Consider the following 72089-nt stretch of genomic DNA (forward strand, 5'->3'; position numbering starts at 1 on the left):
GATTAACCACCTAAATACAAGACAGCACACTAAACATCACCCAAGCTTTCACAGGCAAGCAATGAAGATCAACAAAAAGCAGTGACACGTAGTCAAATTTCAATTTACGATAGATTAATCTAGCAGCTATATTTTGAATCAGCTGTATTCGATTTCGCTGCTTAAGACAAAATTAATAACTGTACTAGTACTTTAAATTGGCTGGAAATAAAATAAGAGTGAACCAGACACAATCTCTTAAGCTTGAAAAAGTCTTTCGAATGCGAGATTTAATTTGAAATTCTATTGTTAATGCAGAATCTAATCTAATTCCTAATACTCTGGAGGTTTTCTCAACAGAAAAATGAGAGCCATCATCACAAGGAATAGAATTTAGGATATTATCAGGATAAAAACTAAACCATAAAACTTTGGTCTTGTTAGTGTTAAGTTTAAGACCATGAAAAGCTGCCCAATTGCTATTTTTTTTTGTATATAACTATTAATATTCAAAAAAAAGTGGTATCTAAATTTAAGGTAACTAAAATAAAAAAAAAGAAAATACTGTTTGCATAAGGTAGAATTCTCTCACCAATTTCTAATCTAATGGATCCCAGCAAACTCATATAAACGTTGTACAGCAGTGGTGAAACAGGGGATCCCTGTGGAACCCCACAAAGGAATTTCCACAGAAGTGATGTTGTTCCATCTTTGAGGACAAAATATTGTTTGTTTTTCAAAAAAAGGACTGAACCGTCGAAAAAAATGTGTCTGAATTTGGTTTTATGAACAATCTGGTAAATAATGCGTCATGGTTAACTGTGTAAAAGGCAGCCAGTACGTCAAATTGTAACAAAACAATTTCTTTACCTCTATTCAACGTCTCTCTGCCCTCTGACGTTAGAGCTAATGTTTCAGTGCTGTGATAACTTCTAAAACTATATTGTGCAGAAAGGAGAAGATTAATTTTCCATTCACAAAGACAATGTCATTACCATACGTTAAGGTCATTATTTTAGAAACATTTTCACATGAAAACAGCAGCATGTATGTATGTACATTGCATACATGTGTAAATATCAGTTTTAGAAACATGCTATTTACATGTAGAAATCCACATTACCCCCACCACTTAGAGATTTCAAGGTGGCAATCATGGTTTTGGTAGTGTTTGGGCAAGACTAAAATCTACATATGTATTCATACGTATGTGGGGAAAAATTTCCATGTCAGTTTCAAGAGCAGCTCAAAGGCACAAGTAAGTTTTTTTTTTAAGTGCTCATTTCAGCCAGGGCTCTTACATATTATGAAGTGAATCATTCTCCCTAACCCTAAACAGTTTAATTCCACGTCCAAAATGAAATCAAGTGAAAATTGTGGCTTCACTACTTAATTGATAATACTTATATGTACAGACTTGTAAAACGGGGCAGTTACACATGGAAGTTCCAAAATTACTTCCACTAGTTAGTGCCGACACAATCATGCGGAAGCTGCTGGCTATGTGCTGTTCATTTTTTCCATGTGTGTATTTGTAAAACAGCTGCTTGTGCCACAGGGCCGCCGAGGGGGGGGGGGGCAAGATTTCCCCGGGCCTGGCATCCAAGGGATCCGGCACCGGCAAGGCTTCAGGTGGCAGTCAGGTAGGCACACACAGGGAGAAGGAGGCTGGATTGGTCTCCTGCTCCTGTGTGCCAGCCCGAGACCCGGGTTAACACATTAAATCTGCTTTGTCACCACAGGTCCTTCCTCCTGCCTCATCCGTCTTCCTCCTGTGTGAAGCACTTCCTGTTTCCGCAGAGGTGGGAGGGGATGCAATAGGAATACTGTGGCAATATTTAAGTCACCGCAGGTTAAGTGGTGATGAGATGCAAAACAAGCAAATGAATGTTTCACATCTTAATACTATGCAAATACTCTAATGCAACTTGTGGTGATCCATTGCAAGTTGCATTAGGGCTCAAAAATCACATTGCTGTGATTATTTCACCAGTGAGAGCATCAACTCCTGGGATGCCAGAGCAAGGACTCCCAAGCTTCTGGGGGCCCTCCCAAGCTTCTGGGGGCCCCACAGCTTGAGGGACCCCTGACTCAAGCCCTGTCCATCCCAAGTGCAAGCCCTCCACGCCCCTTCCTCTACCTCAAAGCCCTTGCCCCCTGAAAGAGCTACCTTAACATCATCGGTGGTCCAGGGGGGTCTCCATGGGACTTAGGGAAGGAGCAATGCTCTTGCCCAGTCTGGTACCACATCCACAATGGTAGCCCTTTGAGGGGGTCAAATGCTACCTTTACTGTAGGAGGGAAGGGGAGTGGGGGGAGGAGCTTGAGTCAGGAGGCCTTAGGCCGGGGAAACTTAGAAGCCTTAGGGGAACCCAGATCTGTCATCCCAGAAGCATAATGATGCTCCTGAGCACACAGAATAACAATGCTTGCAAGGTGGTTCACAGGCAGCATTATTCTTTTACCATGGGATTCAGCAAGCTGCAGTACCAGGATCCCATAGCGGAAAATCAAGATTCCTCCCCTTCCAGATTAGAAATTTCTCCCTTGGGTCCTTGGTTCTCCTTTGCTTTGTTTTTGTTTGTCTGTGATTGTGGCTGCACAAAACAAAAAGACCACCAAAGTAAGAAACTCAGAATAATGCAGGAAATATTTATATAATTATATTTAAAAAAAAAAAAAAAAAGAAACACATTAATTAAGGGGATTTTTTTACTAAGGGGCATTAAACGTTTAATGCATGGTTAGCATGTGCAAACAGGCTACTACAGAAACGTGTTAAAGCATTTTGCATGGTAAACCGTGATTTTTAAGAATTTGACTGGGAGGGGGTGTGGCATGGGTATGGAAGTGTTATACAGCTAGTGCATTATACTTAACTAGTGCTAACTGGATAATGCAGAAGCACCAATAGTAGCTGGCAAGTGCTCCCAGGTCAACTCCTAGCAGGTACCACATGCTGACAACAGCAAGTGACCTGAAAAAAAAATGCCCTAAAAAATGCCACATTTGATTCGCAGCTAATGAGCGAAAAAATCCTGTGTAAAGCAGTGTTAACTCCAAATCTTAATGCATTTTAGTAAAAGGGCTCCTAAAATACTACAATACTTAATACAGAAAAACAGACATTAAAAATTAAAAACCCAGCATGGCCGTCAAGGGATTGACTATTTAAATCAAAGTATTAGTCAAGTCCATTAAAAAAATACACACATGCTCATTAGTGTCCAGGCTCTTTTTAATTCCTAAAATGATTAACCAAATACAAAGAAAAAAACTCAAGATGCTATTGTTTATTCTATGAGTCACAACTGTTTAACATCCCAAGGGCCCCGTTTACTAAGCGGCAGTAAGCCCAACATGGGCTTACCACTTGCCAAACAGGAAGTAGCACCAGAGGACTACCACAGCAGCCTGGCGGTACTTCTCATCCCCAGCACGCCATCATATCCGGCGGTACAAAAATATTTATTTTGGGAGCGCAGGGGTGTACCCAGCGGTAATCGGGTAGTGCCACGTGCTGCCCTGTTACCGCTGGGTTAACGCAGGAGTCCTTACTGCCACCTCAATGGGTGGCAGTAAGAGCTCCCCCCCCCCAAAAAAAAAAAATGGCCACGTGGCAAGTGCCTTATTTGCAGCACAGCCATTTCCTGCAGAAAAGAAACACTACCCTTTTACCAGCTGTGGTAAAAGGAGGCCTCAGCGTGTGTCTAAAACGCATGCCAATTTGCCAAAGCTTGGTAAAATAAGCCTTTTTTTTCTTTGCATTTGGGTAAATCAAGTATCCAAATTTTTTTTTAATACATTTTGTTGGGAAGGAACTGTGTTGTACTGGACTGTCTAATGTATTGCTATTGTGTACAGTATGCATCAGTGTGTGATTTTCTGACAAAAATGTTCTGTATAAAAAAAAAACCCTCTGCATCACAACAAGAGCAGTATGTCGTTTCATTCCATTTCGACGTATTTTTATTTTTGTCATAGATTCTGTACTTTCTATTTGATGTTAGACGATAAGAAAGTATGTTCTAAAACTTCAGAATTCCATTATGTTGGATGAAAAATGATTTTCCAGTCTCATGACAAGAATAAGTCACAAGCAGCATTTTTCTGGTGGTACAGCTCCCTTGTGGCAGTGGACACCAAGACCAGATGTCCTAAATTTTCTTTCAACTGGCCCTTGATGTGTTCAGACTAAAGGTTTTCAGACTGTGTATCGGTCTTCCCCTCTCCCCGGTACTCTGTCTTTCCAGAGAATTTTTCTTACTGTGAAGGTCATTCCATATTAATCTTCTTTTTAACTCGGTCCATGATGATCATACAAAAGACGTAAAATCAACAGAGTAAATAGAGGGCAACTATAAATATTTATCAGCTATCTTACATTACTTAAAACATGTTTGGGGGGGGAGGAAGATAAAATCCAAAATAAACCTGCAACCTTACTATTATGCTTGATATCTAGACACCCCAGAGTTCTTTGCAGGCTGGGTATCTTGATGTGAAGTGTCGAACACAACAGAACTGAAAGTACAAGCCTGAAACAGGGGCGTAGCCAGACAACAGATTTTGGGTGGGCCTAGTTAAGAAGTGGGTGGGCACCAAATGTTCTCCCCCCACTACCACCAAAAAAATCTCTCAGCTGGCAGGAAAATGCTTCTTTCCACCTTGGCAGTCTGCAGCAGGCATGCGCTAAAAACTGAGCATGCGCAGGTGCCAGTATTGTGGAGAGTACAATTTTGTTACTATCAGGGGAAAGTCTTCAGCTGACAGAGCTTGGGATCTCCACCAGCTACCACTAAACATGTGCTGCTGTTGGGTGGGCCTGAGCCCTGAGTGGGTGGGCCCTGGCCCACCCAGGCCCACCTGTGGCTACGCCACTGGCCTGAAAGCTGAATAGAAAAATGCAGCACTAGGACCTCATATCAATTGCTAACTACATTTAGTAGCGAGTAAATGTGAATGCAACCGGTTAGTTAGTACCTGCCTAGGCAGGATTACCTCAGACATAAGCTGAAATGTTAATAAAGAAAGATAGCGTCACGTGACTTCTCATCTTGAACATGTTGCTGACGTCACGTTTTTTTTCCCTATATGGATGCAGAGTTGCTCTGATTGCTGTTCAAGAGCCTTTCTGTTTAATAAAGTGGTCAGGCATCTTGCTATTGGTGAAATAATCATCTTTTTAACATTAAGCTCCAAACTCTGCTGCAGCCTGCTCTGGTGCATATTTCATAAGAACATAAGAGCAGCCATACTGGGTCAGACCAGTGCTCCATCTAGCCCAGTATCCTGTTTTCCAAACAGTGGGCCAAGCCAGGTCACAAGTACCTGGCAGAAACCCAAATTGTAGCAGCATTCCAAAACCCCAAAGAGTAACAAGATTCCGGAATCATAACGAATAGCAAGATTCCATGAAGAATCTCAAGAGTAGCAACATTCCATACTACAAATCCCAGGGCAAGCAGTTGCTTCCCATGTCTGTCTCAATAGCAGACCATGGACTTTTCCTCCAGGAATTTGTCCAACCCAGGTCCGTATTTCTTCAATGAATGTGCATGAGATCTAATTGCATACAATGGAGGCAGTGCATGCAAAGAGATCTCATGCATATTCATCGGGCAAATCCTGAAAACCCGACTAGATTGTGCACCTCAAGGACCAGGATTGGACAACCCTGCCCTACAGCAATAATTAGGCTTCAAAACAATAAGATTTTGTTAACTCTGGGGTTGATCTTCAAAAACAGTTATCTGGGTAGCAGCGGCTCCTACCCAGGTGACTCCTGCTCACTAGGTCCAATGACTGAGTGTATGAAGGCACACAAAAGTCAATTATGTAAACTTGGAGCCTGCATGTGGGCCTCCTAGAATACTAGCACGTATGTGTATATGTGCTCACTAACCTATGTAAGTGCCAGTGGCGTAGCCACAGGCCATCCACTTAGGGCTGAGGCCCACCCAACAGCAGCACATATTTAGTGCTAGCTAATGGGGATCCAAAGCTCCGCCAGCTGAAGACCTCCCCCTGATGGTGCTGAAAACACTGCTCTCCACTTCAGCAGTCTAAGCTTCCTAAGCTGCTGATACTGGCCTCATCACATTGGGGGGGGGGGGGAGGAGAACACTTGGTGCCCACCCACTTCTTGACTAGGCCCACCCAAAATCTGCTGTCTGGCTATGCCCCTGGTAAGTGCTCTCAGGGCACCTAAGTGCTGTTCTACAAATACCACTTAACTTGCATAGTGCAAGGGGAACATTCACAGGGGCGCAGCATGGAGATGATATGAGTGAGGATCGCACTTATGCACATAACTTATAGAATATTGGAATTTGCAAGTGTCCTTGCCACACTTAGAGGGGCACAATCGAATGGGACGCCCAAGTTTTCATGAGGGAGTCCTCGCAGGATGGCACCTCGAAGGGGCGGGGAAACCCGTATTATCGAAACAGCATGGGCATCCATCTTTCGTTTCGATAATACGGTCTGGGACGCCCAAATCTCAACATTTAGGTCGACCTTAGAGATGGTCATCCCCGGTTTTCAGCTATAATGGAAACCGAGGACGCCCATCTCAAAAGTGACCAAATCCAAGCCCTTTGGTCATGGGAGGAGCCAGAATTCGTAGTGCACTGATCCCCCTGACATGCCAGGACACCAACCAGGCACCCTAGGGGGCACTGCAGTGGACTTCACAAATTGCTCCCAGATGCATAGCTCCCTTCCCTTGGGTGCTGAGCCTCCCAAAACCCACTCCCCACAACTGTACACCACTACCATAGCCCTAAGGGGTGAAGGGGGACACCTACATGTGAGTACAGTGGGTTTCGGGTGGGTTTTGGAGGGCTCACATTTACCACCACAAGTGTAACAGGTAGTGGGGGATGGGCCTGCATCCGCCTGCCTGAAGTGCACTGCAGTACCAAATAAAACTGCTCCAAGGACCTGCATACTGCTGTCATGGAGCTGGGTATGACATTTGAGGCTGACATAGAGGCTGGCAAAAAAAAAAATTAAGTTTTTTTTAGGGTGGGAGGGGGTTGGTGACCACTGGGGGAGTAAGGGGAGGTCATCCCCGACACCCTCTGGTGGTCATCTGGTCAGTTTGGGCACCTTTTCACGGCTTGGTCGCAAGAAAAAATGGACTAAGTAAAGTTGGCCAAGTGCTCGTCAGGAACGCCCTTCTTTTTTCCATTATCGGCTGAGGACGCCCATCTCTTAATCACAGCCCAGTCCCGCCTTCGCTACGGTGCTGACACGCCCCCGTGAACTTTGGTCATCCCCGCGACGGGAAGCAGTTGAGGATGCCCAAAATCGGCTTTCGATTATGCCGATTTGGGCGACCTTGAGAGAAGGATGCCCATCTCCCGATTGTGTCAGAAGATGGGCGCCCTTCTCTTTCAACAATAAGCCTGTTAGATGCCATCTCTTTGGCTGGTGTAATTGTAGGTGCCTATACACTGATACTGGGTTACACCAGTATTCCATAACAGAACCTGGGAGCTTAGGTCCTCATTATAGAACTGCCCCCTTATTATAGTATGCACTAATTCGACCAAATTCACATTAGTCAACTATTAAGATAGACATGGGGAAGCCACTGCTGCCCTAGGATTGGTAAAGTCCACCAACAGAAAACGTATTTACAATATCAATGTCTCTGGTAACATTCAACCACTTGTATACACAAACCAGGACTCTTAGCCACCAACTTCAAGAAAGTGCTAGCAAAACAGTTCACACCAGTATAATGTGGCAGATCTATAATTTATATGTATAGAGTACCCTCAGATATAAACCACTGTAACTGCAGTCAATAATGCTGCTAAAAAGTGGCATAGCACTTCTTTCATTGGGTAACTCTGACAATTTTTTGGGGAGAGCAACATATGCTCATTTTTTTATGCATCCCAATCACCACAGTGCTATAAAATCACTTGTAACTTTTAAAATAGTATATACTAGGTGAAAACTGTGCACTTATCTTTTGAGTTCTTGCCTCCCAGGCAGAACTATCTTGCCTTGTTAAAACATTTATCAGTTGCCTTTCCCTGGAACTGCCCGACTCTGCGGGGTTTCAATCTCTTTCCTCAGGGACAAGGGTTAAGGCTGCATAGATGTTATCTTCCTCCTTCTTTGTTGCTTCTTTTCTTTGTTCAAGCAATCCACAAAACAAGGCTTGGTAGGATTGGTAGCATGGAACCTTACTACTTTTTTTGGATTCTGGAATGTTGCTCCTCTATGGGATTCTGCCAGTACTTGTGACCTGGATGGACCACTGGTCTGACCCAGTATGGCTATTCTTATGTTATTAATCACCCTCAACAGCATGTGCACAGAATGAATACAGATGCCAAGACTAAGTTTTTATGCTAGCTGCCACAAATTTCCCCATGCTACTCAGCTCACAGTGAAAGGGTCAGTTAGGTTGGCTTCCAATCCTCTCCCAGTATGTCATCAACATCCCAACTCCTCCTGTAGCTTATATAATCTAATCTAATGTAGTATTGTATTCCGCCAATTCCCTATAATGCCCAAAGCAGATTACATACAAAGAACTTCACAAAAACAGAAAAAAAATAAAGAAAAAGATTATATTAGATATTTTTTTAACAAGTATGTCTTCAAGGATCTCTGAAAGCAGGAGTAAGAACTCATGATTCTCCACTCCTTTGAACAACCCACCCCCATATCGAAAATACCTGAGGGGTTCTTTTACAAAGGCGCGCTGGAAAATGGCCTGCGGTAGTGTAGACGCGAGTTTTGGGCGCATGCAGAATTATTTTTCAGCGCACCTGTAAAAAAATGTCTTTTATTAAAATTTTTGCTGAAAATGGACATGCGGCAAAATGAAAATTGCTGAGCGTTCATTTTGGGTCTGAGACCTTACCGCCAGCCACTGACCTAGTGGGAAAGACTCACACAGTAACTGGGCGGTAATGACCTATGCATGCCAAATGCCACTTGGCACGTATACAATATGCGCGGCCAAAATTTATTTTTCGGAGGCGCAGCAAAAATGAAATTACCGCAAAAGCCATGAGGTAACTCCATTTTAGCACACATTGGACGCGAGTAGACGCTTACGCGGCTTAGTAAAAGGGCCCCTTAGTTTCTCATGACCTCATCTATGCATTTTCTGGAACAATTATTTCTTCCTTGATGTGTCAAAAATCAGATTAAAAATGAGTACATTTCAAAAATGTGCGAGGCTCACGATCTCAAAAGAACTCAGTCCTGCAAATACCTGGGGGGTCCCTTTTATTAAGCCACATAAGTGTCTATGCATGCCAAAATGAAGTTACCACACGGCTACCACGTGACCCTTGTGGTAATTTCATTTTTGGTGCACATCCGCTACGCGTGCCCAAAAAATATTTTTTATTTTCTGGCACGTGTCAGCTAAGCGCACCAAGTAGCATTTTCGCTCATAGGTCATTATCGCCTGGTTACCGTGTGAGACTTTACCGCTAGACCAATGGCTGGCGGTAGGGTCTCAGACCCATAATGGACGCGTGGAAATTTGATTTTGCTGCACGTCCATTTTTGCAAAAATTAAAAATGGGCTTTTTACAGGTGTGCTGAAAAATGGATTGGCGAGCGCCCAAACCCACGCCTACACTACCGCAAGCCATTTTTCAGCGCACCCTAGTAAAAGTACCCCTGGATTAGGCAAACTGCTTAGCACTGCGAAGCAAAATACGCCTATAAATATAGTAACATAGTAAATGACAGCAGATAAAGACCTGTACGGTCCATCCAGTCTGCCCAAGATAAACTCATTATACATGGTATGCGATACTTTTTATATATACCCGAGTTATATGCCCTACAAATTTATCTGTAGGTTGCTAAGCACTCTTCTCATACAAAAAGCGGAGTTTAAAACAATAAATGAAATGCAATATGTGAAGTTCCACATTCTAAATCCTTTGGCAGTGGAGCCCTACAAATTAACATATCATTAACCCACCAGCCATCTTATAGAAAATCATTTCTCTAAGACAGTTCATGATCCATTATTCACACGATTGGTTACAGGAATATTATGCTAAATGGAAAAATAGAATTTGGCCTGAATTATCTGTATAGTTCTTATAATTATCATGTGCTTCACCAGAAATGAAACATGTATAATGTGTATAAATCCTAAAAGGAACAGCTTGTGATTCAAAAACATAATGCTTTTAGTCAGAGAAGACTTCACCCTAAGTAGAAAGGCTTGCCAAGAGAAAGGGCTCTAAAATGAAGAACTGGCGATTGTTCCACTGAAAGTTCTGTCAGAGGTGGAAGTAGAAGTGGGTAGATGTACATTGAATCTCGCATGTGCATCTGGATGTAACATGCAAACGCTTGCTTCATACTCGCACACTTGTTCATGTTTGAGAACAGATTGTGATGGCAAGTTTAGTTTTGATTTTCAACCACAAAATTAAGGAAATCAATATAAAATACCCATAATGTAAGCGAACTGCATTCCTTGTTTTTTTGTGCAGTTAAATGAAGAGCAACAAATATAGGGGGACTTTTTTTTTTTTTTACAGTTCAATCTGTTTATTAAATTTTGCATATAACAACAAAATAGAACATAAGAAAGTAATAAAATGTAACAGTGCTATAAATTATACTAATAAAAAAGAGAAACATATCAGGACACAATGTTAAAGAGAAGTAGCCCCAGGCATATCGCAAAATTTGAGCAGAGGGTCCCATATTTTCTTGAATCTTTCTCAAGTGCTATTACGTTTGACGATAATTCTTTCAAATTTAACAATATTACAAATTGAAAACCACCAGAAAATGAAACATATTAACTGATGGGTTTTCCAGTTACGTATCACGGTAGCTACAGCTATTAATATATCAAATAACCTTTTTTAGTATTATATATGGAATGTGGGAGACAAGCAGATCTTATAATGATAAATTTGTAAAACAAGGAATAATTTAGATTTATTATTAGGTAGATTATTTTCCATACCTCAGTCCAAAAAGGTAGAAAATTAAGACAAGAATAGCACATGTGTTCTGAAGATACTAGGGGCCCTGTTTACTAAGGTGTACTAGCATTTTTAGCGCACGCTAAAACACGAAGGAATCCTATGGGGGTCTGTAATGTTAGCGCATGCTAATTTTTAGCGCACCTATAGCACGGTTTAGTAAACAGGGCCCCTAGACTTATTACAGACCAGCAAAGACTGGACATGTTAGAATTGTTTAATCGGGGTCCATAAAACCTTATAGGATAGGAGTATAAGGGCTGTATGAATGACCTATTGGATTTAGCCCCAAACCAAGACCTTTCTTTATTCTGAATTATTAAACCCATTTCCAAGGACCAGAGATTTTGTAAGGCTATCATGCAAGGATCCTTAGAAGCAAGGTTGCTGAAAGGGGGGGGGGGGGGCAGAGGGAGCAAACTTCCCCAGGCCTGGCCTCCATGGGGATGGCCCGGCACTGGCAAGCTTCTTCTTGCCTATCTGCTTCCGGGTCTGTCTCTGTTCTGCTCCTTCGTGCCAGGACCTGGACAATTATATTATCGGGATAACCAGGTTATAGTGTTAATGCAATCATCGGAGTCCTGGCACACAGGAGCAGGAGACGACAGACTGAGGGAGGCGCAGTCAGACCATCGAACTTCCTTGAGTCAGATACAGGAAGGTAAGGGGGTGGGTGGGTGCGACAGCCTGAATGTGGGAGGCAGGCCAGGTGGGGGGGGGGGGGGGGGAGGGCGGGCAGCCAGTCCTGTCCCAGGCCTGGCTGTGTCTCTCGGCAGCCCTGCTTAGACATGAGTAATAAACTGTAAATATATGAGACTGATATTTTTGATTCTTCCAAGGTAGTAAAAATTATGTTAATATCTGGAGAGGCTGAAATTATTTTATGAGACTGAAGAATCTTATTGATAATTGATCAGAGTTATACGTATTTAAAACATTTTGAGGCTGCTAATTTATAAGAATTTTGGAAATATGCAAATGAAAAAAAAAGGATTTGCCATCATACACATCCTTTATACTTATGATATTTCTTGAGATCCAATCCTCTCTTTATAAAGGATGAGGATCCAATTTTAATAAGAGGATTAAAAATCATTGCCTGAAGGTTTGGACTGCTTCCTAAAGAAAAAGTCCATAGACCATTATTAAATTGGACTTGGGGAAAATCCACTATTTCTGGGATAAGCAGTATAAAATGTTTTGTACTTTTGCGGGATTTTGCCAGGTATTTGTGACCTGGATTGGCCACTGTTGGAAACAGGATGCTGGGCTTGATGGACCTTTGGTCTGTCCCAGTATGGCAATACTTATGTACTTATGTAATGCGCTGCTCGTGCCGACATCAGAGCCTTCTGTGTGACGCAACTTCCTGTTTCCGCACAGGCGAGCAGGAAGGTCAGACAGAAGGCTCTGATGTCGGCAAGGGCAGCGTGTTGTGAAATCACTGCCAACAACCTCTCTAAGACAGCTTTAGAAAAACGTAAGGGGGAGCAGGGGTACTCGGTTGATACTTGTTAGACTTAGGGGGTGCTTGGCTTGAAAAAGTTGGGAAACCCTGTGCTAGAACATTTTGGCGCCAAGTTATAAAATAGCACCCGAGCACACTGTGATGCCTAACTGCTGTTTCATCCCCATTTTAGTGCTCAACCTCCTTAATAGCATAAACAGAGTTAATCAAATGTATAAGGCTATACAGGAAGAGGATGGGGACCTTCACAGGATCAGAAGCAATGTAAGATTCTTAGTATAGGGCTAGTGTGCTAATAAAGTGCACATATATTTGCTCGTGGTGGCCAATGTGCATAAAAATGAACAAAATGCAAGACCTCCAGCAATCAGACTTCTGTATACTTTTATGCACATAGGACTCGTATTACAAAAATATGCACAGTTTGTCCAGTCCTTGTAGTAAACTTTCATGAATAGCCTGCTAGCTGTGAAACTTTATGCACATTCAAAAACATGAATTCTTTCAAATAAGTGCAGCAAAACATCTTTGTATGCCATTTTTTTTGTATTAAAAAAAAAGATTAAAAAATGTCTCCATGGGCACCATTATCTTTTTTTTTTTAAGTCACACATAAGAAACTTACATGCCCTGTGCTGCCCCACCCCTCGCATGAATTTCCATGGTACCTGGAAGCCCATGCAAGAAGAGGGGACAGGGCCATCATCAATCAGGGCTTCAGAGGTCCTGTTTGAATTTTCTTTCCAGAGATGTTGCTGCCGCGAGGCCTAGATGACAGCAGTTGCCTATGTTGCCAACGTCCAAATCTAGGCCTCTGGGCTACAGCCACTACTGTTCACAAATTTCTGCCTTGTGCTATGCCTACAGTGGCCACAAATACGTAGGAAAATAAGTTACAGCTGCAGAAATCAAGCAGAAGACAGGAGACAGGATCTTCTCAAAACTTAATTTACAGATCAGAGTGAGGAGAGCAGAGGGAGTTACCCTTCTATGTAAAGGTCGAAAATGATCTGAGCTGGAGTAGCATTTTTATTGTCTGCCCAGCTGCTGCCCCGAATGATCTTGTCACAATCGACTCTATGGGATTCAAATCTTGGGCAGCTGAAAGGTTGGTAATTGAATCACTTAGCAACTGAAGCTTGACTACATGCACCAGCGCTGGCTCCCCTGTGATTTTCCCTAAGAGATTTAACAGCATTATCGTTCCGAGACTGTTCAGAGCTTTTAGGCTTAACAAGCACGATAAAGAGTTAGTACTCCTTCAGCAACTCTCCAAGAACTACACTCAGGAAAGTAATAGTTCTTGAATTATACCCTTCTGACTCCCTGAAATTTAAAACCATTTAACGGCCAGGAATGGCTATCCAGCAAAATTCAGCAGGAGACTGCAGGTTAGTGCTTAGCAGGGGCGTAGCTACGTGGGGCCACGGGGCATGGGCCCCCACAGATTAAGCCCTGGCCCCCTCTACATTTGACCCCCTCCCCCCCACTGCCGCCACCGCCCACCTCGCCGCCGCATCATCATCAGATACCTTGTTTGCTGGCGGGGGTCCCCAATCCCCGCCAGCCGAAGAGTCTTCTTCAGCGCCTTCGTTGTGTGATCATCTGTTTCTGATGCCTTACGTCCTGCATGGGGCTACATGCACGGTGCAGGATGTAAGGCATCAGAAACAGATGATCACACAACGAAGGCGCCGGAGTTGACCGGCGCTGAAGAAGATTCTTCGGCTGGTGGGGATTGGGGACCCCCGCCAGCAAACAAGGTACCTGATGCGGTGGCGGCAGGGCAGGGGGCAGGCAGGCAGGGGCAGAGGTGGTTGGGGTTGCGGTTGTGGCGGCTGGGGGGGGGGGGCGGCGGGAGGTGGCTAAACAGTGCCCCCCCACCTCAGGCCCTGGCCCCCCTCCCACTGAGGTCTGGCTATGCCCCTGGTGCTTAGTGGATAACTGGTTATATCGGGCGATATAACTAGCTATCCGCTAATATTCAGCTCATTGCCAGCCATATTCGGCCACCAAAATAGCAGGCCTATCTTTGGCTGCTTGAATGTAACTGGCCAGTGCTGAATATTGGTTTGGTCGGTTAAGTTGAAACCAGCCAAAAAACAGGCCGGTATTGAATATCCAGGCTCAGAGCCGACCACAGGAGTTGGCCTGGCTAACTCCTGCGGTCTGCATATTGGGCCCTGAAAGGCTACATTTTATGCTACACAACATTATAAAACAAAAAGTATGCAAATTACCACAACTTGCTGTATAGTAAGAATGATACCGGGGTCCAAGACGTAGGTGCCACAATGGGGTGTGCTTAGTGCCAATTTTATAATGGTTTCAGGGAGCGCCTAAGACATTATACAATACTAGCACAAAGGTGTGTTGATGTGCCGAAATGTAGGCGCATCAGGTCAATGGCTGGTGTAAGCTGACATGCTAAATTGTGCCATGAAATGCACACAACTGACAGTATTTTATAAGTTTGTTTATTTATGTTACACATTTATAAACCACTTAAATCAAAGCAGTTCAAAAAAAAAAACATACAAAGCAAAATACATACAGCACCAACAATAAAATCAATACAAAACAAAGAAAGCACATACTACCATTGATGTCTCATATCCATAACTTGCATCAGAATTGCACCACTGTAACAGCCATCTTTATATAAATGCTTCAACAAAGAAAGAAGCCTTTAATAACCGCTTAAACTGCAAACTTTAAAGCGTTCCATAGCTGTACCCCAGCCACAGAAAAAGCTGCAGATCTAGTATCACAATATCTTGTGTGGGATACCACATCAAACGACAAACGTATCGTCATCTCAGACCTCAAACTCTTAACAGTGCAATACACAATAACTATCTTTCAAGTACTTTGGTGCAGATCTATAAATAGCCTTGTGTGTGTTGCTTGGTGACATGCCCTTGCCTACACCCCTTTTGCACTATTCACTAATTTTGGTGCATAACCTGTAGAATAGCACCTAGCACTTGACACACATAAATGCCAATTATTGGCACCAATGATGTGCATAAATGTTAATATTCTATAGCCTACATGCAGCGGAGTGGCCAGGAAATTTGAAGAGGGGGCATGTCTCACGCTGCAGCCTCTCCCCCACCCATACCTTAAAATCACCTCCAGTCTTCACCCAGGCAGTGCCTGCACCAGGGCTTTCTCTCTGAACCATCCCACCCATCTGAAAACAGGAAGTTGCATCAGAAGGGGCGGAATGTTTCAGAGAGAAAGCCCCGGTACACAGGGCCGGTCTTAGGCCAAGGCGACCGAGGCGGCCGCATAGGGCCTTGCGCCTAAGGGGGCCCCGCGTGGCACGCCTCAACTCTGCCTCCTCCGCTAGTCTGCTCCATCCCGCTCCGCTCCCGCACTGACGCCCAACCTCCACCCCGACAGCCTTCCGTCCTTTCCATTCCTGCCACCTTATGACATCTCCCTTCCTGGAACTGGAGGAAGCAGCATCGCGCGACGACAACTGATTGTATCGCTGGAACCTGCGCATCCTCTTCGCCTCTTCAGTCAAGGCCAGTGCAACCTTCTTCCTTGCGCAGACACGCACCTCTTGCCCATTTTTGGTGTTTCTGTCTCCGCCCCCTACGCAATACAGCTGTAGCAGCAGAGCGAGGCAGGGGGCGGAGTCAGGTGACGCAGACCAGCAACGCTTGTGCCGGTCCCCGCAGCCACGTGCTTGGAATCAGAGCGGAGGAAGAGAGAACGAGACGGAGGCGAAGCAGAGCAACAGCAGAGCCTGAAACCTGTTGTTTGGGGGCCGACTCCAGCTCTGTGGCAGTGGGGCCATTGGGTCCCTGAGTGGAAGACTCCTTCCCATGCTTTGCTCAGCTGTCCCTCACAGATGCGGTTTCTGTGCCTGCTGCCATGGCCATCTTGAATAGACATGGTTCTGCGCCTGTAGGTGAGGGGTCTCTCATCGATTCTGTTTCTCTTCCCATGTTCTAATGAGTGATATGACTTTTGCCTCTCTCCTTTCACCCTCCCCTTCTTGCTATCTTGAACGTTCCATTGTGGTCCCAAAAGCTCTTTCATAAATCACACAAAGCGCCAGAGAACAAAGAATGTTAAAAAGATCCCTTCAAAATAATCTCACCCATCACTTCCCTCCTCCCCTTCTGCAATTTCAAGTCAGTTCACTGGGCTAAGGAGCGGGATTCAAGAAGCCCAAAAACTGAAGGACCCCCACCCCCACCCCCACCCCAACTGACTCAAAAAGAAAAAAAAATGAAAGCTTCCTTTGTTAAAAAAGGAAGAAATTTATAGAGAAAAAAAACAGATAACAAATGTGAAAAAAAAGAATTCTAAAAGATTACTATGTCTTCAATTGAGTATTGTTGCATGAAATCTACTACTCCTACTATTTAGCATTTCTATAGCGCTACAAGGCGTACGCAGCGCTGCACAAACATAGAAGAAAGACAGTCCCTGCTCAAAGAGCTTACAATCTAATAGACAAAAAATAAAGTAATCAAATCAAATCAATTAATGTGTACAGGAAGGAGGAGAGGAGGGTAGGTGGAGGTGAGTGGTTACATGGACCCACCATTGAATCATTGTCTGATTTGTAGAGGTTCCACCCCCAAACCTTCTGCCATTTGGACCACTGACCCGTGCAGTTCAAGGTCTCAGATTTATTGTTAACCCATTTAGAGGCACTTTTACTAAGCTGTGGTATAAAATGGCCTTAGCGTGCCCTTACACAGGTCTTTCCTGTGTGCTAAGACTCTTTTTATCGCAGCCATGAAATGGCCTTTTTGTATTTTTTTGCATTAATGGCCATGCGCTAAAGTTGCTATTAATGCATGGCCATTAAAAAGAATTTACTGCATGAGCCCTTACTACCACCATTTTGTGTGTCAGAAGGGCTCACACGCTATCAGTGCGCTAACCAGTTAGCGTGCAGTAATGTAGCTGTGCTAGCTGATTAGTGCAAGAGTGCACTCTCTTCACCCCTGACACACTCCCTAAAAAAAAAATTACCACAAGATGCCTTAGCGGGTCCCACAGGTTGCTATTTTAAGCTGTGTTAGACACAGGGCCGGTCTTAGGGCGAGGCGACCACATAGGGCCTTGCGCTCAAGGGGGCCCCACGCCGACCGCCCGAGTTCCAGTCCCCCTCCCTCTGAATTTTAAAAGTTACCTCGGGTTACAGGCAGCGGTAGGCGGCAGGCAGCAGCAGTGAAAAGCGTGCGAGCTGCTTGGCGCTTCAGGAACCTTCCCTTCCCTCTCTCAGCTCTGGTCCTGCCCTCATGGAAACATGAAACGAGTGCGGGACCAGAGCTGAGAGAGAGAAAGGAAGGCTCCTGAAGCGCCAAGCTCGCATGCTTTTCACTGCTGCTACCTGCCGCTGCCTGTAACCCAACAAGGTAACTTTTAAAATTCAGAGGGAGGGGGCCTGGAGCTCGGAGGGAGGCCTCGGAAGGAGGGGAGCCCTGGAGCTAGGAGGGAGGGGGGCCTCGGAGGGGGAGGGGATGGCCCGGGAGCTCGGAGGGAGGGGTGGTCGGCCCTGGAGCTAGGGTGGGGGTGGAACTAGGGTGGGGCAGAGCTAGGATGGGGCCCCATCAAATTGGTCTGCACAGGGCCCCGCACTTGCTAAGGCCGGCCCTGCCGGTACAGGCCGCAGGCAGCCTATGAGTGCCTTGACCGGGCAGAGACTGAAGGTGATTCTAAAGCACGGGGGATGAGGAGGGAATTGCAAGAGCTTTGCAGGGCCGGGAAGGGAAGAGATGCAGTGGGAGAGAGAAGGGACAGACTGACAGGAGGATGTGTCAAGGAGTGGAGGAGTAGCCTAGTAGTTAGTGCAGCTGACTTTGATCCTGGAGAACTGGGTTCGATTCCCACTGCAGCTCCTTGTGACTGTGGCCAAGTCACTTAACCTTCCATTGCCCCAGGTACAAAATAAGTACCTGTCTATGTCATGTTTATGACCGTTTCCTTGTCTGTGCTCACCTCGCCCTCTGGTGGCCAGACCTGGTGGCTGCAATGGAGTCTGTTTACTGTCACCTGTTCCAGACTTCAGCCCAGTTCAGTCCAGATCTTCTGGGCTGCCAGAATTGCTTTCCTTGTTTGTACCTGAACAGCACCCATAGTTGCCTTGTGATTGCTGCAGCTAAGCTTTAGCAGCTGATGGGCTTTATTAATCACCTAGAAACTTCTGTGTTTGCATTTGCATCGTCTAAGGTCCCTGGTATGTGGGTGTGCTCTGTGCACTTCTGCCTAGTCCAGTTTTATTCTGAGTTCTTGCCTGGTTCTTGGTTGTTTGTGTGTAGTTAGCTTTGGTTTCATTGTTTAGTTCCTAGTCTTGTTTCTGGTCTGCATTTCCTTTTCTTGTGTCTGTGTTCTTTATTAGTGGCTGCTTGGCAGCTTTTAGTTCTGACTCCCTCCTGTCTGTGTTTCTGTCTTAGTGGCTGCCTGTGTGTTTCCTACTGGTATCCAGTTCCTGCCCAGTCCGGTAAGCCCTGCAGGCTGCCTGCACCCAGGGGCTCAACTCCTGGGGAAGGGTGGTCGTGCAGGTGAAGCCTTGCTCCAGTCCTGTGTTCCAGTCCTTGTCCAGTGTGTTCCTGCTTTGCTTAGCCCTGTCTGCAGTCCCTGCTTTGTGTGTGTGTTAGCCCAGTGCTGGTTGGGGTGGTTTTGCCTGTCACTGCTGCTCCTTGGCAGCGGCCCAAAGGCTCACAGACCTAGTTGCGCTGTTGAGACCTGACAGTATATATGTTGTCAGGCTCAGTCGCCAGATCCGCATCACTCTTTCTCAGTCTCTTCCTTTCTTCACCAAGCACGCCCTTCACTCCCGAGTCGACAGTCTGCAATCAGGGTCTCTGAACAACAGGCAAGTCACCAGAAGTGCTTTATTATCTCCTGAGTACATTTAATCTGCTTTAAGGCTTCACAGGCCTTCCCCTCTCCTCAGTGTAGCTCCACTTTTAAACACAGTTTATTGGAGCCCTGCTTGCAATACAGTTCATCTTGGGCCTGCTTTCCACACAGTTCACTTTGGCCCTGCTTTCAATATGGTTTCCTCCAGCACTGCTTCTAATACAGTTAAGTACTTAGTGGTACTGCTCTTTCACACAGCTAATGAGCACTGCTCACAATTCAGTTCAGTTAGCAATGTTTTCCTCATCAATTCAGTTTAGCACTGCTTTCAAACACAGTTTAGTTTAGCATTGCCTTCAAACACAGTTCATCTTAGAAATGAAATTAAACAGTTCAATTCAATGGCAATATGGTCTAAGTCACTTTCTCACTCTTAGACCTAATGACCCACCTCCCTCGTTTGTCAGCACAAAACCACCTGACATCCACCCACTGGGTCAATTCACCAAGGCTTCATTCACTCTCTCCAGTTCAGTTCATAATTCACTTTAAGAGCCCTCCACCAGCACTTCCATTTCCTCCTCATTCTCCCCTCCTTCCACCTCCTCCAGTTCCATTCTCTCCTCCCCTTCCTCTCGGTCTAGGGGCTCCTCCCTTCCCCCATCTGATTCCATCTCCCAATCACACCCCGGCTCCTCCCTCTCTTGCATAGAATCTTCTCCCGTCACCTGATCCCTCTGCTGTTGCTGCACTGCCTTCTGGACCTTGTAGTTTCTTAGGTCCTGGTTTCTCTGACATTGCCCTGACTTCTGGGCTTTGTAGTTCCTTGGTTCTGAATCTCTCTGGTGCTGCACTGCCTTCTGGGGCTTGTAGTTTCTTTGCTCTTCACAATGTAAACCACTTTGAATGTAGTTCTCCACACACACACAAACACACACCTTGAATGGATACGCCACTGCCTACATGCATGTTTGACATCTAATATTAGGTGTCAGCTTATAGAATTACCCTTTACATGTGTAATTTGCCTTATGCCTTAAACCCATTCAAGATGGGCAGTAAGATCTGCTTTACCCCATAAGCAGCGGCACATGCATAAATCTGGGATAGGGAAGGGGAATAAGATTTGTTATAAACAGACAGGATTTAAGTGGGAATTTGAAGAAAGCCAACTACTACAGACCTGTCAGTTTGTCTTCATGGAAGGAAAAGCAATGATATCAGTCCATAATGAAAAGTCCATAAACTAATAATTAAGGCAGCTTTGAGGAAATTAACAGCTTATCCGTGGGGGTAAGCAGCATGGAAATCTATTTACTGTTTTGGAATCTGCCAGGTGCTTGCGATTTGGATTGGTCACAGCTAGAACCAGGATTCTGAGCTTGTTGGACTTTGATCTGACCCGGTACGGCAATTCTTATGTACCATTTACAGCTTATGGGGCGAAGGAAAGTTAAAGCAGCAGTGCTTCTTAGAAATTTCTTTTTATATGAAATAAAATATCGTCATGATCAAGGGGTTATTTATTCCTTTCGCATGTCTCTATCCTAATTTGGTAATTTTTGTTTTGATGTCATTTTTTTAAATCTTGTAAATGATATGATGGCCTCTTCAGAACATCTGGTCATTGCTGTACTTGGCGACTTGTTTCTCCCATCCCTCAATTGCCTGCATCATTAAGATAACATGGATCCCGCCTGCACAGTAAGAACTTATAAAGGGTTGTCGAACTACAGACTGGAGCACATAACCCTGAAGTGTTCTTTGAAAGCTTTTGCTATTTTTTAATCACAAACAAAAAAAAATCCTTTAGCAGTATGGGCCACTTTTACAAAGGCGCACTAGTGTTTAGCGTGCACTAAACATTTGCATGCGCTAAAAACAGTAGCACGCCGTTGCAAAAGACCCCCCATGTTTCCACATGTTCTAGAATCTTGAAAAACAAATCACCTCCTTTGCCTACTAATACTGTTAAAACTGATTAAAATGCATATAATCTAATGGGATTATTCATTTGGTAAAGAGATACTCTGCCAATGAATTTAAGTATATCCACGGGGCACTATGTAACGGCCTTGTGAAATGCGATATGAACCGGCTGCTGTTTGATCCTACACAGTAGAACATTTAGAGGACATGAAGTAACAGGATTAGATTGCTAGACTGTTTTATTCAATGTATTTATTTCGTTGGTGTACCAATTAGCGTCATGTCCTTTCACACATTCCTTCCTTCCAGAATAGTGATGGAAGCAGGTATTCAGAGTGGGTTCTTTTATTAATATCTGAAGGCAAAATTAGTTTCATGAATTGTAGCTAAGACAGTAGGAATAGGAAGTAATTCATAAATTTCAAATAAAAGCAGAGAGGTGTGGTAGCTGTGTTAGTCCACTCTTAAAGGTTATCAATAGAAATCAAACAAAATAAAACATGGAAAAGAAAATTAGATGATACCTTTTTTATTGGACATAACTTAATACATTTCTTGAGTAGCTTTCGAAGGTTGCCCTTCTTCCTCAGATCAGAAATAAGCAAATGAGGTAGCAGATAGTATATATGAGAGAAACATGAAAGCATTACTTTGACTGTCTGACAGAGTGGGAGGGTGGGGGTGTGCATGGGGACATCAAAGCATTTCATTGATATTCTAACAGGATGGGTGTTGGTAGGTGAGAGGAGGGTAATAAACATAGAAATAAACAGAGAAATACAACTTTATGGTTTATAATGGGTTAGAAAACTGTCAAAGTAATGCTTTGATGTTTCTCTTATATATACTATCTGCTACCACATTTGCTTATTTCCGATCTGACGAAGAAGGGCAACCTTTGAAAGCTAATCAAGAAATGTATTGAGTTATGTCCAATAAAAAAGGTATCATCTTATTTTCTTTTCCATGTTTTATTTTGTTTGATTTCTATTGATAACAAATAAAAGCAGAAAGAAGCTTAATTGAATAACCTACCTGAGCAATGCGGGAAACAAATTTTCCATATTAACAGGGTAACCTATAAATCCATGAAACTGGAAAAATGCTGACCCCCATCCTAACTGCTAAAAAGCAAACTAAAAGTATTGTAAGAGAAATGCCACATAGGAATGTGCAATCGTGTTACAATTTTGGACGCTTGATTACCCAAATGCCAAGAAAAAACTCAGGGCTTCTTTTACCAAGCTGCGGCATAAGGGGGCCTGTGCTGGCATCAGCACATGTTTTTTGACACGCGCTGAGACCCCCTATTACCCCAGCTGGTAAAAGGGTAGTATTTCTTTTCTCCAGGAAATGGCTGTGTGGCAAGTAAAAAAAATTTTTTTGTACCCCGCGCTTTCCCACTCATGGCAGGCTCAATGTGGCTTAGGTACTTATTTGTACCTGGGGCAATGGAGGGTTAAGTGACTTGCCCAGAGTCACAAGGAGCTGCCTGTGCCTGTAGTGGGAATCAAACCCAGTTCCCCAGGACCAAAGTCCACCACTCTAACCACTAGGCCACTCTTGCGTGGCCATTTTGGGGAGGGCCCTTAACGCCACCCATTGAGGTGGTGGTAAGGGCTCCTGCGCTAACCTGGCGGTCACCAGGCAGCACATGGCACTGCCTGATCACCACTGGGTATACCCCTTCGCTACAAAAATTAATATATTTTGTTGTAGCGTCGGATATGACAGAATGCTGGGGGTGGGAAGTACCGCTGAGCTGCTACGGTAGCCCAGTGGTACTTCCTGTTTAGCAAGCAGTAAGCCAACATTGGGCATTATTTTAGGGCATTTTCACATTTTATTTTTATTCAGGTCACTTGCTAATGTTGTCAGCATGTGGTACCTGCTAGGAGTTGACCTGGGAGCATTTTTTTGAGGCCTTTTTAAAATGTTAGTACATGGAAAACTCAACTATACGCATGTATGCCTATGAATTAAACACACACACAATTGTATTTATTTATTTGCTGCATTTGTATCCCACATTTTCCTACCTATTTGCAGGCTCAATGTGGCTTACATTATGCCGCAATGGCGATCACCATTAACGGAATGATAAGTACAGGGTGGTGTTACAATTATTAAGGTATATAAAAATATCAAGTAAATTAGAAGTAAATAAATAAAATATCAAGTGAATTAGAAGAAATAAATAAATAATTCAAACAGGTATATAAGATCAAGGACAAGATATAACGTTCAATAATAACAATGTGATTAAAGTAACCAGATTAAAAGGTTCAATGTTACCAAAATTAATGTATAAAGAAACAAAAAAAATCAGCACCTAAAAATAGAGAAAAACCTAGAAAAATCCAAAAATAAACTGAAAATTATTTGGCTGTGCACATTCCTAGTGTCATACAAAGGTTTACAAATCTCAAAAGAGAGAAGCCTCACTCTTCAGACTGCTCCCAAATCATAGGCTGTGACTGTGCCCAATTTTATAATCAATTACCCCATTCCCTAAAAGTTTTTCAATGTTGTTTTTCTATTATTCTCATTTATACATAGAAAAACTATCATAGGTTTACTATCCCTTGAGAGGTAGCCATGGGTGGGCCTGGCCCCTCCACCTTTGCCTCGGAACCACCCACCAGCTGGGTGCACCATTCCTCTAGTTAATGGTGATCCCTAAGCCATGAGACTGAAGACACCCATAGCCCACCTTGAGTCAGGAAAACACAGCAGTCAGCGGCAGCACTCTGAGAGCCATAGATAGTAGCACTGCAAGCATATGTCCTGGTGGTCTAGTGGTCTCTACAGGGCAGGAAAGAATCACACTCTTTCCTGCCTGCTTCCTCGGGCATGCTCGCTGACACAGCTGCTTCAAAATGGCTGCTGAGACTTGAAGCAGTGACCTCATGAGACTCTGCAAAAGTCTTGCAAGGCCACCACTTGAAGTCTCGGCAGCCATTTTGAAACAGCGGTGGCAGCGAGCAGGAAAAAGTGAGGTTCTTTCCTGCCCCAAAGAGGCCACTAGACCACCAGGGATGGAGGGAAGGGGATGTGGATGGATAGAGTCATGTGGGTGGGTGAATGGAGGGAGGGGGCTGTAAAAAAGATGGATGGATGGGGGGGGCTGGATAAAAGATTAGTGAGGGGAACGTACATGGGGGGAAGGAAAAAGGAGGAAATACAGCACATGGATAGAAGAAGATGGACAGGAGAGGGAGATATGCTGCTCATGGATGGGAGGGAAAGAAAAGGGGGGCATGCTGCTCAATGGATGTTTTCTTTTTGGAAAATGTACATCTAATTTTGCATTTAGCATGGAATGTTGACTGCTAATTGCAATTCTGCCAGGTACTTGGAACCTGGCTTGGCCAATGTTTGGAAAACAGGATACTGGGCTAGATGGACCATTGGTCTGATCCAGTATGGCTACTCTTATGTTATGTAGAGTATGGAAGAAAATGCATTTCTGTTACTTTTACCAGTATTTTCACTGCTTATAGAATCTGACTTTCTTTGGGGTTCAAGGTGACTGTGCAGCACAGCACAGCAGGGGCAGGGTGGAGGCGGGGATGCATTTATTTTTTGTGTCCTCTTTTTTTTTGTCCCTGTAAATATGGTAACCCTAGGTGTTGGTATTTACCATACGCTGTCACTTGTACAGTTATTGCATGTACAGTTACCCTCCAGTTCTATATATTGCGACCAAAGTTATGCACAAAAATGTGGGTGCATGCCTAAGATGCGAGCACAACTTAATTAACAAGCTCATAACTGCAATAATTGGGTCTAATAACCAATTTTCATATCTATTCAACAAGACCTACAAAGAGAACCCATAGCCCAATAAATCACTTTGCCAACCCACCCCTGTAGGAAGGTCTTCCATCTATCCTCATCCACCCCAATCTTTTCTTTTTCCCATACTTAACCTTTCTATATCACCAATTGTATCTGATATCCTGGAATGACAATGCCATAACAGGATTCTGTAAGCCACATTGAGCCTGCAAATAGGTGGGAAAATGTGGGATACAAATGCAATAAACAAATAAATTATTGCAGTTAATTGGCTTTGATTAGAAGTTGCACGCGCATCTGGCTGTGCGCTATTCCATAAGGATCGATGCCCAACTTTTCTAGCATGTATGTGAAAAGGGGACATGGCCAGGGGTTGTGTCAGGGGCATTCCAAAAAACTGCATCCAGAATTACAGAATTTGGACTAAGCGTACCTTACTTTGGCAGCGGCATTGACAGCTGGTTTACGTCCAGCATCCGAAAGTTTGGCAAGGGATCCACACCTAAGCACCATTCTATATAAGGCACATGCCTTTTACAGTATATAGTGTTGAATTTTCAGTGACATAGAATTTTCCCATTGCTTCCTGAAGACAAGGCGTCAAATGCATCCAAGTTAAATGCAAACAGTCTTAATGAAACAGTAAAGGCCATTTTGATGTAGTAACTGCTGAAGACACGCTGGGCATGCCCCCACTGATCACATCACAGCCTTTGCACTTCTCATGCATTAATTTTTGCTGTTAAATCGCGGTAAGTGCAAGAAAACTTACCACAATTCTGAATGGTCAATTTACTCTGAAGAATGTGTCCCAATACATAATCCCTAAGGAAATCATGCTCTGCAGCTTTCCTGTATGCTTTGCTCACAATGGGTGTTTGAAAACAACCAGGTTTGGCTCACAAGCTTCTTTACAAACTGATGTTTCTATGAATACATTTGATATGCAACAGTGAAAAACTTCAAAGCTTCACCTCCTTTGACATTTGGATACCACGCCTTTGAGGATATTTTTATTTTGCCTTCTAGCAGTTAGGAAGGATTTCAGTGTTATTGGTGTATCGCAATTGGAAAAACTGGGTTACTGAATAGCTTTGTTTTTAATGTTGACAACCGATTCTGGTTTCAAGCCACTATGACAGGGCTTCCTAAACCTGTCTTGGGAACCCCACAACCAGTTGGGATTTTAGGATCTCCATAGGCAAACAGGCATGGAAGACCCAGCATATGCAAATTTACCTCACATATATTCACTGTACGAGATAAACCAACAAAAAACCCACAACAGCTGGCTAAGAGATCCTCAGAACAGATTTGGAAAGCGCTGCGCATTGGTGATCCTACCTTTCATAGCAAAACTGAAAGTGGGAGTCCACTGGGACCAACCCGGAACCGAACTGGGTCAACAATTCAGTTCCCCTCCGCCCTTGCCTCTTTCTGAACTGACTACTAATCATTTCTATAGCGCTACCGGACGTACGCAGCGCTTCACACTTGAACATGGAGAGACAGTCCCTGCTCAATACAGCTTACAATCTAATTATGACAGACAGACAGACAGGACAAGTATGGGATAAGGGTTAGGACATATCAGGCGCTGTAGCCGGTTTTTACACCGTCCCTCAGGGATACACCCTGTCAGACTGTCATAGTAATGCTTGAATGTTTTCACTTATATACACTGTCAGCTAGCACATTTGCTTATTTCCGATCTGACGAAGAAGGGCAACCTTAATCGAAAGCTAATCAAGAAATGTATTAAGTTATGTCCAATAAAAAAGGTATCATCTTATTTTCTTTCCATGTTTTATTTTGTTGATTTCTATTGATAAGGTTTAAGAGTTAAAAGCAGCATCGAAGAGGTGGGGGGTTTTTTACAGTAACGAGGGGTCTTTATCGACAAAGACCTTCAAAGAAACCCAAAATCTCTCTATACCTCCTGGCGGCTGACCACGTTCGAGTTGCAGGTACTATGCCAGTTAGTGACGTCTATTTGCGGCGCTGGTCGGGTCTCTGACGTCACGTCGCCGTGTGACGCGCGGGGTGACTCAGCAGCGTTGAGGCGGGGAGGGGGGCAGCGCGCGCGGCGTCCTCCTGGGGCCTGGTGGGGCAGGAAGTGCGAAACATGGCGCTGCCCGCCGACCCCGACCTGCCGCTGAACGCGGAGCCGGGCGGCAAGAGCCGGAAGAGGGAGCCTGAGGACGAGGAGCGGGGCATCCATATCAACCACCAGGAGCTGGACCACAGCATCGCCGCCAGCCACAACTCGGAGCCCGGCGTCCCGCTCCACTCGCCCTGGACCTTCTGGCTCGATAGGTAAAGGCCGAGAGAGTCCGGGGAGGCCGCGGCTTCGCTCACCGTGGCTCTCTCTCCTTTTGCTGCCGCCTGCGGTGGGGGGAGAGGGAATTGAATAGGCGCCCCCCCCCCCCCGGCCGTTGCCTTCTTCGTTCCCCTGATGAAGCCCAGCGCGTGCCGTGACGTCACGTGCTGCATATAATGGACGGGTGCTTTTTGCTCACGTTTATAAACATCTTGTCCCCACTTCACCCACCGCCGTTGCTCGACCCTGATCTCGGAACTGCTCGTTTCTTTTGTCATCTGATTCCTCCACCCCCCATGGTTAAGCAAAACATTAAGCATTGCCTTCACTGGGTTCTGCTTCATACTATCCTTGTAACTGTTGCAGAAATCTGATACAGTAAGGCGTATGTTATTCTCTGTTAGAGGAACGCAGTGCTCTAGAAGTCTATTTCATGATAATGTAACACTTGCTGTATCTGCAGCATCTCTTGTGTCTTTTTTGGCTTTTAACTTTTCAATGTATTCTTAAATCAGTAAATAGGTTGGTATTTTGATGCAATCCTACTGAATGATTTCTAAACTTTTAGAACATATGAAAGAGAATCGTTTTTTTTCTTTGATTCACAGTCTAGTTCACATCGGAATCTGACATCAGCTATGATTTGAAACGTGTAGATAGGCTCTGCTTAATCAGAGCAAATTTCATTTTAATTGCTTAACATTTAGCAAGAACATTAAATTGGTTAATGGGTGGTCTTAGGTGAAAATGCTTCATTAAATAGGGCCATACATTTAATTTCACTGTTATTTTGGTTACTTGTATTAAGTGGATAAGATGAAAAATAACCTCAGCACAATTGGTCCTGTAGAAATTCAATACATCAACCTTAACAAAATAAATTTTTTTTAAAAAGGGTATAAGGAATGCAGTTACAGCTGTTTATTGAAGTTGGAAATCCTTATTTGGGTTGTAAATGATTTGAAAACTAGACTCAGTTGTGCCATCAGCCACCTCACTGGTGATCTCATTTTCTTCATTTTATCTTTTGTATGTATTGTGTACAGTTGGACTGTGGTTTTGCAGCCTAGCATAGTTCTTCCTAGAACTATATACTCAGATACTCATACAAGCTGCACCCTCTAAACCAAGAGCCCCCAAGCTCCATCCTCATGGATTACAACCCAACTGTTCTCATGCCTATGCATTTTGGAGATCCTGAAAAATTAACTGTCTTGTTGTGTTTCACTGAAAAGGTGTGAAGAAAATCAGAAGGAATATTGTGCTTTGTACCTCTTGTCAGCCCTTGTAAGGCAGAGTGAAATCATTAATGAAAAAAAGTCAAGTAGATATTATTGAAGTCAGAGTGACTCTGGGACCTGCTCTGTAACATAGAAATGATTAGTAGTAGTAGTAGTTTTTGGAGGCTGATTTACAAAATAGTAATATTTATTTCCTTCTGTTGGGAGGGGATAACCTGTATAAAAACAAGGACAAGGCCTTAAAATACAACTCTTGCCCATAGAAGAGCTAGTGAGGTGAAGAGGGAAGACAAAAAAAAATTACAAATTTAAAAACTCAAGCACAAAAACTACAAAAAAGTGAGCAAAAATGAAGAAAAAAATCAGCAAAATAAAATGAAAGCGAAAGCCAGCTACAAGAGAACATTTTTTTTTTTTTGCCTTGATCCCAGAAAAAAATGTCTAAATATTTTTTCTCTTTTGTAGGTCAGCTTAGTTCCATCAGCTTATTTGCAAATTATTAAACATTAACAAGTGAGTTCTTACGATCTGTCTCCTTGTACACACATTTATGTATAGAATGCTGCTTTAGTAAACCAGTAATAACCTGTTCCTAAGTGTGTCACTACCTCTATGATGTTATACAAAAGACTTAAAATGCAAATCACATATCAAACATAAAAATTAAAAAGGTTAGAACCTTACAATGCAATGTGTCCCGTCCCCCCCAAGCCTAGAGTCTTATGGCTTTATTCCACCAGTACTTAAAAATAGAGAGTAAATACCTGGCTTGGAACTGGTCATTGTTACATATAGGCATTAAACCACATATATTTTCCAATAGGTCCTAGAATGAGTCCCAAAATCGTAATGTGTTCTCTACATAAGGGGTACTATTGTATCCCACTTTTCAAAGCAGGTGTACTAGGAGAGTAGGGTCAACTAAATGTTGCTCTGTGCCTATCTAACTTTCTCCTGTGTGACGATAGCCCATTCTACTGCTTTTTAAAGCTACTTTGCCTGATAATAGGAAAAAACACAGTAAAGGTTGACAGCTCTCCTCTGTTACCACTGGGTTGCAGCCTAACATGTAAACAAAGTCTGCGTACAGAGCCCTGATAATTGCTGTTTGTGCTAAATGATCAAATTAGAATACAGAACAATTTGTTGACTCGTATTGCTATATATATATATATATATATATATATATTATATGCATGTTTTTCAGGTTTGAGAACCCACATTGTTCCTCTTCAAGCTGTCACAGTACATCAGTTGTTTATAGAGTAACATTCAAAATGTACTACCAGTATTCACAAACGTCCAGTATGTTCATCTCTGTATAGTTTGGTTTCCTTTCCTTGTTTCCTTCATTTCCTTAAAGTATAGTCAGTTTTGCAGTCACTTTACTGGAACACCTGCAGCTTATTTTTCAACTTATTTTGACGTGTTGCTGGTATAATGTATTACAGATGGGAGCGCATTGCCACCTAGTGGTAATTGCATGTATTTTACATTTAGAATCGTGCCTCTATTTTAAATCGAAGTTACTAATATTTCCTTACTCAAAGGGAATCTTTATACAATTTGATATACCGCCCAGTGGTTCCTCAAAATACAGTGAAAATAATTTGAGACGTACATTTTCTTTTTGTGTTCTTTACAAATCCCGACGACTTGCTCACCATTTGGAGCGCATATTCATTGAATGCGCTGATGGTGTGTGCATGTGTTTCTCTTAGGTCACTGCCTGGAACCACAGCAGCTGAATGTGAATCCAATCTGAAAAAAATTTATTCGGTGCAAACAATACAGGTAAAGTAACAAAACAGTGCTTTCACCTCTGCTTTTTAATTCTGTGCTTGTACGATGACAGTGTAAAAAATTTTTGAATTGGGTGAGACAGAGGAATGTTTAATGCGCATATCTGAGAATTACAGGACCATTATATAAACACCCACTGTTTTTAGTTACTTGAGGAAAGTATTCCAATTGCACTATTCAGAACTCTCATTTTAAGATCTAGTGATCGGTGGCCTTGTGCTTTATGTTAATGGTACTTTGCACATCTTCTGTTACTTTCACATTTTGTGGTGTTTTTTTTGTTGTTTTGTTTTGCAAATCTTTGCTCTGTAAGTTTTGAAACATATATTCATAGGTTGGCATTAGAGTGTTTATTGGTTCTAGCTGCTTATTAGTTTGGCTAATACTTATTTTTATTTCTAGAATGGCCATAGAAAATAGCATTTATTTTTATGCATTGTCATTTTCTATGCATTGTAATTGTTTACTCATTTTAATTTGTAGACTCCTGAAGCAGGTGTTTTTCACCGAAACATGGCTCCGTGTCGAGCCTTAAGTTTTTTTACTTTTTTTATCTCTTACTCGCCTCCTCGGTGTTGATCACTCTACTTTTTTGTTTTTTTTATCATTACCCTTGTAGCGGATCTAGTTTCTCCACTTTTGGTTTGGTTTTTTTTTACTAGAAAATATTTTGCATAACATAACATCAAAATTTGTATTCCGCTACCACCTTAACAGTTCTGAGCGGTTTGCAAACTAAGGGTCCTGTTTACTAAGGTGCACTGAAACAAAAAAGCAACACTGGGCCTTCAGGATTGAGATGATCAAAGTCTCTTGTTTATTAATTGACGGATAGACCTGACACGGGCCGTGTTTCGGCGCACTGGCGCCTGCCTCAGGCATGTGGAATGGCGGTTTTTTTAGACTGACAGCGTTTCCATGCTGATTAGGCTCTCGGAGCAATTGAGACTCCATTCTACATCAAAGGTGCTACACTGTGACAGTACCACCTACAATTTTTTGATCAGGATTAGCTGACCCCTGAGGCAGGCGTCAGTGCGCCGAAACACGGCCCATGTCAGGTCTATCCGTCAATTAATAAACAAGAGACTTTGATCATCTCAATCCTGAAGGCCCAGTGTTGCTTTTTTGTTTCTGTATTATTTTGTATGCTGTTTTACCTTCTCTTTTGTGTCTGTGTACTAAGGTGCACTAGCATTTTTAGCTTTCTAACCATGTAGACGCCCATAGGAATATTATGGTCATCTACACGGTTGGCGTGTGCTAAACATCATGCGCCTCTAGCTTGCCTTAGTAAACAGGGTCCTAAAAGAAGCCAGAGCAATGCTGTGCCATGCTATAAATGTCTTATATTCCATGATATTTCCTAAAAAGAATTCAACGCGGATCACGATAAGAAAGCTACTACCCACAAATAGGGAAATTACAATATGATTTTAAAAGTAACCAATAAAGCTGAATCCATTTCCTGCATCCCAAACGAACAAGTTTTCAGATATTTACAAAATAGGAGGTAGGAGCTAATTCTTCTAATTTCAGTTGGTAAATTATTCCATATTTTGGGCCCTGTCTACTAAGGTGCGTTAGCATTTGTAATGCGCCTACAATTAGCGCGTGTGCTAACCGTGTAGGAGCCTATAGGGATATTGTAAGCACGTACATAGTTAACGTGTTAAAAACGCTAATGCACCTATAACATGGATTAGTAAACAGGGCCCTTTAACTCCTAAATAGCACAAAGTGTTCAGATATTTTATTTTTAATTTCACCCCCTTTTTTTAAATTTCAATCTCTGGTAATTACATAAGAAAAATAAAGGAAAATACAATAATCTTCCATGATAGAAAGTGTAAAACTGTAGTCATGCTTTTTAATATAAATCTACAAAAAAGAATAGTTAGTCTTCCTCCTAAAATCTAAATAATTATAAGAAATCCATAGAATATTGAATATAGCTTTCCCCAGTTTAGCAGCCTGAAAAACAAATAGAATTTCAAACATTTTCATTTTTTTTTTTACCTTTTTATAGAAGGGAAGCCAAATGGCTTGAGATAAATTTGCATGCAGTGGAGGAAGTGCATGCAAATCTCTTATAAATATTCATTGTGGATATCCTGAAAACCCGACTAGCTGGGAGGTCTCCTAGGACAGGTTTGGGAGCCATTGGCCTAGACCAGGGGTTCTCAACCCAGTCCTTAGATTTTCAAGATACCAACAATGAACATAAATGAGATAGATCTGCCTACAGTGCATGCAAATCTATCTCATCTATATCCATTGTGGTTATCTTGAAAACCAGACTGCCTCAGAGTGTCTTGAGGGCTGGATTGAGAACCCCTGGTCTAGACATTTGATTGGGGGAGGGGGGAGAAACCTGTGTATTTTTGAATGAAGGCTGTAGCCAGTAGAAACATGTTAATTGAACTGGAAGCTCGGAGGAACAGGAGGAAAAGGCCCTTACAAAAAAAAGACAACTAGGGAAAATTAAGCCTGTGGATCAGAGAATATTGTTACCTGAGTAGATGGGACTGTCAATGTCTGTTCATTTCAACTTCTGCACATTGCCCAGTCATGTGCTACAAACATCTATAAAATGGTAATGTCATGAAAAATTCTTTTGTGACCCCAAGTGACATCTGGGCATCCATCCAGCTAGAGTTTTCCTTTGCATGTATGTTAACTTATTCCGATGTTGACTAGATCTAGCTTGAATTTTTATGTTCAGCAGAAGTCAGTAAGTTAAATATGGTTTCTCTTGGCTAGAAAAAGTGTCTGGCATCCTCACATGTTAAGTACTGTGATATTATTCTGCACCATTCTTTCTATTGGAGAATGTGAAAGGCTCACCAGTATACAATTTTCTGCAACTGCTTCAAGGAAAGCAATATTACGTTAAGCCTGGGTTAAAGCAAATAGCAGTGTCTCCCAGAGTGGTTTACCTCTAGCATTTGTTTCTAATTCAGTACTTCTGCGTCAAGAGAAACAATCTACAGCTAAAGTACAGCTTGCCATTCAGCACAGAGAGGAGTAAAATTCACCGGAGCCCCCCTTCCTCCATTAAAGATTCACAGTGAAAATACCTGTTCAGGAATGGAATATGTGTAGCACCTGACAGGAGGTGGATAGGTTTGTGGAGAAAACTGCTGGCCAGTGTTGTCTGAAGAACTGTGTGCGCTTTTCTAGCAGTTACTACTAGTAGCATAACAAAAAAGTTAAGTATAACACTCGGTTTATGTTTCAGAGTTGGAGTGGGCAACAGGCAAATATATTTAGAGTTGCATACGGTTAACAGGCGCAATCTACACAGTGGCCTTTATATGATAGCTGGATCATTTCATAGATGTTAAAACAGCCCAATAGTTTGCAGTTGTGTGCGACTTGACTAAAATGTAACCATTTCTTTCTTCAAGAGCTTCTGGAGTGTGTATAACAATATTCCTCCTGTGTCAAATTTGCCTCTGAGATGTAGCTATCATCTGATGCGAGGAGAAAGAAAACCACTTTGGTAAGCATCTTATTCTGTAATTATAGAGTTACTTGGATGATGAATAAATCAATACTTGTGGACGGCCTGTCATTTGACAACGGTGACTACTTAATGAAATTCACTAAAAATCAGTATTGCTCATTTGGTTATGAATGTAAACCAGTGGCCCCCTAAATTGGCTCTGGGGCCCCCAGTTTGGCTGGCGGGGGTCCCTGACCCCAACCCCTGCCAGCTGAAGCATTTATCTGTCCCGTGCTGGTCTCGCACTTGCCTTCTCTCCTTTTTCCAGTCACGCCTTGCATGCTCTCGTTTTAATAAAACTGAGCATGCTCGCGCATGCTTAGTTTCATTAAAACAAGCGTGCAGTGCACAGCGCGCTGAAAACAGAAGAGGAAGCAAGTGCGAGACCAGCACGGCACAGATAAACACTTCAGCTGGTGGGGCTTGGGGGCCCCCACCAGCAAAGGTACCTTGCGGTGGCAGGGAAGCGGCGTGGGAGCGGGTGGCGGCGACTGGGGAGGCAGGCTAAAACGTGCCCCCCCCCCCACCCACACACACACTTTGGGCTCTGGTCCCCCCTCCCGCCGAGGTCTGGCGCCGCTGATGTAAACAGTGCTACAAAGGACAAATTCAATTCATGTAGAATTGTTTCTCAGGCTGAAAAGTTTAGGTCAGCGATGTTGAAGAAAGTGTGTGCAGCACCCTAAAGAAATTGGGTTTAAAATTCCACATTATGATTTTGTACACCTGCACTTACCGAGCCATAGCTGTCTCTGTGTTGTATTCTTTACGAGTTCTGATGGACCAACTCACAGCAGTAATATTAGTAAATGAAAGTGGGTAAAGGCCAGTTGGCCTCTTCGGTCTGCCCGGTTGAAGTTTTTCATTTTTGGACAGATGAGCATATGAGTTCTTAACTAAACCAATAGCAACTCCTCCCCGTGTCTCTTACCCAGTTGCTAATGCTGCCCTTCATATGTCTGTTACAGTAGTGATGAGCACCACCTTCTGTTCAGTGATTCCAGGCCTTTTATCTTCCTTGTTGATGTTTACATGACGAGTAACCTTTTTGCTTAGATAGAGGTCCAAACTTCCAGCATGAGTACATTTTTTATCCTTTTCATTCTTCTTCAAAGATTGATCGTAATGGGTGTTTTGTTTTGTTTTTTAACCCTGTACCAGGGAAGAAGAAAGCAATGCAAAAGGAGGTGTGTGGAAAATGAAGGTCCCTAAAGAGAGCACGGTATGGCTCAGGCTTTTCATTCCTGCAGAGTCAATCAGGATTTTACTTTTGGCTTAGTAGGTGGTGGTGTGTTTTATTGGTTATAATTGTAAAATGATTACATTTGAAAGGAATGGTTTGCTTTTGGATTTTTACCTTGAGAATGACTTTTATACTAACTGCAGTTGTGAGAATGTGACGCTGTGTAAACATGCATAGTAAACATAGTAGATGACAGTTAGAAAAAGACCTGCATGGTCCATCCAGTCTGCCCAACAAGATAAATTCATATGTGTATACCTTACCTTGATTTGTACCTGTCTTTTTCAGGGCACAGACCGTATAAGTCTGCCCAGCCGGATTCCCCGCCTCCCAACCACCAGTCCCGCCTCCCATCACCAGCTCTGGCACAGACCGTATAAGTCTGCCCTCCACTATACTTGCCTCCCAACCACCAACCCCTCTTCCCCCCACCTGCTCCGCCACCCAATTTCGACTAAGCTTCTGAGGATCCATTCCTTCTGCATAGGATTCCTTTATGTATATCCCACACATGTTTGAATTCCGTTACCGTTTTCAAACATGCGTTTGATATACATAAAGGAAAGTTGACATACCACCTTTACTGGTGCACAGATCAAAGCAGTTCACAATAATAAGAAATTGTGGAAAGACCTACAGATCAAAATAGGGCAAGAATTGCAATCATGCCAAATAGAACAAGCCAAGCTGAATAGATTTAAGTGCAAAATATAAATAAAGGACAAGGTATGTACAAGTGGCCAATTTAACCTGCCTGTTCCACACACTAGGCCCCAAAAGCGGTTTTGAAAATAATAACATGTTAAAAGCTGTTTTAAATGTGATGGAATACAATTCTGCATGTAACAGAAGGGGAAAATTAGTCTTGAGCGATGCTGCAGGAATAAAAAAAAAAGCACTTTGCCCTGTGGAGTCAAGTGTTGCCCTCAAGGGTGGGACCAAGACTGACACTAATTAAATGATGTTAGCATATGTGTTAGAAGACAGGACAAAATCACATTCGCTAAATAACTGGGACTGCTCTGATGTAGAGACCTAAATGCTAGAATTAATTTTCAGACTTAAATATAGAGTTTGTACTGCTAGAACTTTGTCACAGCAAGTTATATTTATTTATTTAACACATTTATATCCCACATTTCCCCACTTAGTTGCAGGCTCAATGTGGCTTGCACAATACCGTAAAGGTAGGCTCCGCTTCAATAATACAATAATACTACATATAGTAGTAAGTATGTAAGAAACATAAGTATAAAGCAACAAAGAAATAAAGAGGGGGGTGGTGATAGAAGTCTAGTACGGTCCATATTTTGCTGTGTCGCAGGAAGTAGAAAGTTAATTTGGGTCATGGGGGTAGGGCTTCTTAAACAAGTTGGTTTTCAGTAGTTTCCTGAAGTTAAGGTGGTTATATTCAGGTACAGTAGGTAATTCTCCGTCCCTAAAGGGCTTACAATGGTGAGGATTCGATTTACTACCAATCAGCGCCATATTAATGTGTATTAGTGTTTAATGTTTATACAGCAGGACCTACTTACTAATATCCCATGTTATCGGCATTTGCACATACCAGTGAGGTAGCAAGCTCTATTAAATCTAGCCCTGCGTTCCTATGTATATTAGAAGGAAACAAATTCCCAGAATTACTCACAAGAAATATGTCTTGCTATGAATAAAAGGTACAACTGTTTTTAAGGTTTCTAACATTACGTGGCGCAGGCATTGGTTTTCCCTGAACTTAAGGTTATGATATCAAGTAGCAAATGTGCAGGACACAGGGTGATACTGTATAAGCAGAAGAAACACAATGTTCATCCCTGAATCTCATTTGTACTTGATTTCTGTCCGCGAAAGAAATGCTCTGGATTAATCTAGTAAAAATGTTTCATCATCTGATTGTTCAGTTTCTACTTTTTGGTATTCCCTCCTGGTTAAAGTTGGCCTTGAATATTTGTCAAAAATATAGGGGGGGGGTCAGTATTTAATCACAGACGTCGGTGATTAAGCAAAACACTGGCTGCCGCAGTTGTCATGAAGCCATGTATTCGTGCAATCAAATAGCTAGCTGGATAAAGTTTAAGACGGCCTCTCCAGTGCTTATCCGGTTAGCGGTGCCCGATAAGGAGAAAAGGAAAGCAGCAGAAACAGTATGTTGAATTAATTAATCTGAATGCAAATCTAGCAGTTTGCAGATTAATGCACTCCCTGTAAACGGCAGTGTACTGCACCGCAATGATTCATTCAGATTCTGCACAAGTATAGAAAGTGGAAGATTGCTAAACATGTGTGAGATATTTTTAGTCAGTTCAATCTGATTCATCCACTTCAGTAAAATGAAATTTCTTGTGAATTAGTAAAATTTCAGCTTCTCCTTTATATTCGTTATATAACTTCCCTCTTTATGATCCCTTGATGTGTGTGTTTATATCTATTTCATTGTAAATAACTTCAATCTATATTTGTTTCTTCACCGTAGGTGGCTATCGCCTCACGGCACTGTGTAAGCCACATTGAGCCTGCAAATAGGTGGGAAAATGTGGGGTACAAATGTAACAAATAAATAAGCTGTGACGGTACAGTTGATTTACTGATTCATGTGGCCAGGGACCTTAGCAAAAAATGCAAGCGAGAATTTATGTGAGTTATAGGTAGATATTTAATTTTCAATGTGAGTTTTGGTTATTAAAATGTTCAGCTTACAGTGTGTCGAGAAAGAGCAGACTGTATGAAATTTGCAGGCTTTATTCAGTACTTGAGCTCCTGGAAGCTAAAGTAGGGAATAAAGCCTACAAATGTATGGTTTCTCTTTGCTTAACACCCATATTGGATCTTGCAAACCATTTGCCTTGCTGTTTTCTTCAGCCTGCAGTGTGGAAAGAATTATTACTCGCAACCATCGGGGAGCAGTTTACGGATTCCTGTGCACAAGGTAAAGCCTTTGTTGTTGAGCCTCCTCTTTGCACCCCTCTGTTTTGTCTGTCTTCCCTTGCTTTGAGCTTTGGTGTGGCATTAATCTGTAATTCTGGAACCTATAAATGGAAATCTTAATTGTTAGTTGATGGGAATTGCTTAATCAGTATTTACTTATCATTCTTATATCCCACAATTATCCAAAAACAAATTTCGGTTCAGTGTGCCTTACAATTAACAGGAAAAAATTACATTTAAGTTATAAAATTACACATCAGTAACAGATTCAATTAACCATACGATTTCTTGAAAAGGTAGGTTTTTAATTCTTTTCTGAACTGAAGATAATTTGCAATACTTCGTATATCCTTTGGTATTGAATTCCACCATTTAGAACCCAGATAGCTGAATCCACCAGCGTAAATAGTCTTGTAAATTAAAGTTTTACAATTAGGTAAATAAATTAGTAGATAAACTCTGGTTCCTGTACTCGCATTTCTCGTTAATACCTCATCTAGCATGTATTCAGGAGACATGCCAAACAGTAAGGGTGTCTTTTACTAAAGATTAGCTCAAGTTCTCTTCAGCAGGGACCATAGGAATAAAATGAGACCTGCCGCAGATAACTTGAGCTAAACTTTATAAGACCCCCCCCCTAAGAGTTCTAGTTTTGAAAAATAACCTGGCTTTAATTGGGAGCCAGTGTAACATTACAAGCAGTGGGATTAGTTTTTCATATTTATTTATTTTTTTTAATATCAATCTCGTTGCCATGGTCTGCAGCGATTTTTAATATGTTTTCTTTGCACCTACATAAACTGCTTTGTAATAGTCTAACTGGGACAGTATCAACGATTGTACTAAAAGATGAATTGATTGTCTGGGGAAATAATCTCCAGTCCTTTTCACTTTCCATAAAGTTTTAAAACTTTTTGATATGACTGTTGAAACTTGATTTTCAAAAGACAGATGTTTATTAAAAATGACACGTAAGAGTTTTAGTTGTGTTTCAGTTGGGTATGTATGTTGGTCAATTTTGAAATATTGGTAAGAGGTGGGATATAAGTATTAAAATGTTTGGCCTAAGTTGAAACTTTTGCTACAAAAAGTTGCCCAACCAAAGCTTGTAAAACACATTCCCCCAGATTGTATATATAGTGCCCAGATTTGGGTACAATCCTGAGATATTTGCAAAACTTAATTGGGTAATGAGCTTTTAACAAGCAATATAATTGTCAGCTAACAGCCAATTAGGATTCGTGCACGCATCTGGCTGCATGCTATTCTATAATCATGGTGCCAAAATCCCATAATGTGCAACTCAAAAGAGGTGTGGCCATAAGTAGGGCATGAGCATGTCATGGACATTCCAAGAAGTTGCATAGGTTGTTATAGAATAATGGGCCTCCGTGTCATTTGGGTGACAGCATTTACGCCGGTTTTCAAGAGGTATAAGTCTGGCACCCAAAGTTAGGGTGTGGAAATCGTCACTAAGCACCGATCTTTTCCAGTGCCCGTTTTTGAGCGTCATTTTTAGAATCTGGCCCATTGAGGCAAACATTTTTGTTTTTTTTTCCTTCCAAACTAGTGTTGTCTATCTAGATGTTATTACTAATGGCCTTTTTCTGTTTGGCGTACACTACCCACCCATCCTAGATGATGAAGTAATAGGCGTGAGTGTCAGCGTTCGCGATCGTGAAGATGTTGTTCAAGTGTGGAACGGAAACGCGTCTGTAGCAAGTGAGGCTACTGTTTTAGAAAAGATCTATGAACTTCTTCCACAAATATCTTTCAAAGCAGTATTTTATAAACGTAAGTATACATACTTCTTGCTGCCCTGCTTCCCCCCCCCACCCCCCCCCTTGTTTTAAAGTGGGATTGTACATACACATCTGTATCCGTGCTCATCTGCAGCCTGAATATTTTCATGCGTCTTGAACTTAGAAATCACCAAAAATATGAGAGGCTAAAATTGAAATTGAGTCCATTGTTATACTAAAATATAGATATTGAACTTAATATAAAACCTGCTCTGAGATACCAGGGAAAAAAGTGTATTTGGTTTTAATACATTTCTTTCATCGATTCATTTTTGATCATTGCTGCGGTCTGACACTTCTTCCATCCAGTCTGAGAGATGTAACTTTATACGTCACCTAAGATTTTTTTTTTTTCCACACATACGAAAGGTAAGAAATATTAAGAGTAATCGGCAGTGGGACCTTACCCAGACTCGGAGCCATCTGCCTCACGATGGCGCAGTGAAGTAGCAGCGCATCCTGTGATTTTACTTTGTGGGGGAGCAGGTGTATTTGTTAAGTGTCAAGTGCCACAGATCAACACCACAGATGTATGGTCTTGAATGTTAGAATAGCAAATGAATATATAATTTGAGCTGTGCAGTTAACATCTGAATTAACTTGTGCTGATTCACATAGTAACTGCATAGCCTATCAGTTGACACATGGCAGCTTAACTTCTGCCATCACTGTTGCAGATAGAGCAGATGCTCACACCCCTACATTATGTATATGGTTCCCGATACTTGTGCACAAAGTAATTGTGTAATGAGTTGTTAACCAGTACCAGTTAGGATTTGCGCATGCATCTGGCTGTGCACCATTCTATAATTCTGGGGCCTAAATTTTTTTCAGCTAGTATTTGGTTTAGTGTGTGGTTCCTGCAGTTGAGTGAGAGAGCCCTGTCGGAATAAATGATTTTGTGTGTTAAGGTAACACGCTGATTGTGAGCGTGCTTCTGTGATCGGTTGGTCTCCTGTGTGGGTGTATGGGGTAGTTGCTGTATCTCTCCTATTTTTTTTTTTTTTTAGTTCCTTTCTGTTCTTAAATTTTTGATTTTATTGTAAACCGCCTCGATTTGTTAACAAGGTGGGTAGTACATCAAATTGAATAAACGATAAATTCCATAGCTTGCAACCTAAAAGTGGGTGTGGGCATGGGCGGGTCAGGGGCATTATAAAAAGTTGCATACAATGTTGTAGAATAATGGGTCGGCACACCCAACTTGGGTGCCTGGATTTACACCAGATTTCAGCAGGCGTAAGTCTGGCGCCCAGAGAATTGTCGCTTAGCACTATTTTATGAAGGCCGCACTCTCTTTATACAATAGAACTTGCAACTGATCTTTTCTGGCACCCATTTTTGTTTAAGCAACAAAAACATGAAGGGGAGGCCAGAGTCACAGAACACCGAGGGGAGGGCAGTGCAGAGAAGAATCGCGGGACATGGAGGGGACGGCAGGGCAGAGGAGGATCGCTGGAAATGGAGGGGAGGCCAGAATCGTGAGATACGGAGGGGAGGGCAGGGGAGAGGAGGATTGCTGGAAATGGAGGGAAGGCCAGAATCATGGGATACGGAGGGCAGGGCAGAGGAGAATCACTGGACATGGAGTGGATGCAAAAATTGTGGGGCACCAAGGGGAGGGCAGTGCAGAGGAGAATCGCTGGACATGGAGGGGAGACCAGAGTTGCGGGACATCGAGGGGAGGGGCAGTGCAGAGGAGAATCACGGGACATGGAGGGGACGGCAGGGCAGAGGAGGATCGCTGGAAATGGAGGGGCGGCCAGAATCGCTGGTCATGGAGGGCAGGGGAGAGGAGGATTGCTGGAAATGGAGGGGAGGCCAGAATCGCGGGATGCGGATGGGAGGGTAGGGCAGAGGAGAATCGCTGGACATGGAGGCCAGAATCGCGGGACATGGAGGGGACAGCAGGGCAGAGGAGGATCGCTGGAAATGGAGGGGAGGCCAGAATCGTGGGATATGGAGGGGAGGGCAGAGGAGAATCGCTGGTCATGGAGGGCAGGGGAGAGGAGGATTGCTGGAAATGGAGGGGAGGCCAGAATCGCTGGATACGGAGGGGATGAAGAGGGGAGGGAAGAATCGCTGGACATGGGAGGGGACGGCAGGGGAGAGAGGAGAAATCGCTTCGACGAGAGCCTTAAAAACATAATCACCATTACAAGATAGCCTTGCTAGCGCCCGTTTCATTTTTTTGAGAAACAGGCCTTTTTTACTAGTTTTCTATATTAGGATGTTGCATGAGAAAGGAATTGGGGAATGAATATTTTTGCATTTGCTCCTTTTCTTGATGGGGAAATTTTGAAAAGGGAAGGCATTACAGCTTTGTCCTGTGTGTCGTTTCACTCAAACAAATTAAATATTATAAGCAAAGTAACTGTGTCGGTGTGCTTTTCATTGTGAGGCCAATTTGTATAGTGTGAGTAGGAATAATTCATCTCACTGGGGCCATTTTTTTTTTTAGCCATACTCTTCTCAGTTGTGCAACACAGCAAAGCTTAAAGCCCACTTCTTCTGCTGTTCATGTTTGTTAAAACTTTTCTGATGCATATTTTCTTTTTTTCCCCCATTTAGCTCATAAAGAGCATCATGCCTTTGAAGGTGGACGGTCGAGACATTGACTGTACTGTAGGGGATTCACTTCTCTACATCCTGGGCTCATGAGATGTTTGAGCAGGAGGACAGAGACTTTGCTGAAGCGCTACACTGGCTGGTTTTAGATATTTAACGTGTTCGGATTGGGCAACTAGTACTCAAAGTAAACCATCATGGTGGTCTCCCCTCCCCCCAAAATACCTTATTTTGGCTGTCTAAATTCTCTATTTTGTTTTGAAACAAGTAATTTTTCCACTGTTTAGTGTAATATTTCTGTTTTCATTAAGGTAGAAAACTTGTCTTGTAAAGTAGCCATACTGTCCTCCTATATGGCTAAATGCCACTGCTGCTACTGCTCTAGACTTGCTGTACGTGTGGGTATATTGGCTGGTGGAAGATATGTTGTAATATAGATATATATAAATATTATATACATATATTTTTTAAACATTCCTATCATGTTGAAATTTACTCACTATCTTTGCCAACAGAGGAGGAATTGCACTGCATAGCCTAAGTAATCAAGTCATCTGATCTTGCACTGATAATAGCACATATACTGTAAGATTACTGGTAGGGAAATTGCTGAATGAGAGGGGGTGCACAGACATCCATGTTGGAGTGCTAATTTCTCTTGGCGACTTGCTGAGATCCTAAAAACATGAATTGCTTTTGAGCATCTTGCGAACCAGTTTTCCCCGTTATACATTTATCCAAATTTTTAGGCGGCATGTTTTTAAACTGCACCCTGCATGATGTTTTATTATTGTGTTTGGGGGGGGGGGGGGGGCGCATTATCGAAGTTTTTTTTTTTTTCATTTTCCATTTTGCCTCCATTTGATTTTCTTCTGTGTATACCAACAGATATTATCAATTCTCACAGCAGTTAGATTAGTTCCTCTTACAGTCCTCCTGTACGATACGTCTACACTGTACAGTTTGAAAATAGCACATTTGTGTTACAAACAGGATTGTGATTATTTACAGCAAAACTGTGAACAATACAGTGTTAAAACCTTTTGAGTGCATTTTGTCCATGGAAATAATCTGGAATTAGCAAACCTATTTTATTCTTAGTACCAAAGAAATCTTGATTTAGCTGCCTTTAGCAGAAAATTCCCCAGAGTGGATGCAGAAGAACAGACGTCCATCTAGACTTATTGGAAATTGTTGGACTGCACTGATTTCCACTCGTTTGTAGCAACAGGGAGCCGTCGGCCTCAAGTACAATTATAAATAGTTTTCTGGTTTTATTTTTTTACACTTGTAGCTGTATTTATAAATTAAATATACACTTCCCTTCCGTTGTGAATGAAAAAAAAAGTGTTTCCTGTCGCAACAGAAAACTTCAGTAATGACTTGTACCCTATTTTCAAACTTTCTCTCAACGTTTCAGTAGTCAAAAAAAAATGCTTCTGAATAGTCATTACTGGGTTAGTGGTGGCAGGCCTGCTTTCTGAGACAAGAGCAAATTAATGTGGAAATGCACTGATGGTCTAGGTAAGATTTTTATCTGTCACCATGAAATTCGTGAGGCATAAAGAAAAATAAACTTTTGAATCATGAACACAGAATTCTTGTTTTATTTTAGGTTATTAAATACATAAGGAAAAGTGACCAATTTTTTAATCTCTATCAGACCTGTGCCTTGTGTGTTTTCAGGAGTAAATCTAGATTAAAATGTTAATTTTGAAGGTCTTATTTAAATAAATTCTGTATTTAGCATTATATGGTTTTTGTGTAGTTCTTGACTTTACAGTGTCAAATAAATAATGTTATGCTCGGTTTAGTTTTTTTGGGGTTTTTTTTTTTTGCCATTTGGGTTCAGGAAACTCTTTGGCAGATAAAGTGTTAATAAACTGTTAAGTGTAATAGGATTATGCATTAACAGAATTATGTTTTGTCAGCCATATGTAATAAATACATTGGCATTAGTATTCGGCTGCCGTTGGCTAAATTAGTGCCAGGCCACAGCACAAACTATCAGGGTCTTTGATGATGCCTGCATAGCTAACAGGCAAAGTTAGGACTACTTACAAGATGATAAGAATAGCCATACTGGCTCAGATTGATGGTCTATCTAGCCCAGTATCTTGCTTAAGTTCCAGCAGTGGCCGTTCCAGGTCACAAGTACCTGATAGAAACCCAAATAGTATCAAGATTCCATGTTGCCAATCCCGGGGAAGGCAGTGGCTTCCCCCATGTCCATCTCAATAACAGACTATGAACGTTTCCTCCAGGAACTTGTCCAAACCTTTTTTTAAACCCAGATAAGCTAACTGCCGTTACCACATCCTCCATCAACGAGTTCCAGAGCTTAACTATTCTTTCAGTGAAAAAATATTTCCTCTTATTTTAAAAAGTATTTCCATGTAATTTTATTGAGTGTTCCCTGGGTCTTTGTACTTTCTGAAAGAGTGAAAAATCGATTCACTTTTACCTGTTCGACACCTCTCAGGATTTTGCAGTCCACCTTGCCCAGTTAGGTAGGTGTGCACTGGCATTGAATATCATCATATTATAGCCAAATGGCAGATGAAATTTAATGTGGACAAATGCAAGGTGATGCACATTGGAAAGAATAATCCGAATCACAGTTACCTGATGCTAGGGTCCACCTGTAGGGGTCAGCGCTCAAGAAAGAGATCTGGGTGTCGTTGTAGATAATACACTGAAATCTTCTGCTCAGTGCGGCGGTGGCGGCCAAAAAAAACCAAACAGGATGCTAGAAATTATTAGGAAGGGGATGGTGAATAAGACCGAAAATACTATAATGCCTTTGTTTCGCACCATGGTGCATCCACACCTTAAGTGTTACATTCGGTTCTGGTCGCCATATGTCATAAAAGATATAACGGAATTAGAAAAGGTTCAGAGGTGAGCGACCAAAATGATAAAGAGGATGGAACTCCTCTCGTATGAGGAAAGGATAAAAAGGTTAGGGCTCTTCTGCTTGGAAAAGAGACGGCTGAGGGGGAGGTATGATTGAGGTCTACAAAATCATGAGTGGTGTAGAACGAGTAGAAGTAAATTGATTTTTTACCTGTTCCAAAAGTGCAAAGACTAGGGGACACTCGAGGAAGTTACATGGAAATATTTTTTCACTCAACAAATAGTTAAGCTCTGGAACTTGTCGGAGGAGGTGGTAACAGCGGTTAGCATATCTGGGTTTTAAAAAGGTTTGGACAAATTCCTGGCAGAAAAGTCTATAGACTACTATTGAGACAGACATAGGAAGCAACTGCTTGCCCTGGGATTTGTAGTATGGAGTGTTGCCACAATTTGAGTTTCTGCCTGGCTTGGCCACTGTTTGGAAAACAGGATACTGGGCTAGATGGACCATTGGTCTGACCCAGTATGGCTACTGTTATGTTCTTACCAGTGCCTACATAACTCTTAACTTCGCCCTCGGACCACCCCAGCATTAACTAGCGAATGCTGCAGTTTTCAGAGCAGATGATCAGCAACACTGCTTAGGTGCCGCCGAACATCCACTCCTGGCCCTTTAGCAAGATTTAACCAAAAGAAGCCTTTCCTGCCCAGTTAACTTGCTCTGTATATTAACCCCATTATTTACTTCACTTAAAACAGTGCTGAGGCTTTTAGGGCCAGTCGGGAGCCATGTAAGTGCAAAAAGCATTCTTTCAGTTGGGAACCAGAAATAGTAAGGGACCTATTTACTAAAATGCAGTCGGTTTTTGCACTTTAACAGCAGAAATGAAACGCAGTAAGTGCAAAGTTTCATACAGTTCCCAGACAGAGCTGGTTCTTTATCGTGCGTTACTTAGCTATTGGAACGGTTTCACTTTCTTTCGAGGAAATATTAATTGTATCTGTGCTAACTACACAGACAACAGCCTGGGATAATTACTGTGTGCCGACTGCAATATGTACTCCATACTTGCATCCCACCCCTGTGCTAAGCATTTAGTACAGAACCTTTAGGGGTATGTTTACTAAGGTGTGTTAAGTTAAGGCGCGTTAAATGCTAATGTGCCTATACATTTCTGTGGGCGTGTTAGCATTTCACGCGTGTAAACTACGCACATTAAAAATGCTAATGCGCCTATAGCACACCTTCGTAAACAGGTGTTAGTTTGCTGGTTTTTTTGTGGCATGTGGTAGCCATTAGCGCAGGCCTGAAATATGCATTAACAGCTTCGTTCACTTAGAGGCCCCAGTGGCGTTCCTAGGGTGGCTGACACCTGGGGCGGATCGCTGATGTGCCCCCCCCAGGTGCAGTGACCCCCCCACCCCCGGCGAAAGGACACCCCCCCTCCCCGCGGTGCATTTTTACCTGCTTGGGGGGGGGGGGGGGTGCCGCACGCCTCTCGCTTCGCTCGTTCCATTCTCCCTCTGCCCCGGAACAGGAAGTAACCTGTTCCGGGGCAGAGGAAGCATGGAACGAGCGGAGCCAACAGGCGCGCGGCACCCCCCCCCCCCCAGCGGCGTGCACCCAGGGCGGACCACCCCCCCCTTGGTACGCCACTGAGAGGCCCTTTTACTAAATGATGTTTACTCGGTTCGTGTAACCAATAAGGCTTACCTCTAACCCCCCCCCCCCCCCCCCCCCAGATTTTATATAGCGTGCCTAGAGATTTGTGCCAAAATCCAGGTGTATTCTATAATGTAATTGGCTTAAGCTAATCAATATTGATAACAGCTCTTAATAAGCAATAATCACTAATCAAAGTTTCAGCGTGCTTGTCTGACATTGCTGTCTGGATGTCTCAACGCCACCTGAAATTAAATATGACCAAAACCGAGCTTCTCATTTTCCCCCCCAAACCCACCTCCCCGCTCCCCCCGTTTTCTATTTCTGTTGATGGCTCTCTCATTCTCCCTGTCTCCTCAGCTCGAAACCTTGGGGTCATCTTTGACTCTTCTCTCTCCTTCTCTGCTCATATCCAGCAGATTGCCAAGACCTGTCGTTTCTTTCTTTACAACATTCGTAAAATCCGCCCCTTTCTTTCCGAGCACTCTACCAAAACCCTCATCCACACCCTTGTCACCTCTCGTTTAGACTACTGCAATCTGCTTCTTGCTGGCCTCCCACTTAGTCACCTCTCCCCTCTCCAGTCGGTTCAAAACTCTGCTGCCCGTCTTGTCTTCCGCCAGGGTCGCTTTACTCATACTACCCCTCTCCTCAAGACCCTTCACTGGCTCCCTATCCGTTTTTGCATCCTGTTCAAACTTCTTCTACTAACCTATAAATGTACTCACTCTGCTGCTCACCAGTATCTCTCCACACTCGTCCTTCCCTACACCCCTTCCCGTGCACTTCGCTCCATGGATAAATCCTTCTTATCTGTTCCCTTCTCCACTACTGCCAACTCCAGACATCGTGCCTTCTGTCTCGCTGCACCCTACGCCTGGAATAAACTTCCTGAGCCCCTACGTCTTGCCCCATCCTTGGCCACCTTTAAATCTAGACTGAAAGCCCACCTCTTTAACATTGCTTTTGACTCGTAACCACTTGTAGCCACTCGCCTCCACCTACCCTCCTCTCTTCCTTCCCGTTCACATTAATTGATTTGATTTGCTTACTTTATTTATTTTTTTTGTCTATTAGATTGTAACCTCTTTGAGCAGGGACTGTCTTTCTTCTGTGTTTGTGCAGCGCTGCGTACGCCTTGTAGCGCTATAGAAATGCTAAATAATAGTAGTAGTAGTAGTAATTAGAATTTATACATAGTAACATAGTAGATGACAGCAGAAAAAGACCTGCACGGTCCATCCAGTCTGCCCAACAAGATAAGCTCATGTGCTACTTTTTGTGTATACCCTACCTTGATTTGTACCTGTCCTCTTCAGGGCACAGACCGTATAAGTCTGCCCAGCACTAGCCCCGCCTCCCAACCACCAGCCCCGCCTCTCACTACCGGCTCTGGCACAGACCGTATAAGTATGCCCAGCACTATCCCCGCCTCCCAACCACCAGTCCCGCCTCCCACCACCGGCTCTGGCACAGACCGTATAAGTCTGCCCAGCACTATCCCCGCCTCCCAACCACCAACTCGCTAATCGTATTGTGTAATAAACTGCACCTAGATTCTAATGTATGCAGTTTAGAAGGGGTGTGACTATAGGCGAGGAAACGGGTGTTTCACGGGCGGTTCAAAATTTACACGCATAGAATATGGCCCGGTGCGTATAAATTATGTGCAGGGATTTATGCTGTGTTTTTGTTGGTGTAAATGGAGGCACATAATTTTAGGTGCTGAGATATCAAGCATATTCTATATTCCGCGCCTAAATCTAAGTTTAGGCACCTTATATAGAATCTGGCTCTAAATGTGTTAAAGTGTTTTGTGGATATTTGCTTGTGTACACTAACTTTGCTTGTATTTTTTTTTTTTTTTCTGGAGGTGTCTTGTTAATATATGGCCTGGCTTTAAGGCTACCACTGGAATAGTGATGGCCAAAGCTATGCAGCCTAAAACAACTGAAAAAGTACTGAGTAGGCCAAACAACAAGTAAATGATTTAATATTTGAGAATCTGCAAAAAGCAGGTCTGAACAATGAGTCCTGCCACAAATTGGTACAATTTTTAAATCAAATACAGCACCTGTAATGAAAGAATGATGGATCAGATGAATAAAATGGGGCTTATAGTTTTTGTATAAGATGATACAGAGGTCATACAGAGTTCATAAGATGGTGTGAAAAGTATTGCAACAGGGAGATGTGAAACTGTTATCTCAAACCGCACGATGAGAAAAAACAAAACAACTGGTTCCCAAAACATGCTGATAAGAACGCATGGGAAAGTATCATCTCAAAAATTAGGAGCAAGGTATCTCACCATGTACTTCTATGGAGAGGTTTGTGTATAAAAGAGGGGAGATTTTGCTTTAGTTTCGGAGTCCTCCCCAACGCTTCTCTCAGACGGCAGGGCGCTGTGCAGATTAACCCAGAATCTGTCTGATGTCTGTATTTGTATCAACTTGAAGACTTGTCTTTGGGTAAGAAATAAAATGTAACTATCTATCTAAACCTATCTCTGTCTCTATTTGTATTGATTCCCATCTTCTCATTACCTAACATTTAGCCTACAAGGTAGATCACATACAAGTGACACTCAGTGTTGGACAGAAAGCATTAGTTATGGGAATTAGTTTTCAATTACAGCTCCTAATGCCACCCCCTTATGATTGGGTGACAATGGAGGTTAGAGAAACTATACAGAACCCGATATATGAAATAAGTACCTTTAGTCCCCCGTGGGAAAGAGTCAGAAAGAGGTCTATAAGACAGGCAAATTAAAACAGTCTTTATATAAGTGGTTTCCTCAGGAAGGTGGGAGATTTTGGCAGGAAATTGAGGCTGGAAAGTCCATTGGTTTACAAATTTGAATTTTGGAAGGAAACTTTCTAAACTTCTAAAAAAAAAAAAAAAGGCATAGGGGAAATGGTAGACTGCACAGAACAACAGTTACAGCCCTAAACAAAGCCAAAGCCATGGGGATGTAGCCTGAATGGAGTGGCACATACAACTCCTGACTGTACAGGCTGGATTGGCCATTTTGGCCTTTACCTGCCATCTACTACTGTGTTACTATATTATATAATACACTTTTAACCCTGCCTTGCTGTCATAAAGAAGATCAAATAAAAAAAAAACAGTGGTAGAACTGAGAGGAAACATTGCTTAAGTGTGTCATCTTGAGGGTTACCATAGCCCTGTTTCATTTGATGCAAAATACCAACAGGAGGTACTTATTAAAAAGGGGTTAGACGGTTTCCTAAAGGACAAGTCCATAAACCACTACTAATTGGACTTAGGAAAAATCCACAATTCCAGGAATAACACGTATAGAATGTTTGTACATTTGGGAAGCTTGCCAGGTGCCCTTGGCCTGGATTGGCCGCTGTCGTGGACGGGATGCTGGGCTCGATGGACCCTTGGTCTTTTCCCAGTGTGGCATTACTTATGTACTTATGAGGTGACATTAAGTAGACTCCTTAAGTGTATTTTCTCTGTGCTAACTGTATTGGAAGAAGGTAGGCAAGTCCCCAACATACAATGCAAAGGCTTTGAAGGTATGGTGTACTTTTTGCAACTACTGAGTGGTAATTGCTACATTTTCGTACATCTTATTGAAAAGGGGGGGGGGGGCCTTTACTGAATTGCACCTACTCTATATTTCTGCTGATATGTGGAGGTTAATGCTACTTTCCCTCTTCTTCATTTTAGAATTGTAGATAGGTGACGTAATGTGATATTTGCCTCACCCTATGTGACTGAACATGTTCTTCAATATCACCCTCTATAGACCTTCACTCTGTTTCCCTAAGACACAGGCAAGTTGCAGTGCCAAGGATTATCAAATGCTGTCACCTTCACTCACTGTGCCCTTTGTCATTTTAGAACAGACCGTGAAAAATATTCCAGCAGGAAAGCATCTTGTTCTATGGTAACCTTGTCAGAATATCAGCTGATGATTATTTCATTTGGTCATAAGAGGAATTTCTTTTCTCTGAACAGATAAAGCACAAATGTACAACCCAGCAATGAAAGACAGCGTATAAGCCATTAACATACTGCTCTGGCGAGCAATTATTTCCTTATCTATTGCTGAATTAGTCAGACCGCCTTTCTTCAGTAAGACGGCACATGGGTTCTCTAGGAAACACGGTTGTAGCTGCAAGTGCTGCCACCTAGTGCTGAAAGGTAAGACTAGCAGCACATGTCCCAAGGTTGCTTTATCGTAATGAGAGAAATTAACTAGTACACTGTTTTGTAAGTTAGAGGGCCAGACTAAATAATTAAGGCACTGGGCTCTGAACACTTGAAGGCTTTTTCATTTCTAAATTTCCTGTGACACCACCTAAGCCAGCTCCCCTAGTATCAGCATCTACTCCATAAACAGAATATATATTGGAATCTAGCTTCCTGTCTTTTTCTCTTATTTAAAAGTAAAATATTGCATGGAATTGTGATTTCTACTACTACTACTATTTAGCATTTCTATAGCGCTACAAGGCATACGGACTTGTGTACGGATTTCTGGAACATTTGGGAATATATTGTATTTTTATTATTTTTGATGTAATAACGTCGTCATGAAATAATCATGGCACAAAAATCATACAAACATTGAAAATAATATTTTTACTGTGTACTACCATGCAATAGATTTTCACTTTCATTTTTACTATAAGAAACTGAATCAAATTAATGTGTTCTGTTTCGCAACATTGTGAATCCAATCATTGACTTCTTTATTATGCCCTGTGTTTGTTCTTTTCTAAGGATTGGAAATGTTTTAGCAACAATCAATATACAAATAAGTGCATATAAATTGAAATAAAATTCTGCTTCTGTGCTAACTCCTAGCAAAGAACCGCACCGTACATTCCATTTTAATGTGAGACCTGTAACAGCATGTTAAATGTAAAGTGCTGGGTTCAGCCGTGATAACTGCAATTTTACCTCCATATAGTAAACTGGCCCCTAAACAGATTGCACAAGACAAAATAACCCCATGATACAAAATATTTCCTCATAGAGACAAAGTGGGATTAACTTATTATTGCATTGTGAGATGCCACTTACTCCAACCAATCGATGGGGCTCACAATATGTGGTCCCAATGACCCTTTAAAAAGGAATTATGTATACTTTCTAGAGCAATCACGTAAACTAACTTACACATCAGATCTATAATATTCACACATGAAAACACCCTCCGCCAGGATGTATGTAATATGAAATTAAACCTGCTACAATCATGCCACAAATGTGAGCTCAGCTAATCTGTTCTGGAGGGTTGTTGGTTTTTTTTTTAAGAGTTGCAAGAGATGCTTTCTCTGACCAGTTAGATATGGCTGCTGTCTTTACCATGACTGCAATGGCGTGCTAAAGATACTCTGACAGTTACACTGTCAAAACAGACAGGTTAGGAGCTAATTATGGAACAGCCGTTGAGGTAGCTGGCCTCGCAGCCAGATAATCTTCAGTGAAAGGGTAATGGAATGGAAGACAATAATCTCATTACAGCCCACTACCAAGGGTGTATTACTTTTGGAAAATGTGGTATTCAAAAAAAAAAATGGAACAAGCATAAACACAATAGGAGGGATTCTATATATGGCTCCTAAAAATTCTGTGCAGAAAACATTTTCGCCTAAGTATATTCTATAAGTGGCACCTAGATTTAGGCACAATATATAGAATACAATTAGTTGATATCCCAGCACCTAAAACTACTACCATCCACTTACACCTATCAAAATATGGCGTAAATCACAGTGCATATATTTAGGTGCAGATGACCAACTTCTATAACTACATGTGTAAATTTCAGAACACCTGTGAAATGCCCATTTTCTCTGCCCATAACCACACCCCTTTTTGTGCACATTAAAAGTTGGGTGCAGTGCGTTACAGAATATGCTTAGTGAGTTGTGCGCATAAATTCTAACTATTGCCAATTAGTGTTCATTATTGCTTGTTAAGTGCTGTTACCAATGCTAATTAACTTGTTAAGCCAATTAAGTAATGTGCGTTGTTACAGAATCTGCCTGGATTTCAGTGTGGCTCTCTAGGCTCGCTATATAGAATCCAGACGAATATATGTGACCACTGTTTTCAACAGGCTTCTATTGTAAAATAAGGCCTGTTGGGTGCAGCTCCTTGTGACTCTGGGCAAGTCACTTAACCCTCCCTTGCCCCAGGTACAAATAGGTACCTGTATATACTATGTAAACCACTTTGAATGTAGTTGCAAAAACCACAGAAAGATGGTATATCAAGTCCCATTTCCCTATGTGAGATTCTACATGGAATGTTGCTAGTGGAGGAGTATCCTAGTGGTTAGTTCAGTGGACTTTGATCCTGGGGAACTGAGCCAGTACGTTTGATGTCTGACTACATTATTATACATGGTAAGGGGCCAAACTAACTAATCTCCAACCCTGCCCTCAAGTTCTCTACTTGTTGATGTTGCATTGGGCAGAAATACTTAGGGCCCTGTTTACTAAGGTGCGCTAGCGTTTTTAGTGCTTGCTAGCTCTAGAGACACCCATATATTCCTATGGGTGTCTCTATCATTATCGTGTGCTAAAATTGATAGCACCTATAGCATGGCTTAATAAACAGGGCACTTAGAGGGGCATAATTGAACGAAAACGTCTATCTCCATGGGCGTTTATCTCCGAGAACGGGTCCGTGAAGGGGCGGACCGAACCGTATTTTCAAAAAAAATAGACGTCCATGTTTTATTCGACAATTTGTGAGCTGGGCGTTTTTGTTTTTCAGTGATAATGGAAAATGAAAGCGCCCAGCTCAAAAACGAATAAATCCAAGGCATTTGTTCGTGGGAGGGGCCAGGAGTCGTAGTGCACTGGTCCCCCTCACATGCCAGGACACCAACCGGGCACCCTAGGAGGCACTTTTACAAAAACAAAAAAAAAAAGGTAAAAGAGCTCCCAGGTGCATAGCACCCTTCCCTTGTGTGTTGAGCCCCCCAAATCCCCCTCAAAACCCACTGCCCACAAGTCTACACCATTACTATAGCCCTAAGGGATGAAGGGGGGCACCTACATGTGGGTACAGTGGGTTTGGGGGGGGGGTTGGATGACTAAGCATTAAGCAGCACAATTGTAACAGGTAGGGGGGGGGATGGGCCTGGGTCCACCTGCCTGAAGTCCACTGCACCCCCTAACAACTGCTCCAGGGACCTGCATACTGCTGCCAGGGAGGTGGGTATGACATTTGAGGGTGAAAATAAAAAGTTGTGAAACATCATTTTTTGTGGTGGGAGGGGGGTTAGTGACCACTGGGGGAGTCAGGGGATGTCATCCCCGATTCCCTCTGGTGGTAATCTGGTCATTTAGGGCACTTTTTGGGGCTTATTTGTGAAAAAACAGGGTCCAGGAAAAGTGCCCTAAATTCTAGCTACAAACGAATACTTTTTTTCCATTATCAGCGAAAGGCGCCCATCTCTCCTCGGCCGATAACCACACCCCAGTTCCACCTTCACCACGCCTCCGACACGCCCCCGTCAACTTTGTACGCTTCTGCGATGGAGTGCAGTTGAAAACGTCCAAAATCGGCTTTCCATTATACCGATTTATTCGTTTTTGTGAGATAAACGTCTATCTCCCGATTTGGGTCGAAATCTAGGCGTTTTTCTCTTTCAATTATAAGGTGGTTAGTGTACCTGACTGTAATTCACCTTGAGTTACTACTGAAAAAGGTGTGAACTAAATCCAAATTATTAATAATAATGATACAACGTCTACTAAATAGCAAACTCAAACTTTTGTCCTTTTCCCTAAGATGACTGTTTCTATTTAAGAGGAAAGACTTCAGACTCTTGGCCAGCTAATTGTGCTTCTAGCTGAATAGCTGACCGAACCACACAACGTGTTTTATTTTCTTTCACGTTGGCGAGAATCCTCATTAGTCAAAACCTCTACTCTGAACAACCAAGTACCCCTCTTTTGTCTTGCTCCCAGAAACTGTATTAAGAACAGTGCGGGAGAAGGAGGAAAACATCCTCTCCAGAACGTTCAGCTACAAAAGAGGTCAAAGAGAGATGCCCAGATAATCTGTTTATTCTGGTCTCATATGACTTGCCGTGATCTGCAGAGTAAATATTGGATTCAAAGAATGTGTTGATATTTATGAGAATATTTTTGTTTCTCGGGTATTGTGGAACACAAATCTTAAGGTGACAAATATTTACGTTCACTTGTGCAACTTCTATTACCATAAACTAATATTAGCACTTGGATACACAAAGTAACACTGAGCAGGTATAGTTCAGTAGCAGCACATAATGCAAAATTACTTTTTTAGTTAATGTATAATAGTCTTAAATATATATTTTAAGTAATTATCTTCTACGTCTGTCTCATTCATCTAATCTAATCTAACATGAGCGCTTCGATTCTACTTAACTCAAATACGGCTCGAGTTGGATTACAAAAAAAAAAAAAGAGAGAATCTCCCCAAATTGTAACATCATTGTCCTATACGATAAGGGGTCCTTTTACAAAGCCACAGTACCAGCAAATTCCGAATGACCAATGCAAACAAGCATAGGAGCATTCCCTCCTCCCCTGTCCCCCTCCCCCTCCCTCTAAGTTCCAGTCCCTCCCTCCCAGTTTCAGGCCTCCCTCCCTCCCAGTTCCAGGATCCCCTCCCTCCCAGTTCCAGGGTCCCCCTCCTCCCTCCCTCCGAGCTCCAGGCCCCCTCCCTCCGAATTTTAAAAGTCATCATCTTACCTCGTCGGGGTTACGCCAGCAGCAGCGGTGAAAAGCATGCAGGCTCGGTGCTTAGTTCAGTCTTCTCTCTCAGCTCTGGTCCTGCCCTGCACGCTTTTCACCGCTGCTGCCGCCATAACCCCGACGAGGTAAGATGATGACTTTTAAAATTCAGAGGGAGGGGGCCTGGAACTGGAAGAGAGGGAGGGGAGGGAGGAGGGACGAAGGGAACTTCTGGTGGATGAAATATTGGGGGTTCTCGAGCACCGACGGAGTCGATGCCTATGCAAACAAGGAGTAAAAGCGTCCAAAAAGTTTATTCGCAAGGAGTGAACTGACCCAAAAGACCCTACACGGGACGTGTTTTGGCAACAACACTTCCTCAGGGGTCCCAAAACATGAAAACTAAAATTAAGACCAGACGCAGACGCACATCAAAAATGAAATTACCGCAAGGGCCGGGCGGTAACTCTAAATTGATGCGCATTAGGCGCACGAAGGCGCCTACACGGAATAGTAAAAGGGCCCCTAAGTTGCAGAATCTAATATTACTCCAAAGATCTGAATGTGTGATGGAGGGGAATTTCAACTGTAGCTAGTTAAATTATAAACTGTGAAATTTCCTCATCTTTGCCCCCCACCCACAAGATGTTTGTTTTATCTGGATTTATCTTGAAATCATTTAATAGCATCAATTCGCTGACTTTATCAAACACCTTTCTAGAAGCTAGAATATGGTAGATTTAAAACAAATAGGAGAAAGCTTTTCTTTACTCAGTGTGTAGTTGGACTCTGGAACTCGTTGCCAGAGAATGTGGTGGCAGCGGCTGGCCTTACGGAGTTTTAAGGGGGGTTTGGACAGATTCCTGAAGGACAAGTCCATTGAACATTATTATTTTTGGGGGGAGGGGGGTTGCTGGGTTCTTGAAGCCTGGATTGGCCGCTGTCAGAGACAGGATGCAGGGCTTGATGGACCCTTGGTCTTTTCCCAGTATGGCGGTGCTTATGTGCTATCAAAAGGGAGGTTTCTCGTAGTGAATTTTCTATAGGAAACAGTCATCATCAGCATAGGCGAAATATGTGATCTTGAAAGAATCGAGCGTTTCTTTTAGGGGCCCTTTTTACTAAGCCCCACGTAAGCGTCTACATGCGCCCAACGCGCGCCAGTTTGGATTTACCGCCGAGTTGCCATGTGGTTCTTGCAGTAATGTCATTTTTGGTGTGTCCAATGTCATGCATCTGAAAAAAAACAATTTTATTTTCTGACACGTATCTGCTACGTGCGCCAAGTGGCATGTAGGTCATTACCGCCCGGTTAATGTATGAGACCTTACCGCTAAGTCAATGGCTGATGGTAAACTCTCAGAACCAAAATGGACGCGCTCCAATTTTTATTTTGCCGCACGTCCATTTTAGTCAAAAATGTTTGAAAAGGCATTTTTTTGCAGGTGCACTGAAAAATTGATCTGCGCACACACACAAAACACGAACCTACACTACTGCAGGCCATTTTTCAGTGCACCTTAGTAAAAGGACCCTTTAGTCTGCTTGAATACACGTTGAAGAGGATAAGGTGAAGCTGAGAACCCTGCGGTACCCCCTGCAACATATGCCAGACATTAGAAAGGAATTTATCCCATTCAATTTGGAGGGTTCAATGTTGTAAAAAAAAAAAAAACATCAAACCAGCTGAGTGCTTATTCCTAGTTGGTTCAATCTATCTATGAGAATCTCATGATTGATCAAGTCAAAAGCAGCTGATAAATCTACTACTACTACTACAACATATCATTTCTAAAGCGCTACTAGATGTACGCAGCACTGTACACTTGAACATGAAGAGACAGTCCCTGCTCGACAGAGCTTACAATCTAATTAGGACAGACAAACAGGACAAACAAGAGATAAGGGAATATTAAAGTGAGGATGATAAAATAAGGGTTCTGAACAAGTGAATAAGAGGAGTTAAATGCATCATCAAAAAGGTGGGATTTTAGCTTAGATTTGAAGACAGCCAGAGATGGAGCTTGACGTACTGGCTCAGGAAGTCTATTCCAGGCATATGGCAGCAAGATAAAAGGAACAACGGAGTCTGGAATTAGCAGTGGAGGAGAAGGGTGCAGATAAGAGAGATTTACCCAGTGAATGGAGTTCCCAGGGAGGAATGTAGGGAGAGATGAGAGTGGAGAGGTACTGAGGAACTGCAGAGTGAAAGCACTTATAGGTCATTTAAGAGGAGTTGAACTGTATGCGGAAACGGATAGGAAGCCAGTGAAGTGACTTGAGGAGAGGGCTAATATGAGTATAACAACACTGGAGGAATATTAGTCGTGCAGCAGAATTTTGAACAGATTGAAGAGCAGAGAGAGATGGCTAAGTGGGAGACCTGTGAGAAGCAAGCTGCAATAGTCTAAGCGAGAGGTGATAAGAGTGTGGATGAGGGTTCTTCTGGTAGTGTGCTCAGAAAGGAAGGGGTGAATTTTGCTGATATTATAGAGAAAGAAACCACAGGTTTTAGCAGTCTGCTGAATATGTGCAGAGGAGAGGGAGGAGTCGAAGATGACCCCAAGGTTACCAGCTGATGAGACAGGAAGGTGAGAGTGTTATCCACAGAAATAGAGAATGGGGGAGGAGAAGAGGTTGCATAACCAAAGTGGATACTCCTGTGTCTAAATTGTTCCTCAGATTAGTCACTAACGGTAATAAGATGGTCTCTGTACTATAATTAGGATAGAATGTTGATTGCATAGGATCTAATATTTGATGTTGATTTAGATAATCTTATAAATTTATCCCTACCACTGCTTCAATCAGCTTCGCCAGTAAAGGAATATTAGCCTCTGGTCTATAATTAGGACACTTCAATATTGGTGTTAACATAATATCACCTGATTTCTTTGGCAGATTTTCTTCCATCAAGAGCTGATTTATTAGATGGGTAAGTTTTAGGTGGGAGATCTCTCATAAGTTTAGCTGGACAGGGATCTAATTGGCAGGAGCCTTTTGAATATTTCTTCAAGAGCATTGTTATGAGTTCTTCATCCACGGAGTTCCAAAGATGATTTGCAGGGATATCTGCAGATTGTTCAAAGGCAGTGTTCTCCACAATAGTTCCTGAGACTCTTAAAAGATCTTGTTCCCTTGGATTTTCAAAATCTTTTCTTGAAACTTTATTGCAATGTCATTCTGATTAACTCCTGAATTTAAAACGTGTCTGGTTGATGTTGTAGATAAGTAGACTATATTAAAGAATTCTTTTGATGAATTACAGGTTTCAGTTTTTCTAGAGTAGTAATCTTTTTTTTCTTTTGTTTGGATTGTACTGCTAATTTATACTGATAAATCTGCTGTCTCCACGGTTGTTTAAGTTCAACAGTTGGTGAGAGAGTCTGGCAGCTAAATAGGCCATCTGCCTCTGACACTAGAACTTCCCTCTGCCCCAGCCCGCACTTATGGATGAAGGAAGTGATGTCTGAAGGGGGCGGGCCACAGCAGAGGGAAGTTCTGGCATCAGCAGCAGATGGCCGATTAAGCTGCTGGTGCCCCCGCCTGCAAAGGGGGGTGGTTCGGGGATGGAAGCGCAGGAGGAGGAGGAGACAAGGCTCCCGGTTCTGGAGGAGAAAGAAGGACGTCACACATTGGGCACATGGGAGGAAGCACTGGGCCCCCAAAAAAACAACCCTGGGCCCTCATGCACTGCTCAGCTACCTGTATGGTCAGTCTACCCCTGGACCGCGTGGAGGGAGCCCAGACATTCAATGCTGAGCCATTTCCGGTGGATTGGCACTGACTGGTTTATTTTTGGCTGGTTAGACATAACCGGCTAAGTTTATATTTGGAGATAGCCAGTTACGTTTAAACCGGCCAAAAGTCCAGGTATTTAAATGGCCCGATGTGGCCGCTTACAATAGCTGGCTATGTGCTGACCATTTAGGGATAGCCGGCTATATTACCCGATATAGACAGTTATCTCCTAACCGCTAACTGGGAATATTCAGCAGGAGATGGCTGGCTATTCCCCACTGACCATTGATGAATAGCTGGTTAAGTGCATTTACGTCTAGTAGCGCTATAGAAATGATAAGTAGTAGTATTTAACCATCCAGATGCTCTTCCTGGCTGGTTAAATGGTTTTGAATGGGGGGGGGGGGGGTATAATTTTTTATTGGAAAGCTCATTTGCTCTTATAAGAAACATCAGTTGCAATGCACAGAAACATGTTTAATGCTTTCCTTATAAATATTTGTGGAACTTGAGATAATCCCGTCCGTATTTTTGATTCTCAATCAAACGGAGTGGGTATTTGGTAAAGGAGCGACTGTCCAGGTGTTCTTGATGCATGTTGCTGTATACCTACAACTTAGAGCCTGGGGGTGGGAGTGGGGGGGGGGGAGGGTGAACAAAGAAAAGAGATGCAACATTAAACCTTGAGAACGGCAAACCTGTCTGGTTTGCAGAGTAAGCAAACTAATGCAAGCCAATCTGTTTCATAGACTGAATCTATCCAAATATATCTCATGAATAATCATTGCGGATATCCTGAAAATCAGATGTTTGAACCCCTCAAGGTCATGAGCTGTTTGTAAACTATTCCTTATTCTCTAGGATTTACTCCCTTGTGTTAAGCATTTACAAAAGAGAATATTCCTTATACTGAATCCAACTAATACAATTAAGTGAGTTAAAATAACTCAGTGCATTGAAAGCTGCAGATTCAGTGGTGCTTACACATAAAAACTCTCTGATTCATTTGCATGTATCCCGAAATGTGAACAGTCAAGAAGATCCCTCCAGCAGCAAAGCTGTTCTCCAAGGACAGCAGGTTTGCTTCTTCTTCTCACAACTGGGTAGAACGCCACCCGCATCGCCCGGTTTGGGCAAATATGCCATAGAAAATCGAGAGATTTTTGGAGCACGAGCAGCGCTCCAGTGCGCATGCGTGAGTGCCTTCCCGCCCGCAGATGGAATGCGCCCAGTTCAGTTTTGTTTTCCCTGCATGAGAAGCAGCGGCTTTTTTGGAAGCCTGCTGCCCTCGGAGAATACCTGCTACAGGTAAGTATCTTCGCTTGATCCCATCAGGATGTCCAGGAAATGCATTTTGTTTATTTGAAATCACTTCGAAACTGCTCCCCTGACAGAGGTGTCGAATATTAAAGGTAAACTATAATAATGCAAGGGAGCAAGTTTCCACTAAAGATAGTATCTCTTAGTATAAATAATGGAAACAAGTCATTAAATAAGCCAGTGAGACTAATTTTTTCAGGAGGAAAAAGCCTTGAGAAGTACCTTTTCCACTAACGAGGCAGATAAAGGGCTAGGGCTTCTTCATCATAGGCAAAAAAACCTCTTGGTGTAAATTCACTTGCCTTCTTATCATATTAATCATAGGGAGCTTCAATGAAGAGACATAGAGGGGAATAATCGAATGGCGCTGGCGAAATAGATCCCCGGCGATCTATTTTGGTGGCGACACACAGCTGGCCGTAACCGTATTATCAAAAAAGATGGCCGGCCATCTTTTCTTTCGATAATACGGTTTGGCCTGGCCAAATGCCAGAGTTCGCCGGTTTGAGATCACTGTTTTGTTTTTCAGCGATAATGGAAAAAAATGCCGGCCATCTCAAACCCGGCGAAATCCAAGGCATTTGGTCATGGGAGGAGCCAGCATTTGTAGTGCACTGGTCCCCTTCACATCCAGGACACCAACCGGGCACCCTAGGGGGCACTTCTAAAAAAAATTTTTAAATACACAAATAGCTCCCAGGTGCATAGCTCCCTTACCTTGGTGCTGAGCCCCCAAATCCCCCCAAACCCACTCCCCCACACTCTACACCTTTACCATAGCCCTTATGGGTGAAGGGGCACCTACATGTGGGTACAGTGGGTTTTGGGGGGGGGGGGGGGTTGGAGGGCTCAACCTTAGCACCACAAGTGTAACAGGCAGTGGCGTAGCCAGAAGTCAATTTTGGGTGGGCCAACAGGTTGGATGGATGGGCACTAGACAGTGGTGTGCTGGTAAATGTTTAACAACAGGCTCTCTCCCCGGTCCACCTCTGCGCCCCCCCCCCCCCCCCCTGTCCACCTCCCCTCAAAATTGCAGAGCTGGCTATAGCCGGGGAGAGAGCCTGGGGGGGGGGGGGGGCAATGCATTACTGTCTCCAGGAAAAAAAAAAAATTAAATGATCCCAGGTTCCAATTCAATTCATGTTTAATGTGGGATAAAATGCCATAAATAAGTAAATAAATATAAACTTTTAATGTTGAGCACCTGATTCTCAAAGTGGACATATTCCAAACACTATAATGAAAATAAAATGATTTTTTCTACCTTTGTTGTCTGGTGACTGTTTTTCTGATCATGCTGGCCCAGTATCCAATTCTGCTGCTATCTGTCCTCTTAACTCCGTTTCCAGGGCTTCCTTTCCATTTATTTCTTTACTTTCCTCCTTTCTTCTTCATTTCTTGCTCTATATCCATAAGTAAAAGCTGGGTCCTCTGCAGACTTGACTGTCTAGTGGATCCAGCTTCTGCCTATTTTTCTTCATCCATGTGCAGTTTTTCTCCTCTCCTCCTTTTCCCTCATCTCATCTCCTGCCTCATTCTTCCATCCCCTCCATCCATGTCCAGCATTTCTTCTCTCTCCCTTCCCTCTCTTCCATCCATGTCCAGCAACCCTCCTCTCCCCTTCTTCCACCATGTCCAGCAACTCTCCTCTCCCCTTCCCTCCATCCAGCAACCCTCCTCTCCCCTGCCCTCTCCTCTTCCCTTCTTCCACCATGTCCAGCAACCCTCCTCTCCCCTTCCCTCCATCCAGCAACCCTCCTCTCCCCTTCTTCCACCATGTGCAGCAACCCTCCTCTCCCCTTCCCTCCATCCAGCAACCCTCCTCTCCCCTTCTTCCACCATGTCCAGCAACTCTCCTCTCCCCTTCCCTCCATCCAGCAACCCTCCTCTCCCCTGCCCTCTCCTCTCCCCTTCTTCCACCATGTCCAGCAACCCTCCGCTCCCCTTCTTCCACCATGTCCAGCAACCCTCCTCTTCCCTCCATCCAGCAACCCTCCTCTCCCCTTCGTCCACCATGTCCAGCACTCTCCTCATCCCCTTCCCTCCATCCAGCAACCCTCCTCTCCCCTGCCCTCTCCTCTCCCCTTCTTCCACCATGTGCAGCAACCCGCCTCTCCCCTTCTTCCACCATGTCCAGCACCCTCCTCTCCCTGCCCTCTCCTCTCCCCTTCTTTCCACCAGGTCCAGCAACCCTCCTCCCTCCCCCTTCCCTCCATCCAGCAACCCCCTCTCCCCTTCTTCCACCATGTGCAGCAACCCTCCTCTCCCCTTCTGCCACCATGTCCAGCAACCCTCCTCTCCCCTTCCCTCCATCCAGCAACCCTCCCTCCCCCTTCTTCCACCATGTCCAGCAACCCTCCTCTTCCTCCCATCCAGCAACCCTCCTCTCCCCTTCTTCCACCATGTGCAGCAACCCTCCTCTCCCGTCTGCCCTGTTTCCTTCCGCCCTCGTAGAAACAGGAAATACGTCAGACCATCATCCGACTTGCAACGAGGGAAGGGAAGGCTGCTGGAACCGGCGTAAGCCTGCCGATGTCTTCAATGCCGGCTGCCTGCAACTCCAGCAAAACTGTAATATTTAAAGGTATGGCGGCGGCGGCGGGGCAGTGGCGGGCTGGGGAGGCAGATGCGGAATTGGAGCTCAGCCTGCTCCCTCCGCTCCGCTGCTCCACTGCTGGGTGGGCCTGAACCAAAACTGGGTGGGCCTGGGCCCACCCAGGCCCACCCGTGGCTACGCCCCTGGTAACAGGTAGGGGGGGATGGACCTGGGTCTGCCTGCCTGAAGTGCACTGCACCCATTAAAAACGGCTCCAGGGACCTGCATACTGCTTTCAGGGAGCTGGGTATGACATTTGAGGCTGGCATACAGGCTGGCAAAAAAAGGTTTTTATTTTTATTTTTATTTTTTAGTGTGGGAGGGGGTTGGCGGACCACTGGGGGAGTATGGGAGGTCATCCTCCATTCCCTCCGGTGGTCATATGGTGAGTTGGGGCACCTTTTGAGGCTTGGTCGTGAAAATAAAAGGACCAAGTAAAACCGGTGAAATACTGATTAACGCCACTTTTTTTTCCATTATCCGCGAAAGCCGGCCATCTGGTAGCCACGCCCATGCCTGCCCATGTCCCACCTTCACTATGCCGCCGACACGCCCCCTTGAACTTTCGCCAGCAAGGTGACGGGAAAGCGGCAATCGTGTCAAAAAAACAGCTTTCGATTATACTGATTTCGCCGCTTTTGAGAGATCGCCGGCCATCTCCCAATTTATGTCGTAAGATCGCCGGCGATCACTTTCGAAAAATAAGCCTGATAGTGAACTTTCTCTAAATCGTCCTCTATATACTTTTAAAGAGGGGTACTTAGCTCTAGGAACGTGACTCTCTTCGGGGCTCCTCCGTGTTTCTGACCGTGGTCAACGTTAGCCTCCGTTTGCCACTGCTGCATCAGAACCACCGGTCAATTATTACTCCATTCAGTATGCTGACAGAAGCAGGAAGGACAGCCATACAGATTCAGAGAAAGTTCACTACAGTGGTGGAAATAAGTATTTGATCCCTTGCTGATTTTGTAAGTTTGCCCACTGACAAAGACATGAGCAGCCCATAATTGAAGGGTAGGTTATTGGTAACAGTGAGAGATAGCACATCACAAATTAAATCCGGAAAATCACATTGTGGAAAGTATATGAATTTATTTGCATTCTGCAGAGGGAAATAAGTATTAATCCCTCTGGCAAACAAGACCTAATACTTGGTGGCAAAACCCTTGTTGGCAAGCACAGCGGTCAGACGTCTTCTGTAGTTGATGATGAGGTTTGCACACATGTCAGGAGGAATTTTGGTCCACTCCTCTTTGCAGATCATCTCTAAATCATTAAGAGTTCTGGGCTGTCGCTTGGCAACTCGCAGCTTCAGCTCCCTCCATAAGTTTTCAATGGGATTAAGGTCTGGTGACTGGCTAGGCCACTCCATGACCCTAATGTGCTTCTTCCTGAGCCACTCCTTTGTTGCCTTGGCTGTATGTTTTGGGTCATTGTCGTGCTGGAAGATCCCAGCCACGACCCATTTTTAAGGCCCTGGCGGAGGGAAGGAGGTTGTCACTCAGAATTGTACGGTACATGGCCCCATCCATTCTCCCATTGATGCGGTGAAGTAGTCCTGTGCCCTTAGCAGAGAAACACCCCCAAAACATAACATTTCACCTCCATGCTTGACAGTGGGACGGTGTTCTTTGGGTCATAGGCAGCATTTCTCTTCCTCCAAACACGGCGAGTTGAGTTCATGCCAAAGAGCTCAATTTTGTCTCATCTGACCACAGCACCTTCTCCCAATCACTCTCGGCATCATCCAGGTGTTCAATGGCAAACTTCAGACGGGCCGTCACATGTGCCTTCCGGAGCAGGGGGACCTTGCGGGCACTGCAGGATTGCAATCCGTTATGTCGTAATGTGTTACCAATGGTTTTCGTGGTGACAGTGGTCCCAGCTGCCTTGAGATCATTGACAAGTTCCCCCCTTGTAGTTGTAGGCTGTATTTCTAACCTTCCTCATGATCAAGGATACCCCACGAGGTGAGATTTTGCGTGGAGCCCCAGATCTTTGTCGATTGACAGTCATTTTGTACTTCTTCCATTTCTTACTATGGCACCAACAGTTGTCTCCTTCTCGCCCAGCGTCTTACTGATGGTTTTGTAGCCCATTCCAGCCTTGTGCAGGTGTATGATCTTGTCCCTGACATCCTTAGACAGCTCCTTGCTCTTGGCCATTTTGTAGAGGTTAGAGTCTGACTGATTCACTGAGTCTGTGGACAGGTGTCTTTCATACAGGTGACCATTGCCAACAGCTGTCTGTCATGCAGGTAACGAGTTGATTTAGAGCATCTACCTGGTCTGTAGGGGCCAGATCTCTTACTGGTTGGTGGGGGATCAAATACTTAGTTCCCTCTGCAGAATGCAAATAAATTCATATACTTTCCACAATGTGATTTTCCGGATTTAATTTGTGATGTGCTATCTCTCACTGTTACCAATAACCTACCCTTCAATTATGGGCTGCTCATGTCTTTGTCAGTGGGGCAAACTTACAAAATCAGCAAGGGATCAAATACTTATTTTCCACCACTGTATGTCTCTTCATTGAAGCACCCTATGATTAATGAAACATATAAACGGCGAGTGACCGTCTCACTCGCAAATGCGCAGTAGAGACTTCCCTCTCTGCCCCGCCCCTGCGTCAATACGTGATGACGGGGGTGGGACAGAGAGGGAAGTCTCTACTGGCATGCTGCAGATGTCGCCGCCGCCCCCTCCATCTGGCCCGAGCACTGTGAACTTACATCACCACGCAGCAGCAGGCACATCAGCAAAGCCTGCCGTCGGGCTTCCTTCTCTGCCTTTGTCCCGCCGCTCGCCACGTTACATCACACGAGGGCGGGACACAAGCAGAGAAGGAAAGCCCGCCCTGACCGGCAGCTTTGCTGATGTGCCTGCTGCTGCGTGGTGATGTAAGTTCACAGTGCTCGGGCCAGATGGAGGGGCGGCGGCGGCGACTCCTGGGGAGGCGGGGCGGGGCCGACCTCGGGGGGGGGGCTCGGAAACCCCCCCTTCCAAAAGTAGCCCGTTTTCACGGGCTCAACGGCTAGTATAATAAGAAGGCAAGTGATTTACACAGGAGGTTTTTTTGCCTATGAGGAAGAAGCCCTAGCCCTTTATTCCGCCTCGTTAGTGGAAAAGGTGCTTCTTGAGGCTTTTTCCTCCTGAAAAATTAGTCTCACTGGCTTACTTCATGACTTGTTTCTGTTATTTATACTAAGAAATATTAAAGGTAAAACAGAAATATAAATACAGGGGTCAATATTCAGAGTGATTAACTAGCCAGAAATGGCTCCTGGTCAGTAATCACTTGTTCAGGGTTAATCGGTAATTTTCAGCAGCATTTAACCAATTACTGACGCTTAAAATGACCGACTATCCCCAGATTCGATATAGTGTACCTAGAGATCCACGCCAAAATCCAAGCATATTCTGTAACAACGCGCGTATGCTAATTGGCTCAACAAGTCACTCAGTGTTGTTAACAGCACTTAACAAGCAATAATGAGCACTAATTGACAATAATTAGAGTTTATCCACACAACTGCCCTAAACATATTCTGTGCTTAAATTTTAATACATGCAGCAAAAAGGGGCGTGATTATGAGTGGGAAAATGGGCATTTCATGGCCATTTCAAATTTATGTGCCACTGTTATAGAATATGGCCCTCTGCGCCTAAATCTGCGCACTGGGATTTATGCCACGTTTTTGTTGATGTAAATGGAAGCACGTAATTTTAGGCGCTGTGATATCAACTAAGCATATGCTATATACCACGCCTAAATCTAGGCGCCGCTTATAGAATACACAAGCGGAAATTTTTCTGTGCAGATTTCCTAGGTGCCATATACAGAATCTGGTCCTTAGCACCTAAAGCAAAACTGGCTATTTGGAGGCGTTCGGGGGGAGGAGTCGGTTCTTGGCAAATTAAATGCTGATACGGAGCACTTAGCCGGCCAAGGTCACTGCATAAATAGCACCACATAAAAGTCATGTCTTCTCTATGTGGTGCCCCATAGCCAGTTAAGTACTGAATATTACACATCAATTTAATGACAATTTTGGACACATCCACCCTTCCCTCCTCATTCTGGTTTCCCTGTTCCTTCTGTTCCTTCCCCATCCTCTCCATTATTTCTTATGCAGGTTTTATCTTGTATTAGCTTAATTTACTGTATTGGCGTCTGCCTTTGTGGTACGATGTAAGCCAGACAGTTGGGAAAATGTGAGGTATAAATGTGATAATAAATAAAATATTGCACTTAACCAGCTATGGGTTCAACTCCACTCATTAAATAATGAGTGGAATTGAACGGGTAGATGTGAAGAGTCTGTTTACCGCTTTCCAAAATACTAGGACAAGGGGGCATGCAATGAAGCTACAATTCAGTAAATTTAAAACGAATCGGAGAAAATCTTTCTTCACTCAACGTGTAATTAAACTCTGGAATTCGTTGCCAGAGAATGTGGTAAAGGCGGTTAGCTTATGCAGAGTTTAAAAATATTTGGACAGCTTCCTAAAGGAAAAGTCCATACATCATTATTAAATTGGCTTGGGGAAAATCCACTATTTCTGAGATAAGCAGTATACATGTTTTGTTCTTTTTTTGGGGATCTTGCCAGGTATTTGTGACCTGGATTGGCCACTGTTGGAAACAGGATGCTGGGCTTGATGGACCTTTGGTCTTTCCCAGTAGGCAATACTTATGTACTTATGGGTTAAACATGGTCAGTATTGATTTTCGGGCTAAACTCTGTGCGCCACTGCTTGAATTTTGACCCCCACAGTATCACGTGGCAGAACATTCTATAACCAAAGTAAGTGGATATTTTGCCATTTCTGCTTACGCCATGATAACTTCATACAATGTGTTCCTTCTTTACCATTAACTGTGACACGAGGAAAGGAAAAAGTAAGCATTAATAAAAAAGTACAATAATTCAGCTTTTTATAGCTTCCATTATAGTCATGCCAACACTAAGCTTAATGAGAAATTTTTTTTGATGTGCCCTCACATTAAAACAGCACAAAGTGTGGGATTCATCTCTCCTCTGCTGTGTTATGCTAGAATAACCCTCAAGGAGATCTTCTGACATGCTTTATGTATGTATTTTCTGCAGAAACTGAAGAATTTAAACTCTGGCAATACAGACGCGACCTCCATAGTAGAGGTGAGACCTGGAGAATTCAATCAGAGAAAAAAAATAAGTTACAGCACTCTCACTTATTAAAGGTGTTAGAGGGAGAAGAATTTGACAATGAATTCTTGGTTTAGATTGTAAGCTCTTTGAGCAGGGAGCTGTCTCTTTTTGTGTATGGTGTACAGCGCTGCGGTATGCCTTGTAGCGCTATAGAACTGATAAATAGTAGTAGTCTTGGAACATGTGGGGCTGCAAGCTTCCCCAATATCGGGCTGAAATCTTCTTGGCTAAGGGTCAATTTGCATACAAGTGAAGTTAATGATAACCCACCTGTTGACTCAGTTTCTTTGTTTACAAAGTGTTGCATGTTCAGGGTCTGCAATATTTGTAAGGTGACCAACCTATTCTCCTTAATGTATATTACCTTCCTGTTAGCGGAGCTTCCAGTACCAGCCCAAAGAACACTTCTATCAGTTGTTCAGGGGAAATTGAACAAACTACCAGATGAAATTTAGCAGTCTCTTAAAGACTTTGAGTCCAATATTCAGCCGAATTCATCCAGGTAGGAGCAGCTGCTACCCAGATAAGTCATGCTCACCAGGTCATACTTACAGGATAGATCTGCTGAAAATCCAGTTCAGACCACCTTGACACTATCCAGTCTAGGGATGGTCTGCGTGGAGCCAGGAGTTACCAGGTTAGTGGCAATATTCATCTGCTAATCTGGTAACCATCTGGATAAAGATAGATAGGAGCAGGCCGCCGAACAGACAAAGCTGGACCTTTTGGGCAAGCAATCACGAGCCCCGTCATGTCTGCCCCCCCCCACCTTCGCAAAGACCCCCCTACCTTGCTCCTGCCTCCTGTGTGCGGGTACTGCATTAACTCTGCTCTGCGCCACAGGTCCTTTTTCCTGTCGTGTCCCCTCCTCTTTTGCAGAAACAGAGTACTTCACACAGGAGGCGGGGACAAGCAGGAAGGAGGACCTGTAGATGGCAGGGCAGAGTTAATGAGATAACATGATAACGCGGCACTGCGGCACACAGAAGCAAGAAATCATCAGCCAAGCCGGCACCAGGCAGGTCCACCTTGGAGGCCGAGACCTGGGGAATCTTGCCCCCCCCCCCCCCCCACCTCTCAGCAGCCTGGGCAGGAGTCATCAGTGCCTTTTGAATCCAGCACCAGCAGAAGCAGGAACAACTGGAGACCTGTGGCTTTCAACCCAGACCTCAAGGCATACTCAGCCAATTGGGTTTCAGGATATCCACATGCATATGCATGAAGAGATTTGCATACCAAGAAGGCAGGGAATTGTCCTGAAAGCCTGACTGGGTATGCCCAGAGGACTGGGGGATAGTTACTTAAAGTGTGTTTAGGGAATAATTAGCCCTGCATTAACCATAAGCAAATAAGGAAAGGGCGGCACCAAAGAGTTTTTTCCCCTAGTTATCATGCCCTTAACTCTTTCATTGCGTTTGCCACACCCATTATCCAACATGAATTTCAGTGTTTTTCTAATCATTATAAACATATATGAGGGTTTGTTTAGTACAATAATGATATTTCTCAGCACTTATTGAGTCTTAATCGTCTTGTCAGTTAAGCAATGGAAGGGCCAAGGGCAACATTGTTGGGCTGTGCTTAGGGCATCAGTTGCCCTTAATTTGGCCCTGGGAATGCATGATTGTTGTTCTAAATCCAGGTAAGAAAATCCATTCAAAAATTGTCTCCAAAGGGGCCTGTCCAGGATTACCGGGCACATGAGTGGGGGAACTGGGATCTGACCTCTGCTATGTCACATTTCTCACCTGTTTTCCATGATCTCCGCAGCATTCATACTAGAAGAATCTGGTCTACTTCCTGAAACTCTGCACTTCCTTTTATAGCCCTGCAAGAGGCACTGACTGATGACATCACTTCTGTCTAGTGATATTGTAATAGGACAGGGTCATTGAAGCCTCTCTTAAAGCCAGTAGAGTTAGAACTATTGTACCCAGAAGCCAGCAGGGGAGGGGGTGGGACCCAAACCTGGATAGGATTCCTTACTGGAGCGGGTCCGAGCAGCAGCAGTAAGGGGGATGCAGAAACCCAGTGGCCATGGAGGGGGAGCAGGAACCAAGAGGACCAGTTTCCCTGGATTAGGGAAGCAGGATGTAATTCCTGCCACTGTGAGAGAGAGAGAGCTGCCTTCCTGAAGTCTTGAGGAACGGAGGACTGGGAGGAGATCTGTGGTGAGGAGAAAAAGGACATGGAATGGGAGGATAGTGGAGCCGATCTCCCTGCAGGTGCACCCTATGAGGAGGAACAGATGGCCTGGAAAGTTAAAAATAAGTGACTTTTTTACAACTGTTGGTGAGGGCAGTGTGTGGGAGGCCACAGAGTGCTTGTTGCTGTGCAGAGGGTGGAGCACTGCTCAGTCTGAGAACCAAAGTACTGTGGTTCTGGCTACGGAGAGAAACTGATTTGGACTTTGTGGAAGCCACGGACTTACTAACTGTAGAACACTGGAAATAAAGGGGGGGGGGGGGGGAAATTGACCGAGGTTTGCGGGCTGAGAGAGGGAAGGGATCTCAGCTCACCTGATTTGTTCCCTGATATTTTGGGATTGTGGATTTCTGTTTGGACGCTGCATTTGCTAAAAGCTGAGGACCTCAGAATTGTTTTCCCTGAGTTTAAAGGAGGGAAGCACCCAGTGAACAGCGCTCCTGTATTGAGGAGGATTGGAACTACAATAAAAAGGGATTTTTGTTCAACCAGTGTGGTATATGTGCTGTGCCCACAGGGGCAGTTGCAGCTGGTGTTGCACCTGGGAGGAGGCCACGCCCTACGGGAGGAGTTTACAATATATAAGGAAGTTCCTGACTCTCAACCAATGCCTTTGCAAAAGGCTTCCTAGCTTATGCCTGGTGTGTGTTACTACGCCTGCCCTAGTTCCAGTTTGCCTCTCCAGCCTTGCCTAGGCCTGTTCCAGTATTCCTGCCTTGTTCCATTGCCTTGCCAGTCTGTTCCTGCTTTGCCTTGCTCTATCGTTCTGGCCTGTCTGTCCCTGCCTTGCTCCAGCGGGTCATTCTGCTGGTTTCCTCTAACCAAGGGCTCTTATAAGAACCACCTGCTGACCTCTGGCCTGTTCCTTACTTCATTTGCCTGCTGCCTGCCCTGACTTCCAGGATTGTTTGGACTTTCTTGAGCCTCTGTAGTACCATTGTTGGTGTCCGGGCCTGCTGTGAGCTCTGTCACAGTACTACTCTCCAGGTGAACCTCTAGACTTCGCCAGCCCTGGACCTAGGCTAGGTATGACTTGCCTGCCGCCAGCTAGGTTAGTTAGGTAGGTCAACTCAGCTGTGGACCAAGGGCTCACCCTCCTTGGTCCATGACATGTTATTTATGGTTCTCATCTTAAAGCTATCTACTAGGCCATACCTCCCCATTAGGCTCATCCTACTAATGTATCATTAAGCAGAGCTGGAACAGTCCTGTGCTATAAAGTCAGCAGGATTCAGATGTCATTAGTGTGTTAAAAACAAAGGACAGGCTTGATCAAATTGTAAGTGGCGTGATAACAGTGATAAGGCCAGGATGTATAGATGGTAATCTCAATATTATCCACATCCAGTGTCGTTTAGAAACAATAC

At 43.5% G+C, this 72089-nt stretch overlaps 1 protein-coding gene and 1 long non-coding RNA gene across 2 annotated transcripts; one reads left to right on the forward strand and one right to left on the reverse strand.

Annotated features, from left to right (window-relative positions):
• Positions 1-19857: 19857 nt before the first annotated feature.
• On the reverse strand, positions 19858-43435 carry LOC115471855. Its single transcript, XR_003942433.1, has 3 exons — positions 43354-43435; positions 39921-39928; positions 19858-19871 (listed from the first exon to the last, which is right to left on the reverse strand). It is a non-coding gene; the product is annotated as an uncharacterized LOC115471855 (long non-coding RNA).
• On the forward strand, positions 27058-44015 carry EIF4E3 (eukaryotic translation initiation factor 4E family member 3). Its single transcript, XM_030205729.1, has 7 exons — positions 27058-27330; positions 30297-30369; positions 33789-33883; positions 35048-35108; positions 37989-38055; positions 39693-39848; positions 42428-44015. The coding sequence occupies exons 1-7, from the start codon at positions 27140-27142 to the stop codon at positions 42472-42474; spliced, it is 690 nt and encodes a 229-aa protein (XP_030061589.1). The 5' UTR covers positions 27058-27139; the 3' UTR covers positions 42475-44015.
• The last annotated feature ends 28074 nt before the right edge of the window (positions 44016-72089 follow it).

Source organism: Microcaecilia unicolor, chromosome 6 (genome assembly GCF_901765095.1).
Source record: "Microcaecilia unicolor chromosome 6, aMicUni1.1, whole genome shotgun sequence".
NCBI classification, from domain to species: domain Eukaryota; kingdom Metazoa; phylum Chordata; class Amphibia; order Gymnophiona; family Siphonopidae; genus Microcaecilia; species Microcaecilia unicolor.

Bases quoted from the DNA above. Each gene is read 5' to 3' on its own strand.
- EIF4E3 (XM_030205729.1), top strand. From the start codon at position 27,140: ATGGCGCTGCCCGCCGACCCCGACCTGCCGCTGAACGCGGAGCCGGGC. The intron at 27,331-30,296 runs GTAAAGGCCGAG...TGTTTCTCTTAG, and splicing joins TGGACCTTCTGGCTCGATAG to GTCACTGCCTGGAACCACAG. The intron at 38,056-39,692 runs GTAAAGCCTTTG...CACCCATCCTAG, and splicing joins TACGGATTCCTGTGCACAAG to ATGATGAAGTAATAGGCGTG.